The 55,679-nt window shown below is 48.0% G+C and overlaps 2 protein-coding genes across 3 annotated transcripts in view; both read right to left on the reverse strand.

Annotated features, from left to right (window-relative positions):
- Positions 1-211: 211 nt before the first annotated feature.
- On the reverse strand, positions 212-27,787 carry LOC309547321 (ecto-ADP-ribosyltransferase 5-like). Of its 2 annotated transcripts, none has more exons than XM_082247155.1 (6): positions 27,648-27,787; positions 17,545-17,636; positions 13,558-13,655; positions 10,255-10,960; positions 7,479-7,511; positions 212-929 (listed from the first exon to the last, which is right to left on the reverse strand). In XM_082247155.1, the coding sequence occupies exons 2-6, from the start codon at positions 17,603-17,605 to the stop codon at positions 922-924; spliced, it is 906 nt and encodes a 301-aa protein (XP_082103281.1). In that variant the 5' UTR covers positions 17,606-17,636; positions 27,648-27,787; the 3' UTR covers positions 212-921. The 2 variants fall into 2 exon arrangements, with proteins under 2 accessions (XP_082103281.1, XP_082103280.1); XM_082247154.1 differs by having other exon boundaries at positions 13,537-13,655.
- A 25,515-nt stretch (positions 27,788-53,302) lies between these two features.
- The window catches only part of CDK5RAP2 (CDK5 regulatory subunit associated protein 2), a 5,723-nt gene continuing 3,346 nt past the window's right edge, over positions 53,303-55,679 (reverse strand). Inside the window, exon 1 of the mRNA XM_082246489.1 lies at positions 53,303-55,679. This exon is cut by the window's right edge and continues 3,346 nt beyond it. Within this exon, the coding sequence (XP_082102615.1) occupies positions 53,413-55,679 (2,267 nt within the window). The 3' untranslated portion in view covers positions 53,303-53,412.

Here is a 55,679-nt window from a genome sequence, read left to right on the forward strand (position 1 = left end):
CTGGGGAGAGAGTGGTCACACAGGGCTGTGGAGAGTGTGTAGCAGTGTGGGCACAGTTGAGGGAACAATGTGCACTGGGACATGGACACTGGGGAGAGAGTGGTAACACAGGGCTGTGGAGAGTGTGTAGCAGTGTGGGCACAGTTGAGGGAACAATATGCACTGGGACATGGACACTGGGGGGAGAGCTGTGAAACAGGGCTGGGGGGAGTGTGTAGCAGTGTGGGCACAGTTGAGAGAACAATGTGTGTTTGGACATGGTTACTCAGGAGAGAGCCCACAGGAGGAAGGACTGAGACTCACATGTGCTGTGAGCAGCAGCTCAGATCTTGATCATTATGCACAGATGACAAAAACGTCACCTAAAAAATAAGCCAGACAAGCTAAAAAAATTTGAAAATACAAATGATCTTATATTAAAAATTGTTTCCTCTCTCCCACAATACAGGGTTAGGGCGAGTGTTACAGCATGATCTACTGTAGGTAAGGGTATGCCTAAAGTGGAGCTTCTCCTTTATATTATAACCAATTTAAGCAATTATTTACCGATTAGGTTACTCAGTCAAGCCCACATTACTTTCAGGCTTAGCACTGTTGTGTCCTTTGAATGACGAGCAGACTATGGCATTTGCGGCATCTTAGGCCCAATGTTTCTGCTAATGTTTCAGCTGGCTTTAAGCTGGTCAGATCCAACTGCTTCTTCCACCCTTACGCTTTTATATAAGCTAGCTTGGTCTGTGTCCTGGTGTAGCCAGGCCCAGCAAACCCAACACAGACTGTGCTTCAAGAATCCAAGCCAACGAAGACACATACTTCTCCTGCTTCTGGGCTCCGTCCAGGAGGTCTTCCATCTTTCTGTGACCCAAAGTGGTGCCCAGGCAGGGTTAGAAAAAGTTTCCTGAATCAGTTTCGGACATTTATTCAGACAACTAAGGAAAAGAAAAAAAAAAAAGAAATGTTACATTAGATCCATGAAGATATACAGTTCAGATTGGGCACAGTGGTGGAGTGGTTAGCACTTTCACCTAGCAGCAAAAGGGTCGCTGGTTCAAATCCCAACCACAGCACTACCTGCCTGGTGTGTGCATGTTCTCCCTGTGCCTGGGTGGGTTTCCTTCAGTTTCTTCCCACACTCCGAAGACATGCTGGTAATTTAATTGGATCCAGTCTAAATTGGCCCTAGTATGCGTATGTATGAATGTGAGTTAGGGACTTTAGATTGTAAGCTCCTTAAGGTTAGGGACTGATGTGAATGCACAATCTATATGTAAATTGACAGCGCTATATAAGTACTATATAAGTACCTGAAATAAATAAATGAATGCTGGTCGCTCAGTTCTTGGACTTCTCAAAGCAGAGAGCAGTGACACTCATCGCTCTCCACAGTGCTCCTACACCACTGTTTGGACAGCTAGGCTGGAGAGGAAGAGCGTTTTGAGTAATTTCTGGCAGCTGGTTGGATTCTGACAATATTGTTAGGACCCTTCCATTGCCTGGAGGAGCTCTGCCACACAAAAGCCTGCTATAAACTGATTCTGGGTCACAGGAGAGCATAAGTCAGGGCACTCCTGTGCAGGGGCTGACTGGCAACTTTCGGCCCAAGGGGCAAGTGCAATCCAGAGGACCATGGTGCAGCTACTCAGCCCCCCTCCCACTCTCCCTCTTCCCAGCCTCCTTCTGACCCCCATTCCAGGCTGAAGCCCAGCTCCAGGTACTTTCTACCCACTGGCTGAATCTGGGTTCCCAACCTGGCCAGCAGGGGGCGGTTGGGGGAGAGCTGTGACAGCTCGGTTGAGTCTGGCCAGAGGAGAGTCTCCGGTGGGGCATGGAACTGGCTTCTGCTCAGACACAGTTTACACCATCCATGCTGGGGGGGGGGGGGGTCTGCGCTCTGTCCTTGCCTTCATCCTGCACTCAGTAGGTCAGCAGCGAGGACTTTTTACTTCTCTTCACCAATCATTTAGGCATGTCTGTGGCAGAAGCAGTGGCCCAGGGGGCAATTGCCCCCCTGCCCCCTGGCCCAGTCCTCCCCTGCTCCTGTGACCCACAAAAGAAGTATGGCCAAAAAAGCTTTGGCCATACCTCTCTTTACTTAGTGCTTATATGCCAATATTAGTGTGACGGGAGTCACTTTGGTTGGGGGGCCTGTGGAACCCAGCTTACCTTATAGAGGTTGGGATATCCCTCTCTCTGCCCCTAGGCCCCTCTTATAAGTCACCCTGTGTCTATTAGGGGCACAGGGTGACCAAGGAAATTATGGACTTAATGGACACAGAATATGGATTGGATTACTCAAATGGGACGTTAATATTTTTGAACAGTGTCCCTCAGACGCTTGCTGCATGGTGGGGCGGGGTGGGGTTTGTTGTTGTTAGGTGCCAGTATTCCTTTGTTCTATTGTTGTTCTGTCTGTCTTAAGACCAACTTATTATGGGATGTATATGTGGATTGGCTTCTAAGGGGAGGGGGGTTGCCCCACAGTGTATATCGGTTTGTGCCTGTGTTTCAATAAAGAGTTAGTTGCTTTCAGAGACATACAAGCTAAGTTCATGCTAGTTTTTGTATGTAGGGCGGCTGGAATCTCTATATATGTCCAGACTGGAGGAAGCCGTATACTGACTGAAGCACACAAGCACGTTGTGGGTCGGCGGTACCGTTACAGTACAGTATGTGTTAGTGATCGACCGATATCGTTTTTCCGTTGCCGATACCAATATTTTGCCATTCGCATATCGGTATCGGCCGATATTGGTCGATATTTTCACACATGTAAAAATAAACCCCAAAAAACCCACAAAATTCTCTTAATAAACATGTTAATCTTTATTTATTAGCATTTTTAACATTAAAGAGGAAGTAAACCCTCCTCGGGAAGTTGTACCTATAGGTAAGCCTATGATAAGGCTTACCTATAGGTACTGTAAATATCTCCTAAACATGTACCATTTAGGAGATATTTACCTTCGATGCATCCAGTGACGTCACCGGCGCATGCGCTATGAAGGAACGGCCGCTCGTGCCGTTCCTTCAGAGCCCCGTGCCGTGACTGTCGGCTCCCGTGCGCGTGCGCGGGAGTGACGTCACCGCGGCTCCGGCCAATCAGATGGCCGGATGCCGCGATCCCGGAAGACGGGCGACTAGACATGTCGCCCGTCATAGAGGTGAGCGGACGGCACGGCGGGGGCTCGTTCTAAGGTAAGTATTTCATAATGAGCTAGTATGCGATGCATACTAGCTCATTATGTATTTCTCTTTCAGGTTGTAGAAAAAAAAATTTTTTTTTACCGAGTTTACAACCTCTTTAAGTGCTCGTTCTTCACACCTTAACTGCATAAAAACTGATATGAAAACTTCAATTGCAGGGACATTTGCTTTGCATTTCACATCCTGATTGTGCATTAATGCATAATAAAGTGCTGTAGTAGTGGACTCATACACTGCAATATGTTACTGCAGTGCAGTCAGTGCAAAACAGCTAAAAAAAAAAACTAGGCAACAACAACAGCTACACAAAATACACATACACAGTGGAATGGATGGGCTGGAGTCAGTGGAAGAGGACTACCTCTGCAGTACGGCACTGACTGCAACTAATGCAGTGCAATCAGTGCAAAACTGCTAGAAAAAGAGCAAGGCAACAGCTACACATGTCACAGTGGTTTGGACTGGAGTCAGTGGAGGACTACCTCTCTCTGCAGTATGGCACTCACTGCAACTAATGCAGTCAGTGCAATACTGCTAGAAAAAAATCAAGCCAACAGCTAGACAGACTGGATTGGATTGGAGTCAGTGGACTACCTCTACAGTAGGGCACTCACTGAAACAACAGCAGTCAGTGCAAAACTGCTAGAAAAAAAGCTAGACATTGCATTTGGACTCTTAGCAGTAGGGCACTTACTGCAACTACAGCAAGTCAGTGCAAAGCTGCTAGAAAAAATCTAGGCAACAGCTAGACAGTGGATTGGATTGGAGTCAGTGGACACCCTCTGCAGTAGGGCACTCAGTGCAACTACAGCAGTCAGTGCAAAACTGCTAGAAAAAAGCAAGGCAACAGCTACACATTGGATTGGGTTGGACTCTTAGAAGTAGGGCACTCACTGCAACTACAGCAGTCAGTGCAAAACTGCTAGAAAAAAAGGCAGGCATCAGCTAGACAGTGGATTGGAGTGGAGTGGACACTACTCTTTTCATTACTCCCAGTTAAGTAGAACAATATTATCCAGGCTTTTTTTCTCAGAGAAAAGTCTAAGTTACTTTGTGTCTCTGCCCCTACCCACCTTCGAGCACTAACCCTTGATTCCACCTCTGAGCACCGACACTTGGATCCACCCCCTACCCAGCTTCCAGTACAGCCCCTTTAAGAGAATATAGAGCCAAGTATAATTTTGTAGTGGAATGTATGAAATTTGGTTATGATAACAAGAAAAGCAATACAATTGATCCCCCACAGCCAACAGCAACATACCCCCCCCCCAGCAGCAGCAAAAGATCTCCCAGCAGCCAGCATCAATAGACTCTCTAGCAGCCAGGAACAGTAGACCCCCTCCCCAAACAGTAGATCCCTTCCAGCAACAATTAACCCACAGTATCAAAAGATCCTCCACCAGCAACAATAAATTGCCACCCAAAGATAGATCCCCTCCAGCATCAATAGATCCAGCATCAGCAGACCCTCCAGCACCCCTTCCCATGGCATACATTCAGTGCTAGAGGTGCCAGAACTGCGTTCCCCCACGTTCCCGCTGAAAAAAAGCCCTGAATATTATAATGCAGAAAGTGGAACATTTCAGCATGTCCATGGTCACCTGTTAAAGGTCTTCTGTTTTGTTCAAACAATGCTGCAACTTCGTAAACATGCTCAGGAGTGGAGGACAAAGGAGCAGAGCGAGAGAGGTATCTTCTAGCATGGGAAGCAAGTCTATTGTAGTGTGCCTCATTTTCTCTCCACCACTGAAGAGGATGACTTCTGTCAATTACGGCTTCTTTCAAATAGAGATGAAGTTCATCATCAAGGCTCATTGTTGCAGATTCAGAAGAAATTGAATCCTCCGCATGAGGCCCCAATAAAACACTGAAAATTTCCTGATCAATGCGATAATGATGAAGCAGATTCCCTTCTGTTTGTTGACGTATTTTTGGACATTTGTCTGTTTTTTACTGCTCTTCATAAAAGTAGTGTTCTGGACTTTTCTTTTTGGCAGGAACCTCCTGCACCTCCATATCTTCTGTCAGCCATTGTTTCGCCTTAGCCAATACATCATCAGAAGAGAAAGCATGGTTCTTGTATCGAGGATTCAAAAGACTTGTGAGCACAACATGTTTAATCTGTTCATGCTACTCAAAATCTATATCAATCAAAGCTCTTTGGCTTGACAGACCATCATTTGAAAGTTGGAGGGTGTTGTGTACCATGATGACACAGAGGTCTGACGTATCAGCAAGCCTCATTCCTTTAGGCATGTTTGCTCCACTGTCTCTAAGTTGTGCAAGCATCACTTGGTCTTTGCTGATTCCCCATTCTTCAAGCATGCCTAGAAACATTTCTCTACTGTACTCAGCTGTGTGGGATCCTTGCATCACTTTTGTATTCAACACCAATTGCCTTTTTGTCCGTCTGTTGTCAATGAAGTAGCATGTAAGAATGAGTAGTGACTCGGACTCTGTTTGTGACCAGCAGTCCGTCGTGAATGAGAGCCAGTTGCCAGCACTCTTTGGTTGCAGCATAGCCTTTACTTTGTCAACGACCTTTTGGTGTAGCTTTGCCAGCATTTTGGTTTGATAATACTTCTCACTCTTCAGTGTGTGGCTTGGCTCAACATGGACATCAACCGCTTAAATCCTGAGTCAGACACTATTGTAAATGGCTGGTTATCCTCAGTGACAATCATCTCTGTGATTACTCTGTCCAGCAGTTGGGATCTTCCATCTGAATCTAGAGAGTGACATCTGTTTTTTTTTCACAAACATATCTGTTATTGTTGCCTGGGATAGTGGAGGAGGTATTGAATCAAAATCACATTGATATTAATTTAGATTTTTCTGTGCTGCATGATACAATTCAATATGATGAACTCTGAGATGGGCCCAAAGATTTGAGGTATTTTTGTTTCTTGCAGTTACTGATCCCATGCTTATGTTGTTTGTACATGTGTTGCACACTGCTGCTTTTCCTGGAGATGGTTGAGATGAGAAATAGTCCCAGACCGCACTTTTACTCTTTCTCTCCTCATCCATCTCCATTTCAACTTGAAAGACACAAAAAAGATTAAAGAAATGGCTTTCTGAAGCTGAAGTTGCTGCTGATGCTGGCACTGGCACCCTGTTGTGGGTTGGTGGCTGACGCCTGGCAGTGTGGCTGGCTTGGTGTCACCCTGCTGTGGGTGGCTTGCTTGCCAGAACACTGTGGTGGCTGGTTGGATTGGTGTCACTCTGTTATGGATGGCTGGCTTGAAGGAACACTGTGATGGCTGGCTTGCTTGGTGTCACCTTATTATTGGTGGCTGGTTTTCAGGAACAGTCTGTGGTGGCTGGTTGGATGGCTTGGTGTCACCCTGTTATGGGTGGTTGGCTTTCAGGAACAGTCTGTGGTGCCTGGTTGGCTTGCTTGGTGTCACCCTGTTATGGGTGGCTGGCTTGCAGGAACACTGTGGTGGGTGGCTGGCTTGCAGGAACACTGTGGTGGGTGGCTGGCTTGCAGGAACACTGTGGTGGGTGGCTGGCTTGCAGGAACACTGTGGTGGGTGGCTGGCTTGCTGGAACACTGTGGTGGGGGGATGGCTTGGGGTCATCCTATTGTGTGGGTGGCTGGCTTGGTGTCACTCACTCACCCTGGCCTGTTGTGGCGGGTAGCTGGCTTGCTGGAACACTGGTCACGGTGGCTGGCTTGGTTTCATCTGGGTGGCTGGTTGTTTGCTCGCTGGGCTGGCACCCTGTTGTGGTGGGTGGCTGAGGCCAGGGCCTGTGGGTGAATGGATGGCTGGCAGCGTGACCAGACCGGACTGCAGCTGGCTGAAACACGAGGCTGCGTGAGGCAGTCTTAAGTACAGCGCACGCGGTGAAATGGCGTCATGTACGGGCCACGCAGGCGTGGGAGGCGGTGTTAGAAGGCATAACGTGTGCGCGCAACATACGGAATGACGTCACAAAAATATCAGCAATATCGGCAAATCAAAAGGCCGATTCCGATATATCAGGGAAAGTGCATATCGGCCCCCGATATATCGGAGTTGCCGATAATCAGTCAATCTCTGGAATGTGAACGGTATGTGTACAGTGTGTGTGCAGTATGTGTATGTATGTGTAGAGTGTGTGTACAGTATGTATGCAGTATGTGTATGTAGTATGTGTAGCTGCTGACTTTTAATTTTTGGAGGGGGGGGAGGGGGGCGGAACAGCGCTTTAACTTGAACATGATGACGCTCTTATGATTAGACATCCGCATGGCGCAGTTCAGTGTTATCGATGGAAATGTCTCTTACCAGAACTACACACGGCCGCACTCCGCTTCTCTTCTGAAAAACAATAATAGTGGAAGTTATTACACCGTATTGTCTGTATCTATAACACAGCGAGAGAGAGAAACGACACAATTTTTTACTCCATTTTTTAAACATTCTTTATTTAACTACTTGACCTCCAGAAGGAAGATTTACCCCTCTTTACCAGCAGGCTATTTTTTGGGTTACTGCACTGCGTTACTTTAACCAGTTCTGGACCAGAAGGATTTGCCCCCTTAATGACCAGTCCATTTTTTTGTGATTCGGCACTGCGTTACTTTAATGGACAATTGCGCGGTCGTGCGACGCTATACCCAAATACAATTGATTTCCTTTTTTTCCCACAAACAGAGCTTTCTTTTGGTGGTATTTGATCACCTCTGCGATTTTTATTTTTTGTGCTATAAACAAAAAAAGAGCGACAATTCTGTAATTCTGAAAAAAAAAAAAAAACAATATTTTTCACATATTTGTACATTGTATACCCCTGTATGTTGTGGTCTTTAAGGTGCCCATCTAATAGTTTTTTGAAACTATCGATGCTCCCTGCTGATACCACTGTTTGCGGAAGAGAATTCCACATCCTTACTGCTCTGACAGTAAAGAACCCCCTACGTACTTTAAGGTTAAACCGCCTTTCCTCTAGTTTTAGTGAGTGGCCACGTGTCTTATTGTATTCCCTTTCTCTGAATAGTTTGTTCCTTATGCTAGGGTCATCACCCGTACAATATTTGTACATTGATATCATATCCCCCCTCAATCGTCTCTTCTCCAGAGAGAATAGGTTCAGTGCTTGTAGTCTTTCCTCATAGCTGATGTCCTCCATTCCCCTAATTATTTTTGTTGCCCTTCTCTGGACTCTCTCCAGTTCCAGCACATCCTTCCTGAGGACCGGTCCCCAGAACTGGACGGAATACTCCAGATGTGGCCGGACCAGAGTCTTGTAGAGTGAGAGAAAAATCTCTTTATTTCTGGAGTGAATCCCCTTTTTTATACATCCCAGTATTCTGTTGGCTTCACCCCCTTTGTCCATTAAAGTAACGCAGTGCCGAATCGCAAAAAAATGGCCTGGTCATTAAGCGGCACGCCAGTGCACATGTGCAAAGCAACGTATATATAAACATTGCTGAGCCTGCCCGTGCCCCGCCCACCCTCTGTAAAAGTACTGTGTGTCCCCTACCCGGAAGAGCAGGATCACATCTGATTCCTCCTTTATTGAATTGTATTGTAACTGTACGTCTGCCCTCATGTCTGCCCTCATGTTTGCGCTTCATAAATTCTGTATAATAATAATAATAATAAATGTGATTGGGTACAGAGGTGCTGCCCTGTAGCAGTAAAACTGCTAAGGGCGGACCTTAAGTGGTTAATTAACATTTTTTTATTTTTTTAGTTTTATATATTTTCGTCAGGGTAGTTCAGTTTCACCGTTTTTTTTTGTAATTTATATTAGTTGTGAATAAATTCTGATCATGTGGTCACGAGAGTGGTACGCCAGTGCACATGTGCATGGCAACGTATATATAAACATTGCTGAGCCTGCCCGTTCCGCCCACCCTCAGTAAAAGTACCGTGGGCGATCTTGAAGAAGTTAAGGAAACCTGTCTGCCTACACTCACAGGTGTTGGAAGTGCAACAGCGTGTACTATGCTTTCTGAACTATAGATGGCGCTGTAGCACTATACTAGCTTCTGTGTGTTTATATAGACTTGTATATTCTGCATTGGAAGGAATTTTTTTTCTCTCTGCTCTCCCCTGTAATGCTGTTCTCACACATTAATGCTGTTCTCCTAAGCAAGTAAAGCTGAATTCTACATTCTTCAATATCTCAGTGCCTTATCTTATCTAATAACCAACAGCAGGCACCTCCAGTGACACCCAGGACCCACCAAAGGAGAGAGACCCTCATCAGACACCCCAATCGAGCCAAGGTGAAGGAGCACAAAGTGGACCGCAGGAGGAGGCAGGTATACTATTATAAAATCAGTTTAGGAAATCACAACATGAGGGCGACCTGAATGTCCTCCAAATGGGTAAATAAAGAGAATATACTCATGTGGACAACAAACAATGGCCCAACATCACCAGGTCTTTGTGCTTTTCTACCCAAGGCAGGAAGATCATGACTGGTGGAAGGAGCCAGCCGGTGGCTGTACATAGCTTCCAGCATCAGTACTCCTCCCAAGAGCCTTCAGACCAGATCCAGTACTCCTCCCAAGAGCCTTCAGTCCAGATCCAGTACTCCTCCCAAGAGCCTTCAGTCCAGATCCAAACAGTGGGCTGGTTCTTAAAAACAGTTATGCAAATTTCAGGAGGTGCTTATGCAAATTTATAAAAGTGTTGATGGGTGGATGTCTGGAGGAGTGGGCGTTCCTGAGCAGACTAAATTTGCATGTAGAACATCCGCGATACTCCCATCTGTGATGCTGAGCCTTCATGATTGAAAGAACTGAAACTAAATGAATGAATGTGGTTAGCCAGGAACCGCCAGGCTAGGGAGCAAAAAGAGCTAGATGATGCCTGATATCCTCCAGCCCAGAAATGAGGGGGGGGGGGCTCTATCTGACCTGCTGCAGCTTCTAATGCACATTGTGGGAAGCTCACAGTGTGCAGTGAAATCAGAGTAAGCAATTTCAGTCCAGGAAAGGAACCTGTACAAGTGTGCAAGACTAATATTAATTAATATTAATAAGTATGCTCCTAGATTAACACACAGCCAGGTTTAGGTGTAGACCCTACCCAACATCCGTACACTTACCTCCTAGATAAGCACAGTTGAAGTAGCTGCACAATTCACAGGTACTGTTCAGGATATAGAAGCTGCCTTCCTTCTTCACGTAATGGAACTTCTCAGCCACCGGAATCAATACTTCCTGCTCTTTGGGATAAGAAGAGATTTTATGGATGTCAACTCCAAAGCAAGTTGTGATTTCGAAGAAGAGTCCTCCATGATAGGCTTTAGCCACTTCGATGTTCAAGGAGGAAGAGGTGAACCTCCCAAACCTCAGAACAGTCTCGGACACCTCAAACGTCTTGTCCGTGCCCCGGTAGGCTGTGTGCCGCTTCCTAGAGTTCTTTTTCATGAGCTGTAAAGCCCTGGTGATGTAGAAGTGTAAGGCCTTATAGTGGAAGTTCAGCATGTAGTCTTCTCGGGATTTCCCCGCCAAGCTGACATTCCTGTTAAAGGCTTTGTAGATGGGGTCACCTTCCGGCCAATCTGTGGTGTAGACGGTGATGGCAACCCCAAACTCATCCTGAAAGCCAGGAGGAATACGAAGTTTTGGCTTCAACTTATTCCATTGTTCCTCTGCCCGGTTCCACCCAGCGCCAAATGCTAAGTTCATGGACTTCTCAAGGGTCAGGACCTTCGGCATCACATGCGTCTCTAGTACTTCTTCACAGCCTTTGTACTGGTCATCAAATGCATTGAACATGAAGTCCAGGTTCAGGGGGTTACATTGTGCCTGACAGTAATAAGATCTAAATTAGTTACTTTTCTGTAATATCAATTAGTAATTAAATCCAAAAATGTATATAAATACAAATTAGGGCCCACTCAACGAAAGAAAAAAAATTTATCATGGCCGTGCACTTTTTGAATATCCCTCACAACAAAATAATGCTGATTGGCGAATGTGATGATGTCACCGTCTTTGCTCTGCTCTTACGCGTTACGTCACTGGGTGGGGACTTCATCAGAGGGTGGTCATAATTTAGATCCAAACTGTACGCGTTACGTCCCTGGGACTTCTTCAGAGGGTGGTCATAATTTAGATCCAAACCAAACAAAATATGGGCCCTGGTACCCCAAAGTTACTACATGCCAAACATTATATTGAAATTCAAAAATACCCAGTTGGAGATAAACTCTTAAATCTTAATGCCATCCAATGCAATAATCTTTACGGGAGATGTCCCTTACTGAGAAACTGTATTTTTTTGAATCATATATGTAACCTCTTGCCGCCCACATAACGCACATGTGCAGTTGCAAAGAGGGTGAGCTTTAACGCCCGCATGCCACACATACGTGTCAACGGCTCACCAATGGCATGCTTCCAGCACAGTGACCAAGCTGTCAAAGACAACTCCTGGTCTCTAGTAATGATTGACCCGCTGGCTCCTGATCATGTGATAACTGTGGCAACCAATCGCAGTGGTCACATGATCTGGCAGACTGTCCCACCCCCGAGGCATATTATGGGGTTATTACACCTCAGGGGTAGGATGGTCTGCTCCCCGTGGACTGCTCTACTCTGGCTGGGCAGGAAGGGGTTCACATTTATCTAAAAAAAAGACTATTGGGAAGGTCAGGACAGGAAATTATGTGAAATTTATCCAATGGGGACGCAGACAAAAATAAACACTTTTTTTTTTTTTTTTTTTTTGTAAAACAGGGAAGGGTAATGGAAGGGACAGAAAGGACAGTAGCTTTCTGTCCTTTCCTGTCCTGCTCCGCAATTTCTGAAATGTGGGAAAATCCCAATAAGCGTATATTGATTGGTTTGCGCAAAAAGTTATCGCGTCTACAAGTTATGAGATATTTTTATGGAATTTTTTTTATATTTTACTAGTAATGGCAGCAACCAGCGATTTTTAGCAGGACTGCGACATTGTGGCAGGCAAATTGGACACTTAACTGACACTAATATAGTGATCAGTGCTATAAAAAATGTACTAATGACAGTTAAGGGGTTAACATAAAGGGGCGATCAACGGGTTAAGTGTGCTCCTAGGGGGTGCTTTCTTACTGTGTGGGGGGGGTGGCTTACAGAAGTTGTAAAGTCAGGGAAGTGCATTCTATGCATTAAGATAAAAAGCCTTCTGTGTGTAGTAGCCCCCCCCCCCAGCACCCCCTAATACTTAACTGAGCCCGCTCTCTGTCCAGTGATGTCCATGATGAGTCCCTTGGCCACCATGGGACTCTGCCTCCTGATTGGCTAAGACACAGCCACGATGCCATTGCAAAGGGTCCCTGGAATTCTCTTTTTTAAATGTTGGCAACTATGTAAACACAGCTGACCGTTCTACTCTCTGGAATGAACACAGAGTGCCTGTGATCCTTCTATATAGAATCACAGGTCTCTATGATCATTTCACAAGCCCCTCCCCCCACAGTTAGAAAACACTCCTCTAGGCATACACTTAATTCTGTGATCACCCCTGGTGTTAACCCCTTCCCACCAGTGTCCTTAGTACAGTAACAGTGTATATTTTTAGCACTGATTACTGTAGTAATGTCACTGGTCCCCCCCAAAAGTGTCATAAATGTCAGTTAGGGGTCCGTTCTGTCCGCCGCAATGTTGCAGTCCCGCTAAAAATCGCAGATCGCCGCCATTACTAGTAAAAAAATAAAAATGACATAAATCTTTCCCGTAGTTTGTAGACGCGATAACTTTTGGACAAACCAATCAAAATACGCTTATTGCGATTTTTGTTTTACCAAAAATATGTAGCAGAAAATAAATTGGCCTAAAATGATGAAAAAAAATAGATTTTTAATTTTTTGGGGAATGTTATATAGCAGAATGTGGTAAAATACAACCAAAAGAAAGCTCTATTTTTTTGAGTACAGCGTCGCACAACTGTGCAATTGTCCGTTAGCCACTTGCCGACCGCCCCACGCAGATTTACTGTGATTAGATACAGCAATCTTTGGCAATACCGACAGGAGAGCCGTCTGGAATGTAAACAATGTAAGACGGCTCTCCTGTCAGAGAGGCAAGGAAAGATCGTGTGATTCAGCTAAGTGGTGGAGACAGTAAGAGAAGGCAAAAGCTGCAGGTGTGCTGTGTGGCAGAGCTGTGTAAATATTGGGACTGGATGAACAGAAATACAAATCCTTTGGCAGTTTGCTTGGAGTGAGGGGGGGGGGTGTTCTGTTGCTCTCTGTTGTGCTGTTGCAGAGAGTTTCCTTCACTTCCTGTTCTGTTGTACCCAGGACAGGAAGTGAGTGAAAATCTCCTGCAGGGGAGAAGCAGAGAAAACAATAAAAGACAGATGGGAAGACTTAGTACATATCGGTGTGCGGTGTGCTTACACTTTGTAAATTCAGTTCTACCTCCGGCAACAAGTTGTAGTTCTTCCCGCCTCCTGCGCTTTTCTTTGCCAACATCTTCCCGGCAGCAGTTTTATCCTTGTAGTCGGGATCATAGTAATCTGGAAAACAGGGGAGCCTTCTTGTTTATTACTTCTCTCCCCCCCACGTGGGTCCATTTTTAGAAGCCTAGCTGCACCACTACTACCGCTAGAAATGAAATACTGGGAGCAGCGACAATTCACACAGCCAACGGAACAGATGGCCCCCTATGGAGTCAGTTACACATTAAGGTTGTAACAGAGATTCGGGTCACATGATCCGATGTTTCAAATAATTGCTGCTAATGCCACTCCTTGTGTGTAGCTACTCCATAGGGAGCCTCATGGTTCCTCTGTAAAGCAATCAGTTACACTCACACCAATGTTGGGGGTTATTATTGCATTCGCTGACACCAATGTTGAGGGTTATTTTAATGTCCACTGACACCAATGCTGGGGGTTATTATCGTGTGCATTGGTACCAATGCTGGGGGTTATTATCATGTGTATTGATCCCAATACTGGGGGTTATCATCGTTTGCACTGATACCAATGCTGGGGGTTATCATCATGTGCACTGATACCAATGCTGGGGGTTATTATCATGTGCACTGATACCAATGCTGGGGGTTATTATCATGTGCATTTATACCAATACTGGGGGTTATTATCATGTGCATTGATCCCAATACTGGGGGTTATCATCGTGTGCACTGATACCAATGCTGGGGGTTATTATCGTGTGCATTGATACCAATGCTGGGGGTTATTATCATGTGCATTTATACCAATACTGGGGGTTATTATCATGTGCATTGATCCCAATACTGGGGGTTATCATCGTGTGCACTGATACCAATGCTGGGGGTTATTATCGTGTGCATTGATACCAATGCTGGGGGTTATTATCATGTGCATTTATACCAATACTGGGGGTTATTATCATGTGCATTGATCCCAATACTGGGGGTTATCATCGTTTGCACTGATACCAATGCTGGGGGTTATTATCGTGTGCATTGATACCAATGCTGGGGGTTATTATCATGTGCATTTATACCAATACTGGGGGTTATTATCATGTGCATTGATCCCAATACTGGGGGTTATCATCGTGTGCACTGATACCAATGCTGGGGGTTATTATCGTGTGCACTGATACCAATGCTGGGGGTTATTATCATGTGCACTGATACCAATGCTGGGGGTTATTATCATGTGCATTTATACCAATACTGGGGGTTATTATCATGTGCATTGATCCCAATACTGGGGGTTATCATCGTTTGCACTGATACCAATGCTGGGGGTTATTATCGTGTGCATTGATACCAATGCTGGGGGTTATTATCATGTGCATTGATCCCAATACTGGGGGTTATCATCGTGTGCACTGATACCAATGCTGGGGGTTATTATCATGTGCATTGATACCAGTGCTGGGGGTTATTATCATGTGCATTGATCCCAATACTGGGGGTTATCATCGTGTGCACTGATACCAATGCTGGGGGTTATTATCGTGTGCATTGATACCAATGCTGGGGGTTATTACTGCATCCATTGACACCAATACTGGGGGTTATTATCGTGCATTTATACCAATGTTGGGAGTTATTACTGCATCCGCTGACACCAATACTGGGGGTTATTATCATGTGCATTGTTACCAAAGCTAGGGGTTATTACTGCATCCACTGACACCAATGATGGGAGTTACTAATGCATTCACTGACACCAATGCTGGGGATTAATTTTTCATCCAATGACATCAAGGCTGAGGGGGGGAATTATTGCGTCCATTGATACCAATGCTGGGAGTTACTATTGCGCTCACTTACACCAGTGCTGGGGGTTGTTTTTGCACTAATTGACACCAGTGATGTAAGCTACTATTGCATTCACTGACACCAATGCTGGGGATTATTATTGCATCCAATGACATCAAGGCTGAGGGGAATTATTGTGTCCATTGATACCAATGCTGGGGGTTACTATTGCGCTCACTGAAGCCGGTGTTGGGGCTTGTTATTGTATCCACTGATACCAATGCTGGGTTTTATTATTACGTATACCGACACTAATACTGGGGGTTAATATTGTGTGTATTGAACCAATTCTGGAGGTTATTACTGACACCAATGCTGGAGGTTATTACTGACACCAATGCTGGAGGTTATTAATGACACCAATGCTGGAGGTTATTACTGACACCAATGCTGGAGGTTATAACTGACACCAATGCTGGAGGTTATTACTGACACCAATGCTGGAGATTATTACTGACACCAATGCTGGAGGTTATTACTGACACCAATGCTGGAGATTATTACTGACACCAAAGCTGGAGGTTATTACTGACACCAATGCTGGAGGTTATAACTGACACCAATGCTGGAGGTTATTACTGACACCAATGCTGGAGGTTATAACTGACACCAAAGCTGGAGGTTATTACTGACACCAATGCTGGAGGTTATTACTGACACCAAAGCTGGAGGTTATTACTGACACCAATGCTGGAGGTTATTACTGACACCAATGCTGGAGGTTATTACTGACACCAATGCTGGAGGTTATTACTGACATCAATGCTGGGGTTACTATTGCATTCACTGACACCATTGCTGGGGATTATTATTGCATCCAATGACATGAAGGCTGGGGGATATTATTGCGTCCATTGATACCAATGCTGGGGGTTACTATTGCACTCACCGATGCCAATGCTGGGGGTTGTTATTGCATCCACTGACACCAATGCTGGAGGTTATTATTGCACTCACTGTCACCAATGATGTGGGTTATGGTACTTCATTACCATATGATGCAAAAAAATGCAGCAGGACCCAGATTTTTGGGCATTGAGGTGAGTAAATACACTGCTATTGTGTGGCCCTCTATAATTTTCAAGTTGACCACCACTGATCTAGTGCACAACCCATCCTTACCAGTGGTCTCCAAACTGCGGCCCTTTGCTTGCTTTTAGCAGGCCCTTGGGCAACAGTGGGGCATAGTTCTTGCCACTGACATGAACAATAGGGCACTAGTCCTCTCACTGACACCAATAATGGGGAACTTTTCCTCCCACTGACACCAATGATGGGGCACTATTCCTTCTGCTGACACCAATGATGAGGCATTATTCCTCCTGCTGACACCAATGATGAGGCATTATTCCTCCCACTGACACCAATGAATGGGGCACTATTCCTCCCACTGACACCAATGATGGGGCACTATTCCTTCTGCTGACACCAATGATGAGGCATTATTCCTCCCACTGACACCAATGATAGAGCACTATTCCTCCCACTGACACCAATGATGGGGCACTATTCATCCTGCTGACACCAATGATGAGGCACTATTCCTCCCACTGATACCAATGATGGGGCACTATTCCTCCCACTGACACCAATGACAGGGCACTGTTTACTCCCACTGACACCAGGACATTTTGTTCTGCCCTACATTAGGGTAGCACATTACTGCAATGCACAACTGTGAAGCAAGGCTTAGGGCCTACTCCCACTATTGCATTACATGCATTCATCCTGGAAGGCATCCCATCACACCTTGCTGACAGATATTAGTTGATGTATTAATGTATCTATAATTGATCTATCGATGTATTAGCAGCCCAAACAAATGAATGAGCTGACCTAACACGCATGCACTAACGCACTGCAATAGTGCAAACTGACAATTTTTTTCATCTGCACAGGAGAGAAAATGAAGATCTCCCAATGTGGACACCTGTTCCAGTGGCTGTCCCTCACTTTAGGCAGATTTCACCCTCACTTCCTGTTGTGCCCCCGACACAGGAAGTAGAAAGAATTGCCGTATTTGGAATATTCACAGCAGCTAATAAAAAGTTCTCCCTTAATCCATCCACACAAAAAAAAAAAAATATACGCCCCTTTAATGAAGCCCGGTCACCCATTTTATGTTCCTATTTTTTTCTTACCGGCAGTGAAGCCCACTAATTCTGGATACACAGAGATGGAGGTGAGGAAGAGTAGAATCATTGTCTGAGTGTGGGAGATCTTCCCCGATATCCTGTGGAGGAAGAGGATAAAATAGGTGAGCAACTCTGTCGTCTCTTTTGCAGAACTTGCTACATCCCTTTGTAGTGCTTATATTACTCCTGCATGTTGTTTGGCTGGTGGCCCAAGCAGAGCACTACTTCTGCTGCCCTCGTTCTAGGAGTTTACCAGCTAGAATCCCTCTCTCAGTGTAATGTTATCTCTCACTAACAAGCAGGAAGTCTATCGCAGCAAATAGCAGATCGCTGGGTTTGTGCCAGGAATGGTCAGTCTGCGGCAAAATGTATCAGCTGATCTGAAGTCTCTGGAGAGATCTACTGTAAGGCTGATATAACTATACAGGGGTCCCAAAACTTTTCTGTCTCCATCAGGGTCCCCCTTACATCAGGGTTCCCATCAAGTTTCCCCTTACATCAGGGTCCCAATCAGAGGCCCCCTTACATCAGGGTCCCAATCAGAGGCCCCCTTACATCAGGGTCCCAATCAGAGGCCCCCTTACATCAGGGTCCCAATCAGAGCTCTACTTACATCAGGGTCCCTATCAGAGTTCCCCTTAGATCAGAGTCCCAATCAGAATGCCCCTAACATCAGAGTACCCCTTATATCAGAGCCCCCATCAGAGATTCCTTTATAATGGGGTCCCTATCCGAATTCCCCTTACATTGGGATTCCCATGAGAGTTCCCCTTACATCAGGGTCCCCATCAGAGTTCCATTTACAACAGGGTCTCCATTAGAGGCCCTCTTTACATCAGGGTTCCTATCAGAATTCACCTTACATCAGGGTTCCCTTTAAATTAAGGTCCCTAGCAGAATTCCTCCTACATCACAGTTCTAATCAGAGTTCCCCCTCCTTTAGGGTCCCCATCAGAGTTCCCCCTTACATTAAGGTCCCAATCAGAGTTTCCCCTTACATTAGGGTCCCAATTAGAATTCCCCCTCCTTTAGGGTCCGCATCAGAGTTCCCCTTATATCAGCCTCCCATCAGAGTTCCCTTTACATCAAGGTCCCAGTCAGAGCTCCCCTTACATCAGGGTACCAAACAGAGTTTCCCTTACGTCAAGGTCAACATCAGAGTTCCCCCTTACATCAGGGTCCCCATCAGAGTTCCCCTAACACCAGGGTCCCAATCAGAGTCCCCCATAAATCAGGGTCTCAATCAGAGTTCCCCTTAAATCAGGGTCCCCATCAGAGTTCCCCTTACATCAGGGTCCCCATCAGAGTTCCCCTAACATCAGGGTCCCCATCAGAGTTCCCCTAACATCAGGGTCCCCATCAGAGTTCCCCTTACATCAGAGTCCCCATCAGAGTTCCCCTCACATCAGGGTTCCCATCGGAATTCCCCTTACATCAGGGTCCCTATCGGAATTCCCCTTACATCAGGGTCCCCATCAGAGTTCCCCATAAATCAGGGTCCCAACCAGAGTTTCCCTTACATCAGGGTCCCCATCAGAGTTCCCCTAACATCAGGGTCCCCATCAGAGTTCCCCATAAATCAGGGTCCCAACCAGAGTTCCCCTTACATCATGGTCCTCATCAGAGTTTTCCTTACATCAGGGTCCCCATCAGAGTTCCCCTTACATCAGGGTCCCCATCAGACTTCCCCTTACATCAGGGTCCCCATCGGAATTCCCCTTACATCAGGGTCCCCATCAGAATTCCCCTTACATCAGGGTCCCCACCAGAGTTCCCCTTACATCAGGGTCCCCATCAGAGTTCACCTTACATCTGGGTCCCCATCGGAATTCCCCTTACATCAGGGTCCCCATCAGAGTTCCCCATAAATCAGGGTCCCCATCAGAGTTCCCCATAAATCAGGGTCCCCATCAGAGTTCCCCTTACATCAGGGTCCCCATCAGAGTTCCCCTTACATCAGGGTCCCAATCAGAGCTCCCCTTACATCAGGGTCCCAGTCAGAGCTACCCTTACATCAGGATCCCCATCAGAGTTCCCCTTACATCAGGGTCCCCATCAAAGTTCCCCTTACATCAGGGTCCCCATTAGAGTTCCCCTTACACCAGGGTCCCCACCAGAGTTCTCCCTTACATGAGGGTCCCAATCAGAGTTCCTCTTACATCAGGGTCCCCATCAGATCTCCCCTTACATTAGGGTCACCATCGGAATTCCCCTTACATCAGGGTCCCCATTGGAATTCCCCTTATATCTGGGTCCCCATCGGAATTCCACTTACATCAGGGTCCCCATCAGAGGTCCCCATAAATCAGGGTCCAAACCAGAGTTTCCCTTATATCAGGGTCCCCATCAGAGTTCCCCTAACATCAGGGTCCACATCAGAGTTCCCCATAAATCAGGGTCCCAACCAGAGTTCCCCTTACATCAGGGTCCTCATCAGAGTTTCCCTTACATCAGGGTCCCCATCAGAGTTCTCCCTTACATCGGGATCCCCATCAGAGTTCCCCTTACATCAGGGTCCCAGTCAGAGCTACCCTTACATCAGGATCCCCATCAGAGTTCCCCTTACATCAGGGTCCCCATCAGAGTTCTCCCTTAAATCAGGGTCCCAACCAGAGTTCCCCTTACAAGAGGGTTCTCATCAGAGTTCTCCCTTATATTAGTGTCCCAACCAGAGTCTCCCTTACATCAGGGTCCCCATCAGAGTTCCCCATAAATCAGGGTCCCAATCAGAGTTCCCCATAAATCAGGGTCCCCACCAGAGTCTCCCATACATCAGGGTCCCAATCAGAGTTCCCCTTACATTAGGGTCCCAACCAAAGTCTCTCTTACATAAGGGTCCCAATCAGAGTTCCCCTTACATCAGTAAGTTTTGCAAGTGGGCTTTTGGTGTGTTGCTGTGCCTTTTGGGCTTCGCTCACATTAGTGCAACTCCAAAGTCCTGTGATTTCCAGTGCAACTTTGATTCAACTTCACACTCTCTGGCACGCAAGACTCAATAAAATCGCATCAAAGTAGCGCAGGAAACGTTTTCAACGTCGCTGCAACTTCAAGTCGCCTAGATTGGAGTGGGGGGCTATTGAACTCACTGGGCTGCGACTTGTCATGCAGCTTTATGTGTCCAAAGTCGCCTGACAAGTCACACTATATTACACAGAGCCTTAAAGTGGATATATAGCATTTCTTTTTTTTTTTTTAAGGGAACATGTTTAAAAAGCAGCAACTCTGACATTTAGCATTCACTGCAGATGAATCTGTATGTAATGTCAGTGACTCCATTCACCACCAGGAGATGTTTGGTGAAAGTCACATTCACTGCCTTGCAAATAAGCTTTTGTATTTTTTTTCATTAAGCCTATAAGGAGATGTTGGAAAAATTAGCCTATACCGCCACCTGCTGGCTGAATATAAGAATGTATCTGCAATATTTAATGTTTCTTTTCTTGTTTTTAAACACTTCAGTTCTGGAAGGATTTACCCCCCTTAATGACCAGGCCATTTTTTGCGATTTGGCACTACATTGCTTTAACCACTTAAGCCCCGGAGGATTTGGCTGCTCAAAGACCAGGCCCTATTTTGCGATTCGGCACTGCGTAATTTTAACGGACAATTGCGCAATCGTGCGACGCTGTACCCAAATTAAATTGACATCCTTTTTTTTCTCCCACAAACAGAGCTTTCTTTTGGTGGTATTTGATCACCTGTGCGATTTTTATTTTTTGTGCTATAAACAAAAAAAATAGCGACAATTTTGAGAAAATAACAATATTTTTCACATTTTTTTATATGAAATTTTAAAAAAAAATGTAAAAATCAAATTTTTTTAACATTTTAGGCCAATTTGTTTTCTGCTACATATTTCTGGTAAAAAAAAAAAAAAATCACAATAAGTGTATTTTGATTTCTTTGTGCTAAAGTTATTGCGTTTACTAACTACGGGAAAGATTTATGTCATTTTTATTGTTTTTCTTTTTAACTAGTAATGGCGGCGATTTTTTTTGCGGGACTGCGACATTGCGGCGGACAGATCGGACCCCTGACATTCATTTTTTACACTTTTGGGGGGACCAGTGACATTTCTACAGTAATCAGTGCTAAAAATATGCACTGTTACTGTAAAAATTACACTGGCAGGGAAGGGGTTAACTTTACTGGTGATCAAGGGGTTAAGTATGTCCCTAGGGGAGTGATTCTAACTGTGGGGGGGGCGTGGCTTGTGATGTAATCACAGAGACATATGATCCTATATAGCAGGATCACATAGCCTCTGTGATTACTTCAGGGAGAATGACAGATGGCTGTGTTTACATCAGCCGCCTGTCTTTCTCCCTCTCCTGCGGGAGATCGCGAGTGGCCGGCGGACATCGGAGCCACCGGTCACACGCGCTGGCTCCCCAGGGGACGAGCAGGGGCGGGAGCGTGCTGCCGGTGGCGCGTGCTCGCCCCCTACAGGCTCGGGGGCGAGCGACGTAGTACTACGTTACTTTGCCCAGGAGCGGCTGACTGCCGCAGTAAATAGTTGTGCGGCGGTCGGCAAGTGGTTAACCAACAATTGCGTGGTCGTGCAACGCTGTACCCAAATAAAATTGAAGTCCTTTTTTTTCCCACAAATAGAGCTTTCGTTAGGTGGTATTTGATCACCTGTGTCAACAATTTTGAAAAAAAAAAACAATATTTTCAACTTTCTGCTATATAACATTCCCAATAAAAAAAAAAATTTAAATCTAATTTTTTTCATCAGTTTAGGCCAATTTGTATTCTGCTACATATTTGTGGTTAACAAAAAATCCCCAAAAAGCGTATTTTAATTGGTTTGCGCATAAGTTATCGCGTTTATAAACTATGGGATCGATTTTTTGACTTTTTATTTATTTTATTATTTTTATTAGAAATGGCGGCGATCAGTGATTTTTAGCGGGCTGGGAAGACACTGACACACTTGGGAATTGGCACAGACTGGGGCACCACAGACTGGGAAGAGACAGGCACACTAGGCAAATGCACAGACTGGGGCACCACAGACTGGGAAGACACTGACACACTGGGAATTGGCACAGACTGGGGCACCACAGACTGGGAAGACACAGGCACACTAGGCAAACGCACAGACTGTGGCACCACAGACTGGGAAGACACAGGCACACTAGGCAAACGCACAGACTGGGGCACCACAGACTGAGAAGACACTGACACACTGGGAATTGGCACAGACTGGGGCACCACAGACTGGGAAGACACTGACACACTGGGAATTGGCACAGACTGGGGCACCACAGACTGGGAAGACACAGGCACACTAGGCAAACGCACAGACTGGGGCACCACGGACTGGGAAGACACTGACACACTGGGAATTGGCACAGACTGGGGCACCACAGACTGGGAAGACACAGGCACACTAGGCAAACACACAGACTGGGGCACCACAGACTGGGAAGACACAGGCACACTAGGCAAACGCACAGACTGGGGCACCACAGACTGGGAAGACACTGACACACTGGGAATTGGCACAGACTGGGGCACCTCAGGCTGGGAAGACACAGGCACACTAGGCAAACGCACAGACTGGGGCACTACAGACTGGGAAGACACAGGCACACTGGGCATTGGCACAGAGTCAGAGGGAATCACAGGCACCCTAGCTGCTGAGCTCTGAGCATCCTCCATGTCCAGGCGGAAGAACTCTCTCATGAGCTCAGGCTGGTTGTGCATTGCCTCAGGACACTGACTATAAGGATGCCCCACCGCATTGCACAAGTTGCACCTTATAATGTTGCAATCCTTTGCCAAATGCCCTAAATCCTGACACAGAGAGCATTTCATTACTGGACAGGAGGATGCAAAGTGCCCTTTATCCCCACACTTATTGCACAGCTTTGGCAGGCCTGGATAGAATATGGTCAGTCTGTCCCTCCCTAGGAAAGCTGAGGATGGCAGATGCTGGATGACATTATCAATAACTCTCAGTTTTAGCTGCACAGACCATCCCCCCGTCCATATTCCCCGATCATCCATAATTTTCTGTAAGGGGCTCAGGATGTCTCCATATCTCCTTAGCCATACAGATAAATCCCCTTGTGGTATGGATTCATTGCGCGCAAGAATTGTCACCATTTTAATGAGTGGCTGACGTGACAAAACCTTGGGAATTAGCCCTTTCCAGTCCGGCAGGCTCCTACACACATGCTCATATTTTTCCCAAAATATGTCCAAAGACTCCGGACGGATAAAGGACAAATCATACCCATAGGAGCCGGTCGGACTGATCAGGGCGAAGATATCTGCGGGTCTAAAACCCATCTGCAGAATCTTATCCACCACAGCTCTCCTATATGGCGGGATACCCTCACCCTCCCATCTGAGCTGCACAACATTCCTCCTTTTAAAAAATGAGGAAGATAAAACATTTCCATGCTCCTTCCCTGCTTGCACCCCCCCCCCCTCCAAGATCCTGCAGCAGCACCAGCATAGGTTTTCCTCCCAGACACACCAGCAATTACAGCATTGTCTTTAGACACAACTATACCTGCTGACAAGGAGCCTGAAACAACCCTTGCAGTCTTTGGAGCAGCAGAGACAAGACCCACCCCCTCCCCCTGCTCTGAGCTGCTTTCCTGGGTTTAATCACAGTCTTGTCTACTGCAGAATCCCAAACAGTTGTAGCACTACTGCTCCCAGCATCTCCTCCACCTTTCTCAGGAACAACAGCTTTATCTGGGTCAGGAAACGCCTCTGTAATGTACGTGGTGCTCCTCTTTGAAAATTCTTCAACCAGAAGCTTAATGTTATTTTCAGTTTTCCCACCAATTATGTTTAAAGTTTTTTCCAGCAGGTGCATCAGGTTGCACTGCATGCTGCACACTGTCTATGTGTGTGGGCTGACAGCCCATAGCACTACAACCCTCAGCAAGCACATTGTCATCATTAAAGTTCACATCACCACTTTGCACACACACTGTACCTGCTTGCTGTGTCACGGCTGATGGTGGGATCAAACTTCCTCCTGGTTGTTGCAGGCTTTATGGTGAATCTTCCTCTCTCTTTCACAGGGCGAGGAACGGTATCCATCTCCTCATCTGAGGAATCCACAGAAAAATTGAACTTTCTTCCATCCAGAGTGGATTCAAGCTCAGCGACAAACTCTAACATCCCAGTACCCCCCTCAACCTCCTGCTCAGATGTTCCACATTGCTGCTGCAGAGGGAGGGAGACAGAGGCCTCAACCATTGGGGGCTCAGCAGATGTCTGAGGTGTTGAAGAGCTGGGCTCATCCTCTGGGCCCACTTTCTCACTCTCTGCTGACTCTGTCGGTACCTGAATCTCCTCACTGGCTGGGTCACTCTCCATGCTGGAAACGGCTCCTCTCCTCATACAGCTGAAACGTTCCTCATTCCTGTATTTCTCCTTAAATGCTCCACTGCTTTCCTTCAGAGAGCTCACCAACTCTTTCTGCCTCCTCAAATCTTGCTCTAAATCCTTTAATTCAGGCCTCAGAGCCGGTCTCTTCTTGCTGTAGAGTTTGGCACAAAACAGCTTTTTCTTTTTAAATTACGCTTTTAAACCTGCCAATTTCTCCTCCTCTTTCTCAATCCGCATCAGCTTGTCCACAATCCTCCGTCTAAAGGTAGACAGGGATTCATCTCTCCTTGGGCCGAGCTCAATGTCTTCCATATGCTGAGGCCTAGTCTCAAGCCTATCCAGGGGGGCCCTGCCGGGGTCCTCCCCAGGATCAAATATCCCTCCTGGGGCAGAGAAGCAACTCTAGCCCCTGGCTTCTGGAAGCACACGAGCTAAGGAACCAGCAACTTCACACCTCGCTGTCAGGGAGTGGAATGGCAGTTTCCCACTATCCCTGTGCTGAGTTCCCGGGTCTGTACACCTGCTGTGCCCATTATGAGGGGTTCCCACCATCCCTGTGCTGAGTTCCTGGCTCTGTACACCTGCTGTGCCCATTATGAGGGGTTCCCACCATCCCTGTGCTGAGTTCCCAGGTCTGTACACCTGCTGTGCCCATTATAAGGGGCTCCCACCATCCCTGTGCTGAGTTCCCAGGTCTGTACACCTGCTGTGCCCATTATGAGGGGCTCTCACTAATCCTGTGCTGAGTTCCCGGGTCTGTACACCTGCTGTGCCCATTACGAGGGGTTCCCACCATCCCTGTGCTGAGTTCCCGGGTCTGTACACCTGCTGTGCCCATTATGAGGGGTTCCCACCATCCCTGGGCTATTTCTCAGGTCTCCACACCTGCTGTGCCCATAGTTAGGGGTTCCCGCCATCCCTTCTGAGCTTTAACATTTTATATATTGGAGAATGCATCAGAGGGAGCTGGAATATAACTAGGTCGGGGAGTGGGGGGGGGGGGGGGCACCTCAATGGAGAAGAAAACAAACACAGATGGGTGGTGAAAGAGAATCCACCCGCAAAGCTCTGCCGATAACTAAAACTGACCTTATGAAGTCTTTATACTCAGGGAGAAAGTGTAATAAACATTATTTTATTTTTAAACCATCTGAATCACCACTCTTCATTTATTGTAGAGCAGTAAGGGGGCTCCTGGAAGGGACCTTAGAAGGTAAAATGACAGTTAGACAACATCTTTTATGACGAAACACATAGGGCGGAGTTAGCACTGACATCATTGTGCTTGTGTGTTTCTCTCTTACTTTTTTTTCTGCAAATTATGATCACATATTTATATGAACCTTGAGTGGACTTTTAATTGATTAGTACATTGGTCACATTTATATTTATTGTTTTGTGTATTGTAGGTGCTGATTCTCACTATTGATAGCATAACAAAAAAAACCTATATTTTATTTGTATACTTTTAGAATACGCTGGCACATGTCAGGTGGATTTAGGGTCCATTCACACTAGCGCGACTTGTCAGGCGACTTTGTCGCCTGACAAGTCGCGGTCGGTCGCCTGCCATTGATTAGCACAGGACCCGTTCTAATAGGAGCAACACAAGTCGCTCCGACTTAGAAAAAGGGTCCTGTACTACCTTGGGGCGACCTGGAGGCGACTTGCATTGACTTCAATTATATGAAGTCCGTGCAAGTCGTGCCGAGGTCGCGGTGCACGCTGTGCACCGCGACTTCACAGGTCGCCCCAGCAAGTCGTGTCGCCCCTGTCTGAATGGGCTCTTACTGATTTGCTTTAATAAAGAGGAAACATTGTAACAAAGATGGAGAAGTCCCAAAAAACTTTGCACAGCCGTGCTGTATGCTGGCAGAATGGCTGCTCCCGAGACATACACTGGTTGCTCCCGGGACACACACAGACTCCCCCCCAGGACAAACACTGGCTGCTCCCGGGACACACATTTCTGGCTCTTGGGACACACACTGGCTGCTCCTTGGACACACACTGGCTGCTACCGGGCACATACAGACTCCCCCCGGGACACACACTGGCTGCTACCGGGCACATACAGACTCCCCCGGGACACACATTTCTGGCTCCTGGGACACACACTGGCTGCTCCCGGGACACACACATACTCCCCCCGGGACAAACACTGGCTGCTCCCGGGACACACATTTCTGGCCCCTGGGACACACACTGGCTGCTCCTTGGACACACACTGGCTGCTACCGGGCACATACAGACTCTCCCCGGGACACACACTGGCTGCTACCGGGCACATACAGACTCCCCCCGGGACACACACTGGCTGCTACCGGGCACATACAGACTCCCCCGGGACACACATTTCTGGCTCCTGGGACACACACTGGCTGCTCCCGGGACACACACAGACTCCCCCCGGGACAAACACTTGCTGCTCCCGGGACACACATTGGCTGCTACCGGGCACATACAGACTTCCCCCGGGACACACACTGGCTGCTCCCGGAACACACACAGACTCCCCCTGGGACAAACACTGGCTGCTCCCGGGACACACACTGGTTGCTCCAGGGACTCACATTGGCACACTGGGTGTGGGAGTTGGATTCTCTCCAGTTGTAATGTGTAGAATTGGTTGTGAAATGTGATGTGGAGTCTGGCAGGATGTGCGGAGAGTGTTTGTACTATCCCAGTCCTGTATCTGAGAGCCGTGCTCTATATACAATGTTTATGGTGTCACCCACTCCTAGACTCACCGATACGCAGGCCCTGAGTGTCAGCTGTGCGGCTCACCCTGCCTCACTTCCCCCGGGGATGGCCCTGAGGGGGAGGGGGGGTCCCGATGCGGATCAGTAGAGGAAGTTTTCTGAGTTAAAGTTTTGTTTTCCTGTATGAGAGAGAAGAGGAAGTGCCAGCAAAACCTCCGACTATGACATCACCGATTAACCCTTCCACTGCTGGCGGCAGAGTGTCACACATCGCTCTGCCCCCCCCCCCCCAGGATTAACCCTTCCATTGCTGGCAGAGTGTCACACATCGCTCTGCCCCCCCCCAGGATTAACCCTTCCATTGCTGGCAGAGTGTCACACATCGCTCTGCCCCCCCCCCCCCCAGGATTAACCCTTCCATTGCTGGCAGAGTGTCACACATCGCTCTGCCCCCCCCCCCCCCAGGATTAACCCTTCCATTGCTGGCAGAGTGTCACACATCGCTCTGCCCCCCCCCCCCAGGATTAACCCTTCCATTGCTGGCAGAGTGTCACATATCGCTCTGCCCCCCCCCAGGATTAACCCTTCCACTGCTGGCAGAGTGTCACACATCGCTCTGCCCCCCCTCTCCCCCAGGATTAACCCTCCCACTGCTGGCGGAGTGTCACACATCGCTCTGCCCCCCCCAGGATTAACCCTTCCACTGCTGGCGGAGTGTCACATCGCTCTGCCCCCCCCCCCCTCCCAGGATTAACCCTTCCACTGCTGGCGAAGTGTCACACATCGCCCTGCCCCCCCCCCAGGATTAACCCTTCCACTGCTGGCACAGTGTCATACATCGCTCTTCCCCCCTCCCAGGATTAACCCTTCCACTGCTGGCGGAGTGTCATACATCGCTCTGCCCCCCCCCCCCCCCAGGATTAACCCTTCCACTGCTGGCAGAGTGTCACACATCGCTCTGCCCCCCCTCCCCCCCAGGATTAACCCTCCCACTGCTGGCGGAGTGTCACACATCGCTCTGCCCCCCCAGGATTAACCCTTCCACTGCTGGCGGAGTGTCACATCGCTCTGCCCCCCCCCCTCCCAGGATTAACCCTTCCACTGCTGCCGAAGTGTCACACATCGCTCTGCCCCCCCCCCCAGGATTAACCCTTCCACTGCTGGCACAGTGTCATACATCGCTCTGCCCCCCCCCCCAGGATTAACCCTTCCACTGCTGGCGGAGTGTCACAAATCGCTCTGCCCCCCCAGGATTAACCCTTTCACTGCTGGCGGAGTGTCATACATCGCTCTGCCCCCCCCCCCAGGATTAACCCTTCCACTGATGGCACAGTGTCATACATCGATCTGCCCCCCCCCAGGATTAACCCTTCCACTGCTGGCATAGTGTCATACATCGCTCTGCCCCCCCTCCCCCAGGATTAACCCTTCCACTGCTGGCGAGTGTTATACATCACTCTGCCCCCCCCCCCAGGATTAACCCTCCCACTGCTGGCGGAGTGTCACACATCGCTCTGCCCCCCCCCCCAGGATTAACCCTTCCACTGCTGGCGAGTGTTATACATCACTCTGCCCCCCCCCCAGGATTAACCCTTCCACTGCTGGCGGAGCGTCATACGTCGCTCTGCCCCCCCCAGGATTAACCCTTCCACTGCTGGCACAGTGTCATACATCGATCTGCCCCCCCCCCCAGGATTAACCCTTTCACTGCTGGCGTAGTGTCACACATCGCTCTGCCCCCCCTCCCCCAGGATTAACCCTTCCACTGCTGGTGAGTATCATACATCACTCTGCCCCCCCCCCCAGGATTAACCCTTCCACTGCTGGCGAGTGTTATACATCACTCTGCCCCCCCCCCAGGATTAACCCTCCCACTGCTGGCGGAGTGTCACACATCGCTCTGCCCCCCCCCCCGAGGATTAACCCTTCCACTGCTGGCACCGTGTCATACATTGATCTGCCCCCCCCAGGATTAACCCTTCCACTGCTGGCACAGTGTCACACATCACTCGGCCCCCACCATGATTAACCCTTCCACTGCTGGCACAGTGTCATACATCGATCTGCCCCCCCCCCCCAGGATTAACCCTTTCACTGCTGGCGTAGTGTCATACATCGCTCTGCCCCCCCTCCCCCAGGATTAACCCTTCCACTGCTGGTGAGTATCATACATCACTCTGCCCCCCCCCCAGGATTAACCCTTCCACTGCTGGCGAGTGTTATACATCACTCTGCCCCCCCCCCAGGATTAACCCTCCCACTGCTGGCGGAGTGTCACACATCGCTCTGCCCCCCCCCCCCCCCGAGGATTAACCCTTCCACTGCTGGCACCGTGTCATACATTGATCTGCCCCCCCCCAGGATTAACCCTTCCACTGCTGGCACAGTGTCACACATCACTCGGCCCCCACCATGATTAACCCTTCCACTGTTGGCGGAGTGTCACACATCGCTCTGCCCCCCCCCCCTCCCAGGATAAACCCTACCACTGCTGGCGGAGTGTCACAAATCACTCTTCCCCCCAGGATTAACCCTTCCACTGCTGGCGGAGTGTCATACATCGCTCTGCCCCCCCCCCAGGATTAACCCTTCCACTGCTGGCACAGTGTCATACATCGATCTGCCCCCCCCCCATGATTAACCCATCCACTGCTGGTGTAGTGTCATACATCGCTCTGCCCCCCCCCCCCCAGGATTAACCCTTCCACTGCTGGTGGAGTGTCACAAATCGCTCTGCCCCCCCAGGATTAACCCTTCCACTGCTGTCGGAGCGTCATACATCGCTCTGCCCCCCCAGGATTAACCCTTCCACTGCTGGCACAGTGTCACACATCGCTCTGCCCCCCCCCAGGATTAACCCTTCCACTGTTGGCACAGTGTCACACATCGCTCTGCCCCCCCCCCCCAGGATTAACCCTTCCACTGCTGGCGTAGTGTCATACATCTCTCTGCCCCCCCCCCAGGATTAACCCTTCCACTGCTGGTGGAGTGTCATACATCACTCTGCCCCCCCCCCCCAGGATTAACCCTTCCACTGCTGGCGGAGTGTCACACATCGCTCTGCCCCCCCAGGAGTAACCCTTTCACTGCTGGCGGAGCGTCATACATTGCTCTGCCCCCCCCAGGATTAACCCTTCCACTGCTGGCACAGTGTCAAACATCTCTCTGCCCCCCCAGGATTAACCCTTCCACTGCTGGCGTAGTGTCATACATCGCTCTGCCCCCCTCCCCCAGGATTAACCCTTCCACTGCTGGTGGAGTGTCATACATCACTCTGCCCCCCCCCAGGATTAACCCTTCCACTGCTAGCCGAGTGTCACACATCGCTCTGCCCCCAGGATTAACCCTTCCACTGCTGGCGGAGTGTCATACATCACTCTATACCCCCAGGATTAACCCTTCCACTGCTTAATGTCACACATCACTCTGCCCCCCCCCCCCCCCAGGATTAACCCTTCTACTGCACTGCTGACTGAGTCACACATCGCTCTGCCCCCCTCCAGGATTAACCCCTCCACTGCTGGCGGACGGTCAAACATCGCTCTGCCCCCCCCCAGGATTAACCCTTCCACTGCTGGCGTAGTGTCATACATCGCTCTGCCCCCCTCCCCCAGGATTAACCCTTCCACTGCTGGCGAGTGTTATACATCACTCTGCCCCCCCCTCCCCAGGATTAACCCTTCCACTGCTGGCGGAGTGTCACACATCGCTCTGCCCCCCCCCCCCCCCGAGGATTAACCCTTCCACTGCTGGCACCGTGTCATACATCGATCTGCCCCCCCAGGATTAACCCTTCCACTGCTGGCACAGTGTCACACATCACTCGGCCCCCACCATGATTAACCCTTCCACTGTTGGCGGAGTGTCACACATCGCTCTGCCCCCCCCTCCCAGGATTAACCCTTCCACTGCTGGCGGAGTGTCACAAATCGCTCTTCCCCCCAGGATTAACCCTTCCACTGCTGGCGGAGTGCCATACATCGCTCTGCCCCCCCCCCCATGATTAACCCTTTCACTGCTGGCACAGTGTCACACATCTCTCTCCCCCCCCCCCAGGATTAACCCTTCCACTGCTGGCGGAGTGTCATAGATCGCTCTGCCCCCCCCCAGGATTAACCTTTCCACTGCTGGCGGAGTGTCACACATCACTCTGCTCCCCTCCCCCCAAGGATGAACCCTTCAACTGCTGACAAAGTGTATCACACATTGCTCTACTCCCCCCAGGATTAACCCTTCTACTACTGGCTGAGTGTCACACATTGCTCTTCCCCCAGGATTAACCCTTCCACTGCTGGCGGAGTTTCATACATCGCTCTACCCCACCCCAGGATTAACCTTTCCACTACTTAATGTCACACATCACTCTGCCCCCCCCCCCCCCCCAGGGTTACCCTTCTACTGCACTGCTGACCGAGTCACACATTGCTCTGCCCCCTCCAGAATTAACCCTTCCACTGCTGGCAGACGGTCACACATCGCTCTGCCCCCCCCCCCCCCAGGATTAACCCTTTGACTGCTGACTGCCACATATCGCTCTACACCCCACCTCAAGGGTTAACCCTTCCACTGCTGGGGGAGTATCACATCGCTCTGCCCCCCCAGGATTAGCCCTTCCTCTGTCACACATCGCCCTGCCCCCCAGGATTAACCCTTCCACTACTGACAAAGTGTCACACATCGCTCTGCCCTCTAGGATTAACCCTTCCACTGCTGGCGGAGTGTCACACATCACTATGCCCTCCATGATTAACCCTTCCACTGTTGGCAGAGTGCCACACAAGAGTCACACATCCGCCCTCCGGATTAACCCTTCCATTACCCCACTGCTGCCGTACAAGAGTCACACATCACTCCGTTCTCCGGATTAACGCTTCCATTGCCCCATTACTGCCCCAAAGAGTTACACATCTCCAGAGTCTGTCCTCCAAATTAACCTTTGCATTATCCTATCACTTGCCCACAAGAGCCACACATCAGTCTGCCCTCTGGATTAACTCTTTCATGGTACCAACACTGCCTCACAAGTCACACATCGCTCTACCCTTTAGGGTTAGCCCTTCCATTGCCCCAGGCATTTAGATGAGATCAGGCCTTTGATTTCATACATTGGAGGGGACGGCAGACTATGGCTCTATGCAGAATTTATTTTAAGATCCTAGAAGCTGTTATTAGCATTTTTTTCTGCTCCTAGAAGCTAAATAGTGTTATCCTATGTGTCCATGCACACTACTTTAGACTATTACCATTTTTTTGAGCTTAAGCTCCTAAGAGAAGAAAACAATTGTTTTTGTAGAGTTTTATGGAGTGTTTTTCCTGCAGAGAAAAAAAAAAAAGCTGAATACTCCTAACTGCTTCGAAATGCTACTAAAATGCTCTTAACAGCTTTTTTTTTAACCACTTGCCGACCGCCAGCTGCAGTTTTACTGCGGCAGGCTGGCTCGGCTGTGCGAAACGACGTAGCTCTACATTGGTCGCGCGCGTGGTGCTGAGGGCGCCAATACACAGCAGGGATGCTAATCCACGGGACTGGCGGCCGCGGTTGCCACCTGACACCCGCGATCGCTCCCCGCTGAGAGAGGATGGTCGGCTGTTGTAAACACATCTGACCGTTCTTCTCTCTGGAAAGATCACAGAGCGCCTGTGATCCTTCTATATAGGATCACACGTCTCTATGATCATTTCACAAGCCCATCCCCCATACAGTTAGAAAACACCCTCCAGGCTCACACTTACCCTTTGATCGCCCCTGGTGTTAACCCCTTCCCTGCCAGTGTCATTAGTACAGTGACAGTGCATATTTTTAGCACTGATTACTGTAGTAATGTCACTGGTACCCCCCAAAAGTGTCAAAAATGTCAGTTAGGGTCCGATCTGTCCGCCGCAATGTCGCAGTCCCGCTAAAAATCGCTGATCGCCGCCATTACTAGTAAAAATAAAAAAATAAAATGACAAATCTTTCCCGTAGTTTGTAGACGCGATACTTTTGCGCAAACCAATCAAAATACACTTATTGGGATTTTTTTTTTACCAAAAATATGTAGCAGAAAACAAATTGGCCTAAAAGGATGAAAAAATTTAGCTTTTTCGCTCTTTTTTTGTTTATAGTGCAAAAATTTAAAATCCCACAGGTGATCAAATACCACCAAAAGAAAGCTCTATATGTGCAGAAAAAAAAGAAAGATCAATTTTATTTCCATACGGCGTCGCACGACTGCGCAATTTACCGTTAAAATAACGCAGTGGCGAATCGCAAAGAATGGCCTGGTCATTAAGGGGGCAAATCCTTCCGGTCCAGAACTGGTTAAGCTTTTTGTTTTTTCTCTTCATGTACTGCAAAACGCGAATAAACTTCCAATGCTCCTAAATGCTACTAGAAGCTGGCACAAAAATGATATTATCAGCATTTTTCATCCAGCATTTTTTTCTAGATTTTCTGTAGCAGCTGCACGAGGTTACATGCAACGATCTCTGCCGTTTGGCTGTGTCAGCGATCACACAAGCAGGAGCCACTCTGATTGGCTGTTTTTGGTCTGGACAGCTAACGGTTGCTGCGTATGCTAGCTAAAGGGAAAATGTAGCAACATTAAAAAAGGAACAGGTTATTATAAGATGATTTATAAATAGAGAGACAGAGAGCGAGGGAGAGAAAGAGAGGGGGAGAGAGAGGAAGGGAGAGGGGAAGAGAAAGAAAGAGAGAGGGTGGAAGAGAGAGAGAGAGGGGGAGAGAGAGAGGGGGAGAGAAAGAGGGGGGCAGAGAGAGAGAGGAGGGGGAGAGAGAGGGGGGGAGAGAGAGAGAAAAGGGAGAGGGGGGAGAGAGGGGGAGCAGAAGAGGGAGAGAAGGGGAGAAGGAGAGAGAGAGAGAAGAGAGGGGGGAAGAAGAGAGGGGGGAAGAGAGAGAGGGGTGAGAGAGAGAGGGGGAGAGAGAGAGGGGAGAGAGAGAGGGGGGCAGAGAGAGAGGAAAAAGGAGGGTGGGGGGGAGAGAGGGGGAGCTGGAAGAGGGGAGAGAAGGGGAGAAGGAGAGAGAAAGAGAGAGGAGGAGAGAGAGGGGAGAGAGAGAGGGGGGAGAAAGAGGGGGCAGAGAGAGAGAGAGAGGGGGAGAGAGAGAGAGAAAAGGGAGAGGGGGGAGCGGAAGAGGGAGAGAAGGAGAGGGGGGAGAGAGAGAGAAAGAGAGGAAGGGGAGAAAGTGAGGGGGGAAGAGAGAGAGGGGTGAGAGAGGGGAGAGAGAGAGGGGGGAGAGAGAGGGGGGGCAGAGAGAGAGGGGGAGAGAGAGAGAAAAGGGAGGGTGGGGGGAGAGAGGGGGAGCGGAAGAGGGAGAGAAGGAGAGGGGGGAGAGAGAGAGGGGGGGAAGAGAGAGAGGGGAGAGAGAGAAAAGGGAGAGGAGGGAGAGAGAGGGGGAGCGGAAGAGGGAGAGAAGGAGAGGGGGGAGAGAGAGAGAAAGAGAGGGGGGAGAGATAGAGGGGGGGAGAGAGAGGGGGGAGAGGGAGAGAAAAGGGAGAGGGGGAGCGGAAGAGGGAGAGAAGGAGAGGGGGGGAGAGAGAGGGGGGAGAGAAAGAGGGGGGCAGAGAGAGAGGGGGGAGAGGGAGAGAAAAGGGAGAGGAGGGAGAGGAGGGAGAGAGAGGGGGAGCGGAAGAGGGAGAGAGAGGGGGAGAAGGAGAGGGGGAGAAGGAGAGGGGGGAGAGAGAGAGAGAGGGAGAGAGAAAGAGGGGGGAGAGATAGAGGGGGGAAGAGAGAGGGGGGAGAGAGAGAGGGGGAGAGAAAGAGGGGGCAGAGAGAGAGGGGGAGAGGGAGAGAGAGAGGAGGGAGGGGGGAAGAGAGAGGGGGAGCGGAAGAGGGAGAGAGGGGGGAGAGGGGGAGAGAGAGAGGCAGCCCCTCTTGCTGCCTGGGCCCCCTGTAGCATGAGCAGGGTTTGCCATTGCGACCCCTGCGACCCATATTGCTACGCCCATGGAGATGGCCATGATTATGAACCCGTGATATGAAAAAGTCATACATGATATTTTATCTGTGCCAGAATAATAAGAACTAAAAATTTATAAGAAAAAAGAAAATGACATCACACCTTCCTTTCATAGCGATTTTGTAGATAAATGTCCAATGGCTAACCAAGATGATATTACCTGCACAGAACAGAAGGCCTTGCGATAACAAAACATCCAGTCTTATTACCTTCCAAGCGTCTTTTTTTTTCCTCCATTCCTTCCACCAGCTGCAGATTGTGATAAGGAGTATTGCAGACATCGGTCACTCTTGTCCTGATGATCTGATGAGCGTCATCCATGATGAGTGGGATCTGTAGACCTTTCACCACAACTATGCCAAGGGCTGAGGAGAAGAAATAAATGTGATACCGAATAAAAGACGACGCTGAGGAAATTTTCACAGCGCTCTGTGAAACTTGTAGCTGGATTCCATTGTAGCGGTTTTTTGTACTGTTCATAAATAAATACAATGTAGCACTACTCCCATGGCAGCTGCTGGAAGCGGGTTCCCCTGGGTTACCCATAGCAACAACTTGTGAATTCTTAGTACTTTAGGTTCTTGGCTCAGTCAGTAAACAGTCCGGGGGATTTGGTTTTTGTTGTTTTTATTTATTGATGGGATGGTAGAAGGGATGAGCGGGATATTCCAACTTGGTAAACTATGCTCAACCTTGAGGGCTTCTAGCTTTGTTGAATGCGTCAAGGCCGCTGCTTCACCTTGCCACTGAAGTGAAGTATTTGAAAGGCAAGCTATTTGATAAATTACTCTTCAGGGTTCTACTTGGCACCCCCTTTCACATCCACTGACCTCACTGGAGTGGCCCCCTTCCTGGGCAGACCCCTTGGCAAGCCCCCTGGTAATCATGGACACTTTTTCCCAGGTAGCTCTGCCTTCAGCTCCACTGTCAGTTTCTCCAGGACCTTTATGGCTCAGCTCCACACCTGGCTCACCAGGCCGACCACCTGTGACCACTTTCATCAGCATAGAGAAGGAGAGACAGACGTCACCCTCCTCCTGAGACTCTGCTTCCCGCCAAAGACACCCTGTCACATGTGCCCTCAGTTTTTATGGTCAATCCCAGGATGCACTGTGGTGGTGCCCTCCCACTGGGACTGCCACAAAAGCATGTGTGTCACTGGCTGGGTTTCCTCCACTGTCCAACAGGCTCCCCTATTGGATACAGTGGGCACACTCCCTCAGATCAAGTGACTCACACCTGGACACATGTAGCAGGCATAACTAACAGATCAGGCTCCCCTGATAAGCAGATGGAGCAAATACTTTACCTAGCACCTATCTAGGAGGGAGCTACATCAGTGAAAAATATTTTTGGGGAGGGTCAGAGTACAGCTCCTATCCTTACGTCACTGCCTTACTCCACTTCACTCACCCTACATCACAGCCTTTTTTCCACTTTCACAGCCTTACTCCCTGGCGTCTAGGGCCTCCGGCGACTCGCTAATGCTGTGATTGGATGCAGTGGGAGCCAATGAGAGGGTCCGGTGGACGCAATGTCTGCCAGGACTGGCTGATCAATCAGGAGACAGGCAGAATGGCGATCTGCCTATGTAAACAAGGCAGATCACCGTTCTGTGACAAGGGAAGGCTGTGATTCTACGTCTCTTCTAAGCAGGAACACGGATCTCTGCCTTCCCACAGTACAAGCACCTCCCTCCACAGGAACACATTTAACCCTTTGATTGCTCCCGATGTTAACCCCTTCCCAGCCAGTGTCATTAGTCCAGTGACAGTGCATATTTTTAGCACTGATCACTCCATTAGAGTCACTGGTCCCCAAAAAGTGTCAGTTAGGTGTCTGATTTGTCTTCCGCAATGTCGCAGTCCCACTATAAGTCCCTAATCGCCACCATTACTAGCAAAAAATTAAATAAAATATATAAATATAAATTCCAAAAATATATCCCATAGGTTGTAGACGCTACAACTTTTGTGCAAACCAATTAATATACACTTACTGGGATTTTTTTTTTTTTTTTTTACCAAAAATATGTAGTAGAATACATATTAGGCTAAATTTATAAAAAAATTCGATTTTTTTACATTCTTTTTTATTGGATATGTCTTATAGCAGAAAGTAAAAAATATATATTTTTAAAAAGAATTGTCGCTTTTTTTGTTTCTAGCGCAAAAAATAAAAAAAACGCAGAGGTGGTCAAATACCACCAAAAGAAAGCTCCATTTGTGAGGGGGAAAAAAAAAAGACATAAATGTTTTTATTATTTTATTTATTATTTCAGTTAAAGTAATGCAATGTCATATCACAAAAAATGGCTGGGACATGAAGGGGGGTACACCTTCCGGAGCTGAAGTGGTTAATCAACCTTCCTATATTATATTACTATATGTATAGTAGTTTATTTTTTGACCACTAGATGGCAGCATTGTCCAGTACTCATTTCATGGCTCTTCAAGGTTCAGTCCTGATGAGATTGTATAGGTGCAGCAGCTGTTATCACTGACAACTCTTACCTTTCCATGCTGTATGCTTGTGATTCCAGGGGTTTCATCTCTGCCGGTTTTTCCCCCATTGGGGACATTCCCCCCCTCTTCCTGTCCCATAGCTATAGGAAGTGAGGGAATCCCTGGTTGTCACCAGAATCAATGCTCCCATTGGAAGGTTTCCCCTCTATTTCTGTTTTGGTGACAACTCAAAATTTGACATTTTTTATTTTTCACTTTCATTTTCAATAACAACAGTAATCAGGGCAGACAGAGAGGGTAAATGCCCTAATGGGGACACAGACAGCAATAAAAACCAGCATAAGGAACTAACCAGCTGTGCTGCAATGCTAAGCTGGTGGGAGGCAAGAAAAGAGCGACAGAGATGAGCTCATCAGTCCGCTGCTTCTCTATTCACTGTCCAGTCTCCAGACCTGTAAGTGTTACGTGAAGAGGCTCTGCCACCACATCTTCTTTTCTAAAACAAATTCAGCATGGCCAAAAACCTTCCACGCCCCGCCTTAGAGTACCGGATATTCGTTTCACTACAGCCTTCATTCATACCACCCAACGTCACTACCTTAGTCTGCTTCCTGCAACCTTCTCCCCCCCCCCCCCCAATGTCACCTCCTTATTTTGCATCTACACCTTAGCCTTACGCCACTTCTCCCCCAACTTACTACTCTGCTTCTCCCACTGTACATCATTATTCTGCTTCACCCACCCTATGTCACTGGCTTACTCCGCTTCACCCACCCTATGTCACTGCTTTACTCTGCTTCACCCACCCTATGTCACTGCTTTACTCTGCTTCACCCACCCTTTGTCACTGGCTTACTCCGCTTCACCCACCCTATGTCACTGCTTTACTCTGCTTCACCCACCCTATGTCACTGGCTTACTCCGCTTCACCCACCCTATGTCACTGCTTTACTCTGCTTCACCCACCCTTTGTCACTGGCTTACTCCGCTTCACCCACCCTATGTCACTGCTTTACTCTGCTTCACCCACCCTTTGTCACTGGCTTACTCCGCTTCACCCACCCTATGTCACTGGCTTACTCCGCTTCATCCACCCTATTTCACTGGCTTACTCCGCTTCACCCATCCTATTTCACTGGTTTACTCTGCTTCACCCATCCTATTTCACTGGTTTACTCTGCTTCACACATCCTATTTCACTGGTTTACTCTGCTTCACCCACCCTATTTCACTGGTTTACTCTGCTTCACCCATCCTATTTCACTGGTTTACTCTGCTTCACCCACCCTATTTCACTGGTTTACTCTGCTTCACACATCCTATTTCACTGGTTTACTCTGCTTCACCCACCCTATTTCACTGGTTTACTCTGCTTCATCCTCCCTATGTCACTGGCTTACTCTGCTTCACCCACCCTATTTCACTGGTTTACTCTGCTTCACCCATCCTATTTCACTGGCTTACTCTGCTTCACCCACCCTATGTCACTGGCTTACTCTGCTTCACCCATCCTATTTCACTGGCTTACTCTGCTTCACCCACCCTATGTCACTGGCTTACTCTGCTTCACCCACCCTATGTCACTGCTTTACTCTGCTTCACCCATCCTATTTCACTGGCTTACTCTGCTTCATCCACCCTATTTCACTGGCTTACTCTGCTTAACCCACCCTATGTCACTGCTTTACTCTGCTTCATCCACCCTATGTCACTGCTTTACTCTGCTTCACCCATCCTATTTCACTGGCTTACTCTGCTTCATCCACCCTATGTCACTGCTTTACTCTGCTTCACCCACCCTATGTCACTGGCTTACTCCGCTTCACCCACCCTATGTCACTGCTTTACTCTGCTTCACCCACCCTATGTCACTGCTTTACTCTGCTTCACCCACCCTTTGTCACTGGCTTACTCCGCTTCACCCACCCTATGTCACTGGCTTACTCCGCTTCATCCACCCTATTTCACTGGCTTACTCTGCTTCACCCATCCTATTTCACTGGTTTACTCTGCTTCACCCATCCTATTTCACTGGTTTACTCTGCTTCACACATCCTATTTCACTGGTTTACCCTGCTTCACCCACCCTATTTCACTGGTTTACTCTGCTTCACCCATCCTATTTCACTGGTTTACTCTGCTTCACCCACCCTATTTCACTGGTTTACTCTGCTTCACACATCCTATTTCACTGGTTTACTCTGCTTCACCCACCCTATTTCACTGGTTTACTCTGCTTCACCCACCCTATTTCACTGGTTTACTCTGCTTCACCCATCCTATTTCACTGGCTTACTCTGCTTCACCCACCCTATGTCACTGGCTTACTCTGCTTCACCCATCCTATTTCACTGGCTTACTCTGCTTCACCCACCCTATGTCACTGGCTTACTCTGCTTCACCCACCCTATGTCACTGCTTTACTCTGCTTCACCCATCCTATTTCACTGGCTTACTCTGCTTCATCCACCCTATTTCACTGGCTTACTCTGCTTAACCCACCCTATGTCACTGCTTTACTCTGCTTCTACCACCATATGTCACTGCTTTACTCTGCTTCACCCATCCTATTTCACTGGCTTACTCTGCTTCATCCATCCTATTTCACTGGCTTACTCTGCTTCATCCACCCTATGTCACTGCTTTACTCTGCTTCACCCACCCTATTTCACTGGCTTACTCTGCTTCACCCATCCTATGTCACTGGCTTACTCTGCCCCCCCCCCCAACGTCACTGCTTTACTCTGCTCCTCCCTCCAACATTACTGCTTTACTCTGCTTTCCCCACCCTACGCCACTGGCGTACTCTCCTCCAAACCCCTCCATCATCACTGCTTTACACTGCTCCCCTCTCCAACATCACTGCTCTACTCTGCTTCTCCCACCCTACGTCACTGGTGTACTCTGCTCCCCCCTCCAACATCACTGCTCTACCCTGCTCCCCCTTCCAACATCACTGCTCTACCCTGCTCCCCCCTCCAACATCACTGCTTTACTCTGCTTCATCCACCCTATGTCACTGCTTTACTCTGCTTCACCCATCCTATTTCACTGGCTTACTCTGCTTCATCCACCCTATGTCACTGCTTTACTCTGCTTCACCCATCCTATTTCACTGGCTTACTCTGCTTCATCCACCCTATGTCACTGCTTTACTCTGCTTCACCCACCCTATGTCACTGGCTTACTCTGCCCCCCCCCCCCCCAACGTCACTGCTTTACTCTGCTCCTCCCTCCAACATTACTGCTTTACTCTGCTTCTCCCACCCTACGCCACTGGCGTACTCTCCTCCAAACCCCTCCATCATCACTGCTTTACACTGCTCCCCTCTCCAACATCACTGCTCTACTCTGCTTCTCCCACCCTACGTCACTGGTGTACTCTGCTCCCCCTTCCAACATCACTGCTCTACCCTGCTCCCCCCTCCAACATCACTGCTCTACCCTGCTCCCCCCTCCAACATCACTGCTTTACTCTGCCCCCCCAACATCACTGCCTTACTCTACTCCTCCCACCATACGTTTCCGCCTTACTCCTCTTCTCCCACCCAACATCACAGCCTTACTCCACTTCTCCCCTTATGTTACTGCCATCCTCTGCTTCTATCACCCTCACCTTACACTGCTTTTCCCACCTCAACCCTCTATGCTCTTTGCTTTGTGAACCCATTTAAAATGCTCTCTCTCTCTCTCTGCAATCTACATTAGTTGCTTCTGATGCAAATGCAAAAACAGCATTTTCTGAGCAGGGGATCAGGTCGGGGACCGAGGACAATAAAGGAAAAGGGGGCACATGAATACATCAATAAAAAAAAAATAAAAATAGGTGGAAAAATCTTTAGGACATGGTTTCTTTACCTGGAGCTGAAACAATAAATAGGTCTCCTGCGTTGCCAGACAGGGTTGTGGTGTAGGGCAGTGCTGTGTAAATCTCAGAACCGGATGTACAGAAATCCTTTTGGCAGGAAAAATAGCACCCATTAATTTGTGTATCTGGCTGTTTTTTCTGAACTGTAAGGAGCTTTTCAGATGAAATGCGTACCTGTGCATGGGCTCACTGATGCAGAAACAAAGTGAGTTGCATTGACCTTTCTTTGATTGTGTTGGGATGCGCAGGCTCAGACTTTCACAGGATGGTGAACCCATCTGATCTTGTAGAAGTTGGATGATATAGATATATACATATATATATATATATATATATATATATATATATATATACACACACACACTTTAATACCACTTGCTATACATGTAAAATAGAGTGGAGGTCCTGAACCCATTGGTATATTTGCACCAGTCTGTTTGGAACGCACTCAGGGCCCACTCACACTTCTACGTTATGGCAACACACCTGCTCTATGTGCGATGCCATTCATTGTGAACGCTACCACAACGCACTGCACGTAGAGTAGGAGTGTTGCCACAATGCACAAGAGTAAGTGGGCCCTGAATGCGAATTCATTAGGTACCATTCATTTTGAATGGCACCCAACGCATTGTGCAGTACAGCCCAACACAACGCAGACATCGAGCAGGGTCAGACACGGTTCTTCCTCCATTGCAGTAGTTGGCAGTCCATTCATAACAAATTGGTTGCCTTTACGCAAGTTAACAGGTTTGCATTAATGCACCACAATGGAATGCTTAAAGAGGAAGTCAACTCTTTACTTTTTTTTTTTTTTCCCTGCACTTACCTGCAAGGAAGCTCACGTTGTCCCTGCTGCCAGCCGCATCCATATTCACCCGTCTTCCTTTCCGGGTCTGCAGACTCCGGCTGTATTACTGGCCAGAGCCACGTGACGTCAAACCCGCGCATGTGCGCGGGAGCCGGCAGTCACGGCACTGGGCTCTGAAGAAACCGTTTCTTCGGAGCGCATGCACCGATGACGTCATCGGCTGCATGCAATGTAAATATCTCCTAAACGGTGCACATTTAGGAGATATTTACAGCACCTATAGGCAAGCCTTAATTTAGGCTTACCCATAGGTAAAAGTCATTAAAGTGGGTTTACAACCACTTTTAAGTGATTGTAAAGTTTATTTATTTTTTTTTTGTTTTAAATAAACATGTAATATTTACCTGCTCTGTGCAAGGGTTTTCCACAGAGCAGCCCCAATCCTCCTCTTCTAGGGTGCCCCGGCATCGCTTCTGGCTCCTCCTCTTCATCGGGTGCCCCCACGGAGAGCCGCTTTCCATGGGGGCACCCGTACGGGCGTGTTCCCAAGTCCTGCTGCTGCGTCCATTGACACAGACAGAAGGACACGCCCCGCTCTCATGTCACTGGATTTAATTGACAGCCAATGGCTCCTGCTGCTAGGAATTTATCCAATGAGGACTGGAGACCGCGGCTGGAGCTGCTGGGTTCGTGCTTGTCGCTGGAACATTGAGGTAAGAATAACAGGGGGTCTGGGGGGGGCAGCTGCAACCAAGAAGGTTTTTCACCTTGAGACTTTACAACTCCTTTAAGGTAGAATTCCAGCCTCAATGTGACTTAACCCTAACACCTATGCTGACTAACCTGTGTAAAAAAGATGCTCAGCCTGCTCATGTGATCCAAATTCCCTTTGTCAGCCACCAGGGGCTGCAGGGGGAGTGGAGAGAGCACTTAACAATGCTTGGGTGCAGTGATGTCACCCATAGGCTCCAATCCGATGTTGGCGCACTCTCCTCTCCCCTGCAGCTGCTGCTGGATGACACAGGGGAGCTGGATCACGTGACTGGACTGAGCTGAATAAAGGCAAGTATACAATATAGATCTTTCTTAGGCCCAGTTTTGCAGCTGGACCTGATCGGACCCTCCATTCACGCCTATAGACTGGCAGGTGTAAACAGACTTGAGTATGTTTACACCCGACTTTCTCCAATCAGATGCGAAGGGGAACCAGCTTCCTTTGTTTAAATGGATCAGGGGGCAGTACGGAGTCTGGGTGGAGTCCGTATACACTGGGCTGTCTATAGAGTAGAGTGGGTTCTGTGTCATTGTCTGCTCTACATAAACGTAGGTCAGCAGAATAACAGACAGATCTCTTTCTAACCGACACAGAGTCCTCCCCATGTGAAAGGGGGCCTTAGGCTGGCGGCCATAAATTATGCAATTTTCTTTCTCCTTCAACGACAGTAGGGGACATTTAAAGGATAAGTCCACCCTAAAACTAAAATCTCTGCATCTAGAGATCTCCAAGTTCTAACCCTAACCTATCTAACTCTGTAAAGAAGAAATCGGTATACACACCTTTTTTGAAGCTGATCCGACCCGATCTCCAGCGGCGGAAGCTCTGCAGAGGACACAGCCGACAACGGCTGTGAAATTAATGAGATGTGACGTCACCCATAGACTTACTATGGGGCTTCCGTTGTTGGCTGTATCTTCTGCACCTGCAACATAGCGAAGCCGCGGCTAACAGCTCAGCGTGGAACCGGCTTCAAAATAAGGTGTGTGTATACTGATTTCTTCTTTACAGGGTTAGATAGGTTAGTGTTAGGTTGTGCAGATCGATAGATGCAGGGATTTTAGTGTTAGGGTGGACTTATCCTTTAAGACTGCTTAGGTTTAGCTTTCAGTTACTACAATGTTCTATTATAGACTAAAAGCATTAATACAGGGCTTGACAAATCTGCTTTGAATCTAGGAGCCAACCAAAAAAGTTAGGAGCCAGGTTTTTTTTAGAGTCGCGTGGGTTGTAAGTGCCCTGGGGCAAGGCAAGTAATTTGCGCTCCCTAATTTACAGCAGAGCTGGCAGCCAATAACCCAGACATAATGCTGTTACATCAGGGGTATAGGCTGGCTGCAAAAAGGAGGTGTGAGTGAGGGGGTGAGGGGGGGGGGTGGGGAGAGAAAGTGTGAGGGGGGGTAAGAGTGAGGGGGGTAAGAGAAAAGGGGTGAGGGGAAGTGAAAGAGAGGGGGGTAAGAGTGAATGAAAAAGAGGGGGTGAAAGAGGAGGGGGGGTGAAAGTGTGAGGGGGTGAGAGAGAGGGGTAAGAGAAAAGGGGTGAGGGGAAGAGAGAGAGAGGGGGGTAAGAGTGAGTGAAAGAGGGGGGTGAAAGTGTGAGGGGGAGGGTAAGAGTGAGGGGGGTGAGAGAGAGGGGGGTAAGAAAAAAGGGGTGAGGGGAAGTGAGAGAGAGGGAGGTAAGAGTGAGTTAAAGAGGGGGGTGAGAGAGGAGGGGGGCTGAGAGTGTGAGGGGGGGTGAGAGAGAGGGGGTAGGAGAAAAAGGGGTGATGGGAAGTGAGAGGGGGGTAAGAATGAGTTAAAGAGAGAGGGGGGTAAGAATGAGTTAAAGAGGAGGGTGAGAGGGGAGGGGAGGTGAAAGTGTGAGGGGGGTGAGAGAGGGGGTTAAGAGTGAGTGAAAGAGGGGGGGTGGTGAGAGAGAGGAGGGGGTATAAGAGATGGGGGTGGGTGAGAGGGGGCGGGGATAAGAGAGAGGGGTGAAAGGTGCCAAATTGTGAGCGAACCCCCAACACAGACCTCATCATGTGCCCATTCAATAGGGCAGCCTCCCCCCCCCCCCCCCCAGTCTTTGTTAACAGAAATTAGCAGAGATAGGGCTACAATCACCTCCAGTAGAAATCAGCATGAAGTATCCCAGCTCTGTAATAAGTTTGTAGCCTCCAGGCATCACATGCTGTCCGGCTTAAGAACCTACCCACGTGAAAATTCCAGCCAATGACGAACCCTGCTGTCCAGGATAAGTACCCACCCAGCTGAATTTTCCAGCCAGTGGCTGCCCATGCTGTCTGGCAATAAGAACCCGCCCAACAGAAAACTTCCAGCCAATGGCAGCCCAACACTCTGCCCTCCCAGCCTATAGCGGCAGGATAAGGATTTAGTTCTCTGAGAGTTGCAGCTGTTGTGCCTTGGGACTTGCGGCCCGGTAGACTGCGCTCCTCTAATGATTCAGACCAACAGTGAATGTGATGACAAAAGCCAGGCTCCAGGATGCAATTTCTAGTTGCAATGGCGACCTGGCGCCTGGGATTCGTTGAGCCCTGGTATTGATAAATAACAAATGAATACACATCAAACGAGTACTTCAGATAAAACAGACCACACCAAAGGATAGGTAACAAACAATGGCCTTTATAAGCACTTTAATAATGCTGAAAGACACTGACAGAGCAAAAAAAGAACGGTAATGATGCAGCTAAAAGTACAAATAAAGAATTTGATTTTAGTTCCAACATATAGTGCAATAATCACGACTTTGCTCTGATTAGTTGTTATGAACACATTTTACCAATAGGTTTTCCTCCCCCATTGTATAAACCAGGCCTTTTTTTTTTTTAAATATTAAAGCAAAACTCCACCTAAACATTTGTTTATTTTAGCTGAAGTGCGGTTTTATTACAACTCTGCCTTTTTGCATTAAAGCTATTACCTAAATATTTATTGATGGCAGTAAGCATTAAGCTTTATACATAGAAATTTGGGTTTAATTGGGACTACTGTGGTACAGAGGAAGGGCAGCCAGGAACATCGGAGGTATAAAGCACCGGGGAGTGAAAGTTATTCCTTAACACAATAGGACAGGTTTGCTTTAATAAGCATGGAAAACACGTAACCAGCTGTACATGGTAAAGTGAACCTGTGCTGCCTCCTACAGGGCAAAATAAAGGATGGATGCCAAGCTCGCCCTCTCTGCTCGGACATTTGCCTTCCATTTGCTCCCCTGATGCCCTGTTCACCTGCCGGAGCATAGTAGCTACCCTGTACTTCTAGGTACCCGACTTCTAGGTCTCCTTCTTCCCACAATGCAGTGCTGAATGCCAATGGTCTGGACAATGTGCCGCCAGGTGGGTTGGGGGTAGGAACTTTGCTCGGAAAGATCAACAGGGCAGCAAACAGAAAGCAAGTACCAGCAGCCATAACTATCACGGATGAAGCAAAGGTTCACTTAAGATGAATAAATATATACACAGGTGTCCCAAAAGTATTGGGACGCCTGCCTTTACACACACATGAACTTTAATGGCATCCCAGTCTTAAGCTGGATACACACTATACAACTTTTGTTGTTAGATTTAAACTATGTAGTGCAGGGGCCGGCCTGAGTGCATACAAATTTAAAGTGTTTAGGTCTGACCTCATATTATATGGTTTTGGTAAATCTAAAGATAATTGTACAGTGTGTATCCAGCTTTAGTCCATAGGGTTCAATATTGAGTTGGCCCACCCTTTGCAGCTATTAGACCTCATGCACACTGGACCTTATAAAAACGCCAGTAGCTTGGTAGTGAGTTTTTCAGCTTTTTTTGGCGTTTTTAGCTAAAAATGACCTCTCTGCTATTTTACTAACTCCGACTTTCCCACAATGCAATGCTTGCCAGAATAGGGTGTTCACACCCATGCGATAAGATTTAGGTGCGGGGGGAAGGGTCCTACAACATTTTGGTGCAAATGTGGACCCTTTTTTCCCCAGCATTGAAATCACACAATCTCACTGCATTTTGAAATCTGTTTCGGGGGGGTCGTTCATGGAACATTAAGCCCCCGTTCACATCAGGCAGATTTGAAATGCCAAATTCGGAGCCTATTGCCGGCAACGTCGCTGCCCGAATTCGCGAAACCCTGACTTTGCGGCGCCGCATTGATTCCCAAAAGTAGTTTCTGCACTACTTTTGGCAACTTCAGGGCGATTTCAATAGACATCTGTGCATGAACCCGTACAGATGTCTGTCAAGTCGTCCCCCCGAAGTCGTACTGACATGCGAGTTTGAAACGGTGCGCGTTCAGCTGAATGATTTCAAAACCCGCCCTCAGTGTGAACCAGTGTCGGCAATAGGATCCGATTTGACATGCGATTCAACATGAGAAATCGCATGCCAAATCGGCACAATGTCAACGGGGGCTTCATGTTCCATGAACGATACCCAAAACAGATTGCAAAATGCAGTGCACTTGTCAGAATCGCATCGCATGGGTGTTTACACCCAAACAATGTGATTAGGTGTGGAGAAAAAAAAAAAAAAAAGTCCTACAACATTTTGGTGCAAATGTAATGCAATTTGAGCCATACAAAATATATGGCTCAAATCGCATCGCACAGACATCACATGTGATGTGCACAGGAATGCAGTGCGTTTTTGGTACAAATCACTTGCGGTGTTCAGCATGCACCAGTGTGACCCCAGGCTATGTTCCATCAACAACACCTCCAAACACAACCCAGGCTTAAAAAAAAGCAATGGAATAAAAAACGTCAAAAGACACCAGTTAGCAGCGTTTTTTGGCGTTTATTGACATTAGAGCGTTTTGACAGCTGAAAAACGCCACTCAAAACCCACTAGTTTTCGGGGTTTTTTTACAGCCAGAAAACGCCTCTGCCAAAACCTGCTGATAACAGCCTGTGTGTGCATGGAGCATAGAAGGACATGGTGGGGGAGACATAGGAGAACATGCTGGGGAGACATAGGAGGACATGGTGGGGGAGACATAGGAGAACATGGTTGGGGAGACATAGGAGAACATGGTTGGGGAGACATAGGAGAACATGCTGGGGAGACATAGGAGAACATGACGAGGAGACATAGGAGAACATGCCGGGGGAGACATAGGAGAACATGCCGGGGGAGACATAGGAGAACATGCCGGGGGAGACATAGGAGAACATGCCGGGGGAGACATAGGAGAACATGCCGGGGGAGACATAGGAGAACATGCCGGGGGAGACATAGGAGAACATGCCGGGGAGACATAGGAGAACATGCTGGGGAGTTTACTGGCTGCAGAAAAAAATGTCTGACACCAAAAACATTCCGTGTGCATGAGGCCTAACAGCTTCAACTCTTCTGGGAAGGCTGTCCACAAGGTTTAGGAGTGTGTCTATGGAAATGTTTGACCATTCTTCCAGAAGCGCATTTGTTGGGTCAGGCACTGATGTTGGATGAGAGGGCCTGGCTTTAATTCATCCCAAAGGTATTCTATCAGGTTGAGGTCAGGACTCTGTGCAGGCCAGTCAAGTTCCTCCACCCCAAACTCGCTTATCCATGTCTTTATGGACCTGGCTTTGTGCACTGGTGGGCAGTCATGATGGAACAGGAAGGGGCCACCCCCAAAATTTTCCAAAATGTCTTGGTATGCAGACGCCTTAAGCCCATGTTTACATTGGTCTGATTTGACATTCCTGGCAATTGCACTGTCCGAATCAGTGCGGCGCCTCACCGATTCCCAAATGTAGTTTCTTCACTACTCTTGGAGACTTCGGGGGGCTATCTCAATAGACATGTGAACTTGCCCCCGAAGTCGGACTGGAATGCTTGCTTGAAATCGTGCGAGTTTAAAACAGCTTCAGTGAGAACATAGGCTGAGTTCCATTCACTGGAACTAAGGGGCCAAGCCCAACCCGTGAAAAACAACCCCACACCATAATCCCCCCTCCACCAAATGATTTAGAACAGTGCACAAAGCAAGGTTCATAAAGAAATGGAAGAGCGAGTTTGGGGTGGAGGAACTTGACCGGCCTGCACAGAGTCCTGACCTCAACCTGATGGACCTCAACCTGATGGAACACCTTTGGGATGAATTAGATGACTGCGAGCCAGGCCTTCCTGTCCAACATCAGTGCCTGACCTCACAAATGCGCTTCTGGAAGAATGGTCAAACATTCCCATAGACACACTCCTAAACCTTGTGGACAGCCTTCCCAGAAGAGTTGAAGCTGTTATAGCTGCAAAGGGTGGGCCAACTCAATATTGAACCCTACAGACTAAGACTGGCATGCCTTTAAATGTGAGCATAAATGACAGGTGTCCCAATACTTTTGGCAAGATTGTGTATCTAGCTATATAGATCTAGATATGTAATTTGTATTAGTTTAATTTAACCTCTCCGGTGACATAAGACTTAAATTATGCTATAATGATAACTTTTTTGCCACAACAGTTGTTTCAATCAATAGAAACAGAAAATAAATCCAGTTCTTATAGCTGTGTAAACTGAGCCTCTATAGCAGCCTTTCTCAACCTTTATACCCAGAGGAACCCTTGAAATAACTTTCAGGTCTCAGGGAACCCCTAGTAAGATTAGTCTATTAGGGGTCATCAGGAAAAGGCCCCTTACATTGTTGGTGGTTAGAGGCCAGAATGACACTCGGAGTCATACCGCAGGTTCTGCTAAGTGGCATGGACCTGGACCTATGGTGGCACCATTGGATGGGAGGTTAGTTAGCCAAAGCTGAAGAACCTTCTAGTAGCCCCTGAAGGAACCCTGGTTGAGAATGGCTGCTATATAGTACTTCCTTCGGGGTTGATTTACTAAAACTGGAGAGTGCAAAATCTGATGCAGCTGTGCATGCTAGCCAATCAGCTTCTAACTTCAGCTTGTTCAGTTAAGCTTTCACAATAAAATCTGGAAGCTAATTGGCTACCATGCACAGATGCACCAGATTTACTAAAACTGGAGAGTGCAAAATCTCATGCAGCCCCACATAGAAACCAATCAGCTTCCAGGTTTTAGCCCAGGTCCACACTGAGGCCATTTTGAAATCGTACGAGTTCAGCTGAACTGGCACGATTTCAAGCCGGGATTTTAGTCCGACTTCAGGAGCAATTTCACAGACATCTGTGCGGGTTGCTATTGAAATCGCCCCCCGAAGTCACCAAAAGTAGTACAGCAACTAATTTAGTTAGGAATTGCTGTGGCGCCGCAAAGTCAGCGTCGCACCGATTTGGACGGTGCAATTGGCTCTGATTTGACGTGTCAAATTGGGCCAATATGAACATGGGCCTATTACCAAAGCTTAAAGCGGAGTTCCACCCAAAAGTGGAACATCCGCTTTAAGGCCTCCTGACCCCCTGGCATGCCACATTTGGGGGTGGGGGGGGGGGCGTGTACCTAGTTTTGACAGGTACACGCCCCCACTTCCGCTCAGGCTGCCTAGGTGGCTCGAGTGGAAGTTCTCCTCTCCCCCACCCTCCCATCTTCTGGGACACGTCACAGGTCCCAGAAGTTTGCACGGCCATTCGCTACCTGCGCGTGCGCAATGAAGCCGCAAGCTGTCACAGCCGGGTGCCCACAGTAGTGATGCCGGCGCCGCGGGGAGAAGACGGGGAGAACCAAGGCTCCCGCCGGCCGCATCGCTGGATTGTGGGACAGGTGAATGTGTGTTTATTAAAAGTCAGCAGCTACAAAAAGTGTAACTGCTGACTTTTAATAAACACAAAAACCATTGGAACTCCGCTTTAATTGAACAAGCCGACGTTAGAAGCCAATTGGCCACAAAGCATGGCTGCACCAGATTTCGCACTCTCAAATTTTAGTAAATCAACCCCTATGGTTACAGAATGGCAAAAACAAATGATAATAAAACTGCTGTGCTACAGAAAGGCTGCATGGTGTATATAATTTTTCATTTAGCCCGGAGTCACACTATACAGCGGCTGGGGGATAGCAGACGCCATTTACAGTGTCAGGTCGCAGTTTACTGTGACAGCTCACCTCCCTAGAGAACCTAAAGCAATCGGTTTCCAGGCCCAAGCACTACGGGAGGAGGGGGCTCTGGTAAGGCAAGCTGTCTCAATAAGAGTATAGGAAGCCTGAAATTTCCCAGAAGCTTTGGTTTACTGGAAGCACTGGGAACCCTGGTCAATGCGATAATTAAAAGATATACAAGCATGGCAAATAGGGAAAAAAAAAAAAAAGGCACAAAACGATTGCGAAAATAGCCGATATCCACTCTATACAATATATAGAAATCATTAACTTAAAACTTTACAAGCAGGATATAGCAATAAAAAAGGATAAAATACAGCCAAAATATAAAAACCATACTGGATCACACCAGGCAGCATTAATACAATTAGGAACTTGGTATAAAACACAACATGGCAACTTAGTAATTAGGTGAGATTTCCCAACACTTCCTTGTTCTGGTGAGAAAAGTTTTAAAATAAAAAGATGACGACTTCTCTAGCAATTCTAAGGCCCCTTTGACACGTGCGATCCGATCCTATCTGCCTAAAAAACTGTTTTTCAGGGGGACCTGATCGGATGCTCCATGCATCCCTATGGGGCAGCTGATGTCAGCGGTGACATGTCCGCTGACACCCGCTGCTATCCGATCCTCTCCCTGAAATCCGGACGGATGGAAACCCTATTTTCCATCCGTCTGGAGGATCGGATCGGATGAGAACGAACAGGCGGTCCGTTCTCATCCAATCTCCCTATAGAGGACAGTGGGAATCTGACAGCTCTGTCTCTGCAGACAGAGCAGAGACGGAGCTGTCATCCGCCTGCTCAGCGGGGATCGGCAGATCGATCCTCCGCTGAGCAGAACGGACTCCATCGGGCGGTGCGCCCGTGTGAAAGAGGCCTAAAATGACAAGAAGTCCCATGTAGAGAACGGTCATCTGCACTCAGAACTTATAATCATAAAAATAGCTCTTCATGGAAAACCAGCAACATAAAGAAGCTCTATAAAGGCCCGGTTCACACTGAATAGGATTTTGAAATCACACTACTGAGTGCCGGGTTCACATATATGCGATGCGGGAACCCTGCAAATCCACTGCAGGTTCCTGCATCGCATTCAAATCGCAGGTAGTTCACACTGCCATATGCAAATCACTGGGGGTGTCAAAACAAAGCTAAAGACACCCCCAGATCAGTTCACATATCGCAGGGCAAACTGAAAGTTCAGACCTGAATCAGATCGCATTGGTGTGAAACACCGTGCGATCCGATTCTACTGCGGACCCAAAAGAAGGTGTTTGATCGCTTAGTTCTCACTAGAGCTTGCGGGGATCATCATTGATCATTGGATCAATGCTGTATCCACCTTGGGGAGTATAAATTCGTTTTTTTTTTGGAAAGTCATACCTTTAAATACAAACACTAAGGCCCCTTTCACACGGGCGCACCGCCCAACAGAGTCCGTTCTGCTCAGCGGGGGATCGATCCACAGGTCCCCGCTGAGCAGGCGGATGCCAGCTCTGTCTCCGCTCTGTGTGCAGAGGCAGAGCCGTCAGATCCCTACTGTCCTCTATGGGGAGATCGGATGAGAACGGACAGCAGCCTGTGTGTTCTCATCCGATCCTCCTCCGGACGGATGGAAAATAGGGTTTCCATGCTACCGGATTTCACGGACAGGATCGGATCGGATAGCAGCGGGTGTCAGCAGAGATGTCTCCGCTGACACCCACTGCCCCATAGGGATGCATGGAGCATCCGATCAGGTCCACCTGAAAAACTGACAGGCAGATAGGATTGGATCGCCCGTGTGAAAGGGGCCGAATTCTGATGCTCACAAGTTCTGAATGCAAATAAAACAATCTCAACCAGAACAAACAAAAAAAATGAAGGGAAACCTTCTCAACAAGTACAATTAAAAACCTTTAGAAACCTTTTATCAGTTCTAATCCTTCACTCTGTACAAAATGAAAACAGCAGTTACTTTTTCAATGCTTTTCTACTACCTGAACCTGAACCAGATTCCCTTTTGCACGCTTTAAAATTTTGTGAGTCATCGCTAGCTGATTCAAAATAAGCTTCTCAATGTCCTCTTTCATTTGGTTTTCAGAATAGACCCTTTTCACCATCCCAGACAACAACTTATCTTGCTCCAGAACCCTCTTCCGAAGCCGGGTCATCTCAAGGTTTGCCTCTTCCCCCTGGCGGATGTTGTAGGAGCCGTGGGTCTGCAGAGGCAGGGATACCCTCCAGAGAAGCTTCAGTAAGCAGCTTGCCTCCTCCAGAGACTGCTTGGTTCTGTTGAGCTTTTCAAAAAAGATGTTACCAAAATGTTCGGTCATGTTTAGCACAGCCGTCTGCACACCGTGGTCTAGAAAAACCTCAGTCTCTTCCAGGACAGTTTTTGCTTCGAGGATCTGCTTACGGAGAGCATTGTAGTCTTCCACTAAGCCGAGCACATGGCAGCCATGTTTATCCGCCCACATTTTGTGTCCGGGAACTAAGCGTGATGGTGTATACAACAAGCTGTCAGCTGAGTGGTCGCTGTTGGCATCGTCTTCGCCGTAGTAAGCGTTGCTAAGTTTATACTCCAACTCTTTCAGCCATTCAACAGTCTGAGCGAGCTGTTCCTGGAAACCCAAAGCGATGTTGGAATCCAAACTAGCGGTCGAGATGAGATCTTCGAATGCTTTATTGACATTATTAAAGTTCTTTGAACACACAACGCTCAGATTGTGGCTCTCTTTTATTCTCTGTCTTTGATGAGACAGTTCCCGAGCTTGTGACTGTACCAGCAAATCGTACTTGGACAGGGAGGTGTCTTCAAATGGTCTATGAGAATTAGATACTGTAAGAAGCTTGCACTCTTTCTGTATTGTGGAGACCTTCTTAAAGCTGGAAGACTGAAATATGAGAGTTTCTTGATTATTGGCACATTCTATACAGAAACGTTCATGGTGGCAGCATAGCCCAGCAATATTTTGGCAAGTAAAATTGTGACTGTTGACTTGGACTTCGAAATCTGGGTTTCCGTTGTGGATTTCACTTAAGCTTAAAGTGTTTGTGATTGTTTTATCTATGAAAGAATGTTCGGAATCTCTATCCTCCGTGTCTACGTTATCCAGTCTGAAGCTGTTGTCGATATCTTCCGATACTTTTTCTTCCCGAAGCTTCTCAATCTCGACTTGTGAACACTTAAACTGTTCAACCAGCCTTTGGTTTTCCAGCTGCAGTTCTTTTATTAGTGTCCTTACAGCCACATCTTCCTCTTTGTAGGCACTATTTAAATCAGATAGAACATTTTTGTTTTGTAAGTTAACCTCTCTTGATTGAAATTTCTCAATGTCCATCTGGGCACATTTTAGCTGCTCAACAAGCCTGAGGTTTTCCAACAGCAACTCTTTGTGCAGGGATTGTGCAGACAGATCTCTCTCTGCATTATCCAGGGCTGATTGGTTATTTGTGATTTCAGACACATTTGATCGATGGCTGTCATCCAGTGCAGACTTGTCATTCCCTAACTGTAGTTCCTTATGCAATGCCTGCTGTAAAGAATCTCTCTTCTCTTTTTCAGTTTTTTCCAATTGGCCTGCAAATTCAGTTTCTTTCCCGACTTTTTCAACTGGCTGAAACTTTCCCACCTCGACCTGTGCATATTTTAATTGTCCGGACAGTCCACTTAGTCTCTCGGCCTGTAGGTCTCCTTGTAAGATCAGCCTTGAAGGCTCATTCCAAGCATTATCAGATTCATCCCAGAAAAAGCTTTTAGGTTTTTCCTTGTATGATTTAAGGGCCCCTATTTCAAGTTTAGCACATGCTAACTCTTCCAGTAGTCTGTTGTTTTCTTCTTGCAATTCTTTCTCAAGACAAACATGTTCATTCAATCCACTTAGTCTCTCATCCCGTAGGTCTCCTTGTAGGATTAGCCTTGAAGGCTCATTCCAAGTGTTATCAGAATCAGCCCACCCTTTAGGTTTTTCCTTGTTCAGTTTAAGGGCCTTTATTTCAAGTTTAGCACATTCCAATTGTTCTAGTAGTCTGCTGTTTTCTTCTTGCAATTCTTTCTCAGGATAAACATGTTCATTCAATCCACTTAGCCTCTCAGCTTGTAGGTCTCCTTGCAAGATCAGCCTTGAAGGTTCCTTCCAAACGTTATTGGAATCACCCCAGCCTTTAGGGTTTTCCTTGTTTAATTTAAGGGCCTTTATTTCAAGTTTAGCACATTCCAATTGTTCTAGTAGTTTGCTGTTTTCTT

This window comes from Pelophylax lessonae, assembly GCF_965119305.1.
Source record: "Pelophylax lessonae genome assembly, chromosome: 2".
NCBI classification, from domain to species: Eukaryota; Metazoa; Chordata; class Amphibia; order Anura; family Ranidae; genus Pelophylax; species Pelophylax lessonae.

Bases quoted from the DNA above. Each gene is read 5' to 3' on its own strand.
- LOC309547321 (XM_082247154.1), bottom strand. From the start codon at position 17,605: ATGATTCTACTCTTCCTCACCTCCATCTCTGTGTATCCAGAATTAGTG. The intron at 13,656-17,544 runs GTAAGAAAAAAA...CCTGTTTTCCAG, and splicing joins ATTAGTGGGCTTCACTGCCG to ATTACTATGATCCCGACTAC. The intron at 7,512-10,254 runs GTAAGTGTACGG...ATTGTTTTTCAG, and splicing joins CAACTGTGCTTATCTAGGAG to AAGAGAAGCGGAGTGCGGCC.